The sequence below is a fragment of the Ranitomeya variabilis genome, chromosome 2, assembly GCF_051348905.1.
Source record: "Ranitomeya variabilis isolate aRanVar5 chromosome 2, aRanVar5.hap1, whole genome shotgun sequence".
NCBI classification, from domain to species: domain Eukaryota; kingdom Metazoa; phylum Chordata; class Amphibia; order Anura; family Dendrobatidae; genus Ranitomeya; species Ranitomeya variabilis.
The window spans coordinates 356,322,078-356,394,166 of NC_135233.1; the positions used below are offsets into that span (position 1 = coordinate 356,322,078).

General features: G+C 43.0%; 1 protein-coding gene across 1 annotated transcript; it reads right to left on the bottom strand.

Moving 5' to 3' along the window:
* Positions 1–1,966: 1,966 nt before the first annotated feature.
* On the bottom strand, positions 1,967–55,873 carry LOC143805882 (cytochrome P450 2G1-like). Its single transcript, XM_077285622.1, has 9 exons — positions 55,671–55,873; positions 55,410–55,572; positions 23,599–23,748; positions 16,627–16,787; positions 16,187–16,363; positions 14,558–14,699; positions 13,075–13,262; positions 4,156–4,297; positions 1,967–2,672 (listed from the first exon to the last, which is right to left on the bottom strand). The coding sequence occupies exons 1-9, from the start codon at positions 55,836–55,838 to the stop codon at positions 2,485–2,487; spliced, it is 1,479 nt and encodes a 492-aa protein (XP_077141737.1). The 5' UTR covers positions 55,839–55,873; the 3' UTR covers positions 1,967–2,484.
* Between the last annotated feature and the right edge of the window lie 16,216 nt (positions 55,874–72,089).

Consider the following 72,089-nt stretch of genomic DNA (forward strand, 5'->3'; position numbering starts at 1 on the left):
CAGCTTCCAACATAATAACATACTATTATATATAATAACACCACATATAATAGTATGTTATTAAATATTTTACCACATTTTTTTGCTTCAAATATTTTTTCCCTATTTTCCACCTCTAAAACCTGGGTGCGCCTTATAGTCCGGTGCGTCTTATAGTCCGAAAAATACAGTATTTTCAGCACTTTAGCAATGATAATGGTGGTGTATCATGAGTGTTTGGCACGTGTTTGATTGTTGTAAACAGTTATTTTTTTTCCCTAATTTTATGTGTGCACATTGCGGCTAGCCAATCAGGGCACAGGAAACATCCACAATATCCTGACACAAAGGCTTGTGTCATTGGCTGCTCAAATCACATGTCCCTCCCCATATAAATAGCGGAATTGATTAATGTAACTGATTAACAAAACTGATTACTTTAACTAATTGACATAACTGATTAACAAAGCTTTTTAACATAACTAATGGATTATCGTAACTAATTGATCAATGATACTAATTGATTCATGTAACTGATTAATCAGATAATTGATGGAATGACCAATTGTCATCAATCCTAACTCTTAACCCAACTCTAATCCTAATGATTTATTAATGATACAAATATATTATTTACGAATAATCTAATTTATCTAATCATCTTATACTATGCTAAACATCTACCCTATCTAACCTTATGTCATAACTGCTAAATTGATAGAATGAAGTTGGAAAGTAGGGAATGTATTGATTTGGGTGCGTGTTTTTAGAGAATGACAAGCATTTGTCACAGTTTCTCCTCGCAGTGCTCAGTGACAGAAGATGAGAAGAGAAACATTGTTTTATATGAAGCAAATCAACCGGGAAAATTTGTTGCTACCACAAGTTTTCCCAACAATTGCTGTCATTGGCTAGCATGATAGTGACGTCATAAGGACCTGATCCAATCAGGTCTCAATGAGGTCATGGGTCACAGCTAGCATTCTGCACCTGAATTCCGGTGTTTGCATTTATGTGGGAATCCCGATCTCCTCAACACTGCAGACCGTAGACAAACATTGATGCTGCAAAATGCCCAGCAAACACCCACGTTTATCTATGATTGGTGGTCATGAAGCAGTTAAAAACAGATGTTTGTAAGAGGGCTTGTTCTCGATGACCAACTGGTGTAAACAAGCCAACAATCACCCAAACAATGAGCAAGGGTTTTGTTTGTTGAGTGATTGGATACCAGTTTAAAAATCATCGGTGTTGGATGCACAATGTCCAAAGTATAAACAAAGTATGTGCAGTTGATAACTTGTGCTCTATATGGGAACTGTATAGAGAAGCCGGTAAGCAATGAACAATAGACTTTTATACAGTCAATCTACACTTATTGCACAGCCTGAAATCAGCAGTGTAAATCCTCTGTAAATGTTTGTGTATGATGGTGCAATATCTTAAAATTTAGGCTCCGCACTCTTAATTTTAACCAGCGCCAGATGTTATCTAAAGGTACCTTCACACGAAGCGACGCTGCAGCGACAGCGACAACGATGTCGATCGCTGCAGCGTCGCTGTTTGGTCGCTGGAGAGCTGTCACACAGACCGCTCTCCAGCGATCAACTATGCCGAGGTCCCCTGGTAACCAGGGTAAACATCGGGTAACTAAGCGCAGGGCCGCGCTTAGTAACCCGATGTTTACCCTGGTTACCAGCGTAAAATCTAAAAAAAACAAACAGCACATACTTACATTCACGTCCCCCTGCGTCCACTTCCTGACTGACTGAGCGCCGTACAGTGAGAGCAGAGCGGTGACGTCACCGCTGTGCTGCTTTCACTTTCACTTTGCGGCGCTGAGTCAGAGGAGGAAGCAGACTGCAGGGGACGCAATGTGAGTATGTGCTGTTTGTTTTTTTTACATTTTACGCTAGTAACCAGGGTAAACATCGGGTAACTAAGCGCGGCCCTGCGCTTAGTAACCCGATGTTTACCCTGGTTACCAGTGTAAAATATCGCTGGTATCGTTGCTTTTGCTTTCAAACACAACGATACACAGCGATCGGACGACCAAATAAAGTTCTGGACTTTATTCAGCGACCAGCGACATCACAGCAGGATCCTGATCGCTGCTGCGTGTCAAACGAAACGATATCGCTAGCGAGGACGCTGCAACGTCACGGATTGCTAGCGATATCGTTATAATGTCGTTTCGTGTGAAGGTACCTTAACACTAGTCCTGACTGGGATGAAGGAGCATAAGCATAGGAATTGTTACATTCTTGCATGATGATTACTTAATGTTTCATTGTCTTGCATTTGAAGCACTGTATATAGGTGAGCCTATATATGTGTTTTATACAAATAAGATAGAACAAATGAAATCATGCAAAAAAAAAAAATTAGGGCAGCATAGAAAATGATAAGGTTGAGCAAGGAAACTAGACAAAGACGAATAACCGAGTATTATCCATAGAAAGTCCATAAATGTTTCCAGAAACTGCCTGAGAAGAGCAAAATACATCAGATATCACGAGGTACAAATGACATCTCATACTGAATGGGGGCATTTAAAAATCCAGCCAATTTTGGAGCAATATCTGAGTCTGTAAATTGTGTCTTTGAAGATAGTTTAAAGTTTTGTAGGATGGTGGTGAGGAAGATAAAAATTTCCATACGGGCCAAAACTTCACCTGGGCAGATCCTCTTTCCTAGAAAGAGTAAATAATAAACGTTAGAAAGATAGGGGGACTATACAAGCTCAATAGGTTCTTATTCAGTGAATAAAAGGTTGAAAAAATTTAGGTAACTGCTCACTTTGTAAGGTTGTGTGACCCACAACAAAGCAAAGGTTTTAAAACCAAAAATTTCCAGCTGTTACAACATCAACAGGTTGGAGGAGCCAAATGTGGTTATTAAGTATTTGAAGGAAGCTGGTGATCTACCCTGTGTTTGCTATAATTTCAGTAAAATCCAGGAGACGGATTATAGTCATAGTTTTTGCGATTTAATCTCAATGTGTTTCAAAGCTGAATAAATTTCTTCCTTGAGACAGAAGTTTGTTCAACTTCGAAATGCGTGGAGATTAAACGGCAAAGACTATGATTATTACCCATCTTCCTGGATTTAACTGGAATTATAGCACCAGCAGGGCAGATCACCAGCTTCCTTGTAATACTTAATAATAAAAGTTAGGCACTTTCATGGCAGTTCCTACACTAGAACCACTCACTACAGGCGACATAAATGGATGGGGACAGACTGATCATCATAGTACCATTGATCTGTCCTGATACAGCATACATTTTATTGGCTGTGTACAGTTGGCAATGTGCTGTTGATGACGATGATATCTATGCCGACATAAACAACCTAATCACTAGACAAAGTATTTTGTACATTCGATGGCTGATTGTTGGCTTTGTTTAAACAGCTCAGTGATTGGGAATGAGTTCTCCCTGTAGATGCACAGGCAACTTACAAAATAAGCAAGTTAATATAAGGCAAGTTTCACACATCCATGAAAATTAGATGTATGTCACTCCGGTAGACCCAAATTAACCACCATGATCTCCCGACCTGAGTGAACTGTTTCCTATATGCTATTGAAATAGTATGCTGATTTCGGGAGACCCTACTGTCAAGCCAGGTTTTCCATTGCAAGAACATTCTTGAGTTGGAAATCCCATACGTGTGAAATTGGCCTAAATAAGCAGTGAGTAATTAAAAGGCAGCAGTAATTATTTTCCTACTCTGCAGCTCTACATCAGAAACTTGAGTTTGCCCACATAGGCTAATTATATATGAGTGTATTACTAGTTAATTTTTGTACTTATATTAGAATTACATGTCCTGGCCCAAATGTAGATCTAATGATTAAAGCTTCAGTTTGTGTCCTTAGACCAACAGCTCGGCTAAGGCTTGAACCCATAATACAGACAAACAAATTCTTCCATAATACACTCATCTGGAATTCCCCTAGAGTGCCTATCCCAATGTCTTTTTAAGTAGATAAATGAGGATAAACTTGAATAATTGTATAGTAAAAAATAACCTCTGATAATCGCTTCTTGTAGTCAATAATTATTAACAATTGTTTTCATTCAGAGAGTTGAACTTGATTTTTGACCCCATACCAGTCGCGTTCTCAGCCTCTACAATTGCTACACCGCTGCATGGATGTCAGGTTCTTACCTGCTGAAAAAGGCATCACTGCTTCATTCTTCTTGAACTTGCCACTCTCATCTAAGAAGCGATTTGGATCAAATTTCCAAGCAGAAGAAAACTGTTTGGGGTCACGATGAACAGTGCAGAGTAAAGGGTAAATTTCTGTGCCCTTAAAAATAATGAAAAAAGTGTCAATTCAGCTCACCACTCCAGTGCTAGAGAGAAGTATCTCAGGAGACTTCTAGGGTAGACCGTCTGTAGTCTGGGTGTGGTGCATGGAGTATGAAAAATTGACAGAATGTGCACATATTATAAAACATAATGCTTTTGTATTTCAGGTAGGAAAACTTAAGAGACCACCCCATAGCACTATTTTTGTGGCAGGGTTTACGTAAACATCAGTCCCCTTGTGCCTGCATATAAAATTTTGAGACAGTCTAGGTAAATTTAATTCATATGTCAAAAAATTATACAAAAAGTTGACCTACACATTACAAGTTTCCCTGATTACTAGATCCCTATTACTAAATAACAAACAGTTGTCCACAATCAACACTTGCTGATAATGATGAGTAGCACTTCTGTACTGACTTAAACTCTCATAGGAAAATATTTGCCATAACACCCATAAATATGTGCATTTGAGCAAAAAATAGAAGTGGCATGAAAGAATAAAATTAAAACGTAATATATTTTATTTATGCATAGATTAAAAAGGTATGACATATCAAATTAAAAACTCAGGAATAAGTGCTAGGAAAAAGAAGGCAAGAATAACTCTCAATCAATGTATGAAGAGCAGCGAGGATATCAATTTTATATTGTATGAATGCTAACAATCTAAAGCGCTTGTGCTTAAATAGAAAAAATGCCAAAGATACATAAACTTATTATCAGAGGCCTCCTATCACTGATGACATCAAAACTTAGGCATAAATAAGTTGAGAAACACAATTAATAAATAACTCCTATCACACCTCTACAGTATAGTGAAAAAAGAGCCTGAGGCACAAAGACAGATTAGATAGGTAAAAACCTTAACACAATCGTTTATATATCCATCAGTGTAATATTTGTAATAAGCCATGTGGTGGTGCTCAATCACAGCAGTATAAAGTGCTTTTGCTTACATGGAAAGAACTACCAGGGTTTACAGGTGGAAGCTAGTGTAAAGTAAGTGTTAGAGACCCACTGTTATATACAGCAGATGGATGTCCGGCACATGCAGAAAACAAAACCCATGATAAGATGAGTGATATACCTCAAAATTCAGCCGATGTATCAGTGAGTGTAGGATAGATTCCGCTTCTGGCCCCAACATGAATGTTTCGCCCTGTTTCTTCCCTCTGTAAACTATCTTTTACAGGTTAGTTTACAGGGGGACCCCAGAAAAAAAATCGACATAGAGTCTCCCTATAAATTCTAACTAGCAAAGGCTAAGCAGATAGTTGCGGGCTGATATTCATAGCCTAGGAAGGGGCCATGGATATTGGCCCCCTCCCAGAATAAAAATAAAAACATCAGCTCTCCGCTGCCCAGAAAATGCGCATCTATAAGATGCGCCAAATCTGGTGCTTAGCATCGCTATTCCCACTTACCCTGTAGTGGTGGCAAGTGGGATAATGGTTGGGAGGGTTGATGTCACCTTTGTATTGTCAGATGACATCAAGCTCATGGGTTAGTAATGGAGAGGCGTCTATAAGAAGCCCCCATTACTAGCCCCATAGTGATATTATAAAAAAATACCCAGAATACAGTCATTTAATTGAAATAATGACAGTCTTTTATTGAATCTAAATTAAACCATAGTCACCGAATGGCCTAATCCACCGAAGCCAACATCTCCTTTAACAAAAATAAAATAATAAACAACAATATTCTTCACCTGTCCAACGAGATGATAAGAATCCATAATGTCCCACAAGGATTTTGATGACTTTGAGAGCAGTCAGTGATGACTAGTGTTGAGCATTCCGATACCGCAAGTATCGGGTATCGGCCGATATTTGCTGTATCGGAATTCCGATACCGAGTTCCGATATTTTTGTGATATCGGAATCGGAAGTTCCCAGTGTATGGTTCCCAGGGTCTGGAGGAGAGGAGACTCTCCTTCAGGCCCTGGGATCCATATTCATGTAAAAAATAAAGAATTAAAATAAAAAATATGGATATACTCACCCCTCCGGCGGCCCCTGGACCTTAGCGATGTAACCGGCAGCCTCCGTTCCTAAGAATGCAGTGAGTTTAGGACCTGCGATGACGTCGCGGCTTGTGATTGGTCGCGTGAGCGGTCACATGAGCGGGCTATTTAGTCTGGCCTCACCCTTTGGTCAGTGCCAGTTGTCCATTGTATTCTGGAGAATTCACATCCCTTCATGGTTTCTTCTGCTTCCTGGTCTTTTCACCAAGATAAGTTCTGCTGGTTTGCAGCCCACATGTTGTGGACCTCATTGTTCAGTGCATTTCATGTTTTTTCTTGTCCAGCTTAATCTGTGTAAGGATTTATGCAGTCAAGCTGGAATCTGGAGAGGCAGATATACCCTCCATATCTTTAGTTAGATGTGGAGATTTTTGTATTTTCTGTGGTGGATATTTCCTAGTATTTTAATACTGACCGCATAGTTCTCTGTCCTATCTTTCCTATTTAGCTAGATTGGCCTCCTTTGCTAAATCCTATTTTCAGCCTGTGTATGTTTTTTCCTCTCCTCTCACAGTCAATATTTGTGGGGGGCTGCCTATCCTTTGGGAATTTTCTCTGAGGCGAGATAGTTTTCCCTTTTCTATCTATAGGGTTAATTAGTCCTCTGGCTGTGTCTAGGATCCGTAGGTACATCCCACGGCTACTTCTAGTTGCGGTGTTAAGTTCAGGGTCCGTGGTCAGTATAGATACCACCTTCTCCAGAGTACGTCCAATGCTGCTCCTGGGCCACCAGATCATAACACAGCACCGCTGCTGCGTTACAAAGTTCAACAGAGTTCATCAGCTGATGAACTCATGCAACCTCTCTCACAGCAGCTCAGCGCTATACATCATGGGAGCGATGACACTCCTACCAGTGTATCACTCGTAGCTGGTTGGAGCAGTCACATCTCCCGATGTGACTGTTCTACACGTGTGATCGCCGTGGGACACTTGGGATTATGTGGATTACGGTGGACATGAAAGTATATGGTGGTTTATTATTTTTGAATTTTTTTTATATGAGACATGGGCATCAGGGATGGGGCATTAAGGTGAGTGTATGTTGTTTTTTTATTTGACTTTTTTTATACGTAAGCTTTTTACCATGGGTCACCGCTGTGGGTCACAGTATCTCTACGGGGTCACACTGACATCTGAAAGTGGTAACTTTTTTTTATATATTTGAGCACAGGTGCCAGCTGTCGAGAGACTACTTCTCCCATCACTGACTCCTGCCATCAGTGTTATCAGTGACAGCAGACACAGTCTGATGGGAGGAGTAGTCTCATCAGCAAGCGCCTGCTAACCTGCAGTAAGCTTTTTACCGCAGGCCACAGTATCTCTGCAGTGTAACGCTCACATCTGACAATGTAACCCCGCAGCAATCTGACGGCAGTAACTATATGCCGGCGGTAACTTTGCCACCAATTAGAACCGCCATGTTAGTATTTCCCACCATGGGAAGCACCAGTGTTTGTGCTTTGTATCCTTTTCTTTTTGCCTCCTATTGACTCCAATGGCATTTGTTGATTAAATCGGCAAATATTGCAAATTCGTTCGATTCGTACAGATGTTCGCCGAACAGTACCAGAAACCCATTGAATTCAATGTGAGGTCAAACCAAATGTATACACAACACCTCAAGGGGTGCCAAAAAGCTTCCCATACAGCTAAAATTAGGGGCAAACACCATGAAAAGTGGCATAAAATGACCAACAGTAGAAATTTGTTAATAGCCAGCAGCAGTCAGCCATGTGCTATGCATGAGGTATTAAGGTCTTGGTCAGCATTTAGAGCTTTGAATTAAAGTTTCAAATATGACCTGGGATGCACATTGTGTACCTCACTGCTGTCTTGAGACACTAAGATTGTCTACAAGCGTTTTTCCAATCTCCAGCAGGTGCGCAACCCTTTCCAATGGGAAAGGATCTGGCTAAATTTACTCTTGTACCATGGATCTAACAAAGTGGCAAACCAATAGCCAGTAGTTATTTATAACCCTAAGAATATGGGCATCATGTTGAAGATAGTGCAGCAAGAAAATACTCATGTATTGGGTGCATCCATGAGGTCCAAGTCCATGGTGTGCTTATAGCGGTGTAACACTCATGGTTGCTTCCTCCGTCCCCACCCACCAACCACGGACAAAAGAGAGAGGATCATTATCCTCTTCATTTCCTCACTTTTGCGCGTCCATCACCTCTTCTTCCAGGTCCTCCTCAAATCTGCTCCTCAGCTCCAGCACCTGCACTAACAGTTTGTCTGGTATCATTAGCTGTAATCCCCCATCCTTTGTACCCGCTTGTGCGATGACAGTCCATGACTTAGGCCGGGATCACACATGTGAGGACTACGGCTGAGTCTTGTATGTTAATACCCGGCTCTGCCGCCGGCACTCCAGAGCGGAGTGTGCAGCCGCATAGCAATACATGGAGCTGCACACTCCGCTCCCAAGTGCCAGCAGCAGAGCCGGGTATTAATATGCGAGACTCGGCCATATTCCTCGCATGTGTGATCCTGGCCTTAGACATATATTTATCCCTTCCGCATCCTCTTCTTCTTCCACCTCTTCGTCTGGGACCACCACCTACTCACGCAGACTATTCAAAGTGTGCTCCTGCATATAGATGACCAGATTAATGATGTTGATTAAACACAGTTTAATCACAAACGATTTGGATTAGCAAATAAGGACTCCTAGACAAACCCCTATGTTAGGCCTAACGATTTTTAAGAGGAAATGTGGCCTTCTGGTTCTTCACTGCAAAACAGCTTATCCCAAGCAATGTGGATTAGCAAAGAGAGCCTCCTGGCTGAACCCCTATGTTAGGCCTAACAATTTTTAAGAGTAAATCTGGCCTTCTGATTCCTCATTGAAACACAGTTTTTGCCCAAATGATTTTGATTAACAATTGGGGCCTCCTGAGACTGCAACACAGTTTTAGGAAACTCTAGTTAGATGCTGGAAGTTCGATTTCGCATAGAACAGGATCCTATCTAGATAACTGACAAGTTCACTTTCAGCAGCAGCAATACCAGGAGCGACCTCTCTGCACTGTGAGACTGAGAAAATGGCACCAGCAAAACAAGATGTCTGCTTTTTAATTGGACAGGGACATGTGACTTTGACAGCCAATCACAGTAGACCTTGTGTCATGACATTGTGGATGGTTTCTGCACCCTAATTGGCTGCAGGAATGTACACATAGAAGAGTGTACAAAAGAGAGTAAAAAAAACACACTCTCCATCTCCTCTGACCTAGACATACCGCCTCCCGTCATAAAACACGTTCCCCCTGCTCATCATACAGCACCAGTATCCTAGACAAAGTCATAACAAAAGCATTAGTGGAAACGCGATGATTTACTGAACTGTGACCGAATTTTGACGATTTTGAGTAAAATTATTCAGGAAACCAAACATGAATCCAAATGTGATACGTTTGTGCCAAATTTGAGATTAGAGAACATTTTCTGAACAAGTTTGCTCATATTTACACAAATTACTTTCACCCTATATGAAAAGACCAGTACTATAAGTGATGCATACTATTTAGTGCGTCTCTATAAAGCTATTGCCGTGGGGCCCAAGAACTTATGTTATGTATTATTTTGAAGCAAATATAAGAAGACTGACTTTCAATCTCCCCCAATGTCAAACACCAATTTAGTCGTCAAAAACACCCTGCTAGGTACTGAATATTTTGCCAGAGGGGTCTGGTTAGTTTGTTTCTGAAAATGTGTATACAATTGAAAATATCGAAACCTGTTTCCTTACTGCATGGGTCTTGAGGCCTGAAACCCTTTTAAAAGGATTTTAGTTAAATTCGATCTATGTGAGATACCCAGTGTACTATTGTAATAAGGCTGATAATCGCTATCCAGGACTGATTTTAATGCCCACTTCTGTTTTTATTACTTGTACTTTAGATATAGTTAGAAATAAATATCACTATTGCTTGCTAGATATAGTCATGGTGCCATGACAGGATGTGAGTGTTCACTGATTTCTCAAACTCGGTCAATATGGATGCTTATACTGTAGAATGTAACAAAGATTAATTTATCTACATTAAAAAAATCATACAATTTGGGTCTATACTGTGTCTGCAATACATGTACATGTACATGCTCCATCTGCAATAGCTGTGACGGACCCCAAACGCTGCAGACAGCATCCGAGGGTCCGTCACAGAATGATGGCATATCGCTAACGCATGCCGATTATGACATGCGTTAGTGATGCGCTACATAATGGCAGACAATGGGTGCGCTAATGCATTTGTTACATAGCATTAGTAACGCTATGTAATGGATGCCGTCAGCGATTGCCAATAATGCAATATGAACCTGGCCTTAATAATGAATTACATTATTAAGGCCAGGTTCATATTGCGTTAATGGCAATGCACTGACGGCATCCATTACATAGCGTCACTAATGCTATGTAACAAATGCATTAGCGCACCCATTGTCTGCCATTATGTAGCGCATCACTAACGCATGTCATAATCGGCATGCGTAGCGATACGCCATCATTCTGTGATGGACCCTCGGATGCAGTCTGCAGCGTTTGGGGTCCGTCACCACTATTGCAGATGGAGCATCTGCGCTAGCGCGATCACATAACTTGATCTTTAAAAGGCACTTGTGTTGCGCAGTCCATTTAATGCATGCGTTGAATGGACTGCACTAACGCAATATGAACCTGGCTTTATTCTGTACTCATAGTCCCCACGGCGGTCCCCCTGTTTTGACCAATATCACAGATAATTCATAAATAATTGATTGATACATAAAAGGTACATACCTTGGGGAAGTGATATCATGCCCCTCAGAAGAAGCAGGGCAAAATGTGTGTCGGGGATGGAGGACGGGACTCATCAAATCTTTCATAGCGTACCATTACATAGTTTAAACCCCCATTGCTTGTGGCAACTATGCATTTGCTACTGTTATTAATGATTGAATAGACTGTTTTTTTTTGTATGGTATTCTGCACTTTACTCAAAGTACAAAGTAGCAATAGACCTTTTCCTATATCTGGCTGATAGTTCTTGGATTTAGAGTCTTTCCAGAGATATGTATATTCAAACCTTGCTTAAAATCAGCTGTTTTGTTTGCAGTTTTGTGACCTGCAGTTACTCTTAATTAGCGTTGAGCATTCCGATACTGCAAATATCGGGTATCGGCCGATATCCGCTGTATTGGAATTCCGATACCGAGTTCTGATACTTTTGCGATATCAGATACCGGAATCGGAAATTCCCATAGTGCAATGATGCACTATAATGGAGTGTGGGCGGTGTGTGGTGGAGACTGCGTGTGTGTATGCGGGCGGGGTCTGTGCGTGACCGTTGGGGGTCTGTGCGGGCCTGCCTGGGGTCTGTGCGAGCTGCCTGGGGTTTGTGCGGGCCTGCCAGGGGTCTGTATGGGCCTGATGGGGGTCTGTGCGGGCTGCCGGGGGTCTGTGCGGGTTTCTGGGGGTCTGTGCGTGTGTGCAAGCATCGTCCGTTGGGACTACAAGTCCCATCGGACGATGCCTGCTACAGTGACAGTGATTGACACATTAGCCAATGATGGGACAGTAGTAGTCCCATCATCCGGCTAATGTGATGAATGTAAAAAAAAATACTACATACATACTACATACATACATACTGCATACATACTACATACATACTATATACTACATACATACTACATACTGCATACATACTACATACATACAACATACTACATACATACTACATACATACATACTACATACATACTACATGCATACTGCATACTACATACATACTACATACATACTACATACATACTACAGACATACTACATACATACTACATACATACATACTACATACATACTACATACATACAACATACATACATACTACATACATACTACATACATACATACTACATACATACTACATACATACAACATACATACTACATACTGCATACATACTACATACATACTACATACATACATACTACATACATACTACATACATACATACTACATACATACTACATACATAAATATTTAGCTTAGTTGATTCCCTGGTACCACAGTAGCAGTGTTGAGCGCAAGAGATCTAGAGGGACTCTTACCCTGAGTCTTGGGGCAGAGTTTTGTGTCGCCTTGCTTGCGCTCTCTGCGGTATGGCGGCCCTGTGATGCAACAAGGTTTGCTCCCTTCATACTGGGTGGAGCTAACCCGTGTGTGTACTCACATAATACCGAAATATAGTCCGTCATTACCAAGCAGCAGGTGTCTTAGCTGCACGGTGGACCCCGGACTGCGAACGCACCTTATCTCATCTCTAATTTTTATTTAGTGCGTTCCGCCAGTCCTAACATTGGTTTTGTGTCACATCTAATTTACACCTAAATAAAACTTTGCACAGGGTGGTTCTTGGTCAAGATACATGTACTTTGCATTTTATTACTGATTCTGTATTCTTAGGCCGATGTCACACTTGCGAGTGCAATGCGAGAAACTCTCTCCAGTCTCTCTTATCAATACCCGGCGCTGCCGCCGGCACTCGGGAACGGAGTGTGTGACTGCATGTATTTCTATGCAGCTGAAAGCTCCTCTCTGAACTGCCGGTGGCAGTGTTGGGTATTGATGCGAGATACTCGCATTGCACTCGCAAGTGTGGCACTGGTTTAAGTCCCCATGGCGGTCCCTCTGGTTTGACCAATATCACAGATATTGCATAAATAATTGATTGATACATAAGAGGTTCATACCTTGGGTATCTGATATCCATGAAATTGGACATCCCTGGTTACCAAATGGGGTAGGTTCAGAGGGATAACATCACTGAACCGATGGATCTCCTGTATAACGGCCTGAGTATAATGCATCTCCATTCTATCTTCGAAATTTGGAGTCCGGTTTTGTCCAATCACTTGATCAATCTCCTTGTGGATTTTAGCTAAAATTATAAATTTATTTTCAAGAATTAAGTTACAGATGTAGCAGTTGTCAAAATAACTCCACAGTTACCATACTGAACCTATTGTTTTACAAAATATGTCATTTGTAAACTTAGCATTAGAACTCAGTAGGGAAGCAGCACAGAGTGCCATGAAAAGCTGAGTAAATACTTACTACATGAGTATCTTATTGACTTTCACTCCTTGTAATTTGAAATTTCTGAGTCCTAAAACAAAATTTTTAATAGGCCCATAACTAACCTTTTTAATACTGGTATCTTCTTAGGTGGCAAATGAGCCTTTGGGCTACTAATGTGCCAAAGACCAGATGTAACTGCTATCTCTACAACAAACCCTTCATTGATAACTTAATTCCTGCTTGAATGAAAGAGGTTTGCAGGCATCTAGCATTGAAGGTCTATTATTTGGAAGGTTGTCAACATAATATTGTGGGGGGGGGGGGGGGCAACACCTCCATTAATCAGCTGCTACTAGCTTTGTAGAAATGCCACCAAAGTGCAAATTGATTGAAACTGCACAGTAGCCGTTGAATAGAAGGTAATCAGATGTTCTTGGCAGCAGGATCTGCACATTGAGTAGAGGTGTGCTATTCCGCTGCTGTTGGTGATAACAGCTGATCTTTGGGTTTACGGGGTGTGGGACTCTATTAATCTAATATTGATGACCTATCAATATTATACTATTGAACTACCTCTAAACAGAATTTACACGTTTAGAAGAAACATGACTGCTTTCTTTCAAAAACACACTTGTCTACAGGTTATGTATGGTATTACAGAACAACCTCATTCATTGCACAGAACTGAGATGTAAGCACAACCGATGGAAAAATGTGGCACTATACTTAAACGAAAGCAGCTATCTTTTTTATAATAATGTGCAACCTTTTTAAGGCTACGTTCACACGTTAAGTATTGGGTCAGTGCTTTACATCAGTATTTGCTTCCAAAATTATGAGAGACGATCAGTGGAAAAGTGTAATAAAAACATGTATACCACTTCTGCATCTTTCATCCACTCCAGACTTTGGCTTACAAAAATATGCGTGAACGTAGCCTTAAGAAAAAAGAAAAAAGCATGATAAAAAAAACATCTATAAAAACCCTTATTTAAATTCTTTCTTCTCTTGGGGTAGTAATTACTTCTGAAGCATAAAAAGGCCATCATCCTGGTATAATGTGAGAAATCAGCCCTAGATTGTAAGTGGGATGCATTGAGTGCTTCACTAGATTCTTTCATGCAGTAATATAATCAGTAGTGACTCCTTACACACCTTGTATTTCTGGATACTTCAGTAAGATAAGTAGTCCATATCGCAGGGTGGTGCTGACCGTCTCTATACCCGCTATAAATAGGTTATGAGTCGACATTAGGAGATTTTTTAAATTAAACTCAGTGTTGGGATTATTCTTTTCCTGGAAAGAAATCAGAGTTTAGTCCCAATGTTCAATAATGACTATTTAGCTATGGTTTTTAGAATGTTACGTTGATGCATCCATTTCTCACTATGGCTGTTCACTTGTAATGGGATATTCTAGTGTTACAGTGGTAACAAACTCCAGTCCTTGTTCAGTAATAAGTTTCAGCAATGGGTGATCCACAGTATAGTCACAGGCACCGAGTAGAACTGCACGTCAACAACCTAGTGCCTCTCTTGTGATAAGCAAACTGCTTCATAGCCTCTAGCTTCCCAAAATGTCCACTCTGGATTTCAGGCGCTGATACTACCCAAGATGTTCACTTTGGCCTCCTGTCATTGATGCACCCTGAACATGTCTACTCTTACCTCTAGCCAGTAAATCCTCACTTGAAGAGCATTAACCCACTGCACATGATCTCCTCAGGCCCCTCCATAACTCTCCCTTCCCTCTAGCCCTCTACTCCTTCTGCAATTAACAAATTGCTCCCTAGTCTCTAGCTACCAATGTTCTCTTATATGTCTCCCTGAAGATGTCCACTCTGGCTGCCAGCCACTGACGCTCCCTGAGCCAGCCATTTATGCTCTGCGTAGATGTCCACTCTGGCCATCAGCCTCCAATGATGTCCACTCTGGCCCCCAGCAACCAATATTCACTCAATAAACAAGTCTATTCTTCCTTCCCACTCACCAATGCCCTTTGACTAATTCCCAGAGTTAGTTATTCTAACTACAGGGTAACACCACCAAATGTGAATACTCCATACTCTACATCCCATCATGCCAAACCACTTTCCCTCTATAAAGTGAGAGAGATAAAGTAAATATTTTCACTGATGTCTATTGTGGAGGTGCACCACATCTTTCCTGTCCAGGAACCTATCTTCCAGAGAAGATATATTTTCAAAAGCTGACCATTGATTATGCGTCACTGATGACTAGTCTGAGGCCAGAATCTGATGACTTATTTTTGCTCCATCTCCCTAGACTGACAGGTTTCTACCCAGGTGAGACCTTTTATTCAATGATATGGAGACGGGGAAGAAGCCACTGGGACCTGCCTCAGATTAGTTATCAGAGAAGAATCGTCCCAAAGTACCAGTTCAAAGTGGAACATTTATAGATGCTATAAAGTAGCCTCTGTTTAATTTATACTGTTTATGGTTCCTGCAGCATTAGTGTCCTGTCAGATTTCTCTTGCAAGGTGTAATAACTATAATAGGTTAATCGTACTATAAGATATTTCTGTATTCAAAAACAGGAGAGTTCTTTATTAAAAAGAGTTAACACGCACCCACAGTGTCTACAGGCTACATCTTAGCCCTGTTGAATTGAATATGGATGAGTTGCAATATCAGATGCAGTCCAAGGACAATAGTCACTTTGTTTTCTCTTCATAGCAAAATCATCATAATTACCTTTTTGAACCTATTCACATCAATATTTAAACTTTAGGGTTTCCCTTTTCATTATATGGATAAATACCTCTTCCATTTTGATGAGGAAGCTGTCAATGTAATGTCTGGGTGTGGAGGGATCCAGGGTCTCTATGCTGGATTTGACTCTCTCATGTATAAAATCTTCAAGCTCCTTTGAGATGGCCAACATTCTTTGGTGAGGTCCAGGAACATACTTCATAATTGTGGGAAGCATGGACTGCAGCTGTAGTGCCAAGGAGAACATGAAGATGGTGATTGGTCAGATAGGGAGCACATTAGAAGTTATTTTGTCAAAAGTTGACAGACCATGTAAGTGCTATATGGACATTGATCATCTCTGGTTGGTCCCATGAGTGAAAACCTGTGCAGGAATTCCCCCCCCAGAGGATCGTATTGTTTGGGTTACTACACCCTAAATATGACAACAGCATGGCCGTCTACCTTGATTATGGGTCTAATTACCAGCAGATTGTAATCATTCTTTACCTGTCCCCAGGTTGAGCTTGTCAGTTTGAAAGTATCTTCTGCAATTTTGAGGAACTTAATAAACCTCTCATCCTTGTACTCAAAACGATCTCCAAATATGACAGAACAGAGAACATTAGAAAAAGCATCCATGATTTTCTTTTCTGGATCCAAGGGTTGACCTGTAATTGAATTTAATTAAACATTATTCTACATGTCTTTCTGTCTAGCTATCTAGTAAAAATATGGTAGCAATAAAAAAAGTAATATGATTTATTATCCCACATCAAAAAGTTAAACATTTCAGCTCCACATAGAACCTTTTTCAGGCAGTGTTCTGGTGTGCCAATTAAGGAAGCATTCCCATCAAAGAATTTATCCTTTTAATATTTTTCGTTCTTCATATTATATAGCACTGTGTACTTAAAATTGCTCAATTTGCCTTTCTACCCAGATTCTTCTCTTCTCCGTTAGGTCTATGACATCACGTGATTAAAATCTGACAAGCTGAATCCTTCTACACTCTATGTAGAAACAAGAAGTCTCTTTTTCTTGCATGAGTCATCACTGCAAAAGTCAATGGCAGGGGGGAGGAAGAAGCGGAGCAGCTGGGTCAGGAGTTGAAGAGGGGATTGATAAATGCAGGACCAAGAGACTTCCTGTTTCTACATAGAGAGAAGAATTAACTGGGTAGAAAGGGAAAATGAGCAATTGTAAGTACATAGTGCTATATAATATGATGACTGCAATATGTTAAGAGGATAAAAACTTAGATGGGAGTACTTCTTGAAGTTTGTGCAGCAGTCACATAACTATATAATTGACAAGTAATAAATGCAGTTAATTAGATAGAGTGATTTAGTCATAAGTTTCATTCATATGGGATGATACATCCTTCAAGTGTGATGTTCATCAGGAACAGAACTGTACATTAATTTAATTTTATTCATATAGAAAACATGAAATTTTGACACGTCACAACAAGAATAATTTTTAGTAATAAGAATCTACTGTATCTACAAACCGCTTCTGTACAAAGGCCAAAAAATGTAAAGGACAGGTAGGATCCAGCTCTACTTGAAAATGACCTTAGACTTATGGGAGGATCGGTGCTCAGCTAACTATGGAGGCAATCACTATCTCCAAATCCACCTCCTCAAAGAATAGAGCAATATGAAAAGGTGGAACTTGCCGTGACTGCAATACATACCAAAGAGAGCAGCAGTACACTGTGGATGCCAAGATACAGTACAGTGCAGTAGAAAAGTTTTAGGCAAGTATTAAAAAAATAGTGCAATGTAAGAATCTTATAAAAAAAATACTGTAAGTGTTAAATGAGTTTTACACTATCGTGAAATTGCACCCCAAACAAGTGAGGCGAGCGAGAGTGGAGAACATTTGTGACCAATTCTGTGACCTTTCATCTATCTGTGTTCTGTTTATCTGTCTTACTAGAAAAAGAAAAAATCAGAGCAGCACCAGCTAAAAAAGCTCAAGGATGACAATGCTCCCAGGCAATTACCAAACCTCAAATATAAATAAAAAATTGGAGGCAGCACTCCAAATAGAATTATGTAAAAATTTGTGGTTTAACCTCTCAACGACCGCCATTTGGTTGGGTTTGGGATTAGGGTTAGGGGTGTTGGGGTTAGGGTTGTGATTAGGGTTATGGATAGGGTTAGGGGTGTGTTGGGGTTAGGGCTGTGATTAGGATTATGGATAGAGTTGGGATTAGAGTTGTGTTGGGGTTAGGGTTAGAGTTAGAATTGGAGGGTTTCCACTGTTTAGGTACATGAGGGGGTCTCCAAACGCGACATGGCACCACCATTGATTACAGCCAATTTTGCGTTCAAAAAGTCAAATGGTGCTCCCTCCCTTCTGAGCTCTGCCATGCGCCCAAACAGTAGTTTACCCCCACATATGGGGTATCGGCGTACTCAGAACAAATTGCCCAACAACTGTTGGGGTCTAATTTCTCCTGTTACCCTTGTGAAAATAAAAATTTGGGGGCAAAATATCATTTTTGTGGAAAAAAAAGATTTTTTATTTTCACGTCTCCGCATTATAAACTTCTGTGAAGCACTTGGGCATTCAAAGTGCTCACCACACATCTAGATAAGTTTCTTGGGGGGTCTAGTTTCCAAAATGGGGTCACGTGGGGGGTTTCTTCTGTTTAATCACATCAGGGGTTTTGCAAACGCAACATGACGCCCGCAGACCATTCTATCAAAGTCTGCATTCCAAAAGGGCACTCCTTCACTTCTGAGCTCTGTCATGTGCCCAAACAGTGGTCCCCTCCCACATATGGGGTATCAGCGTACTCATGACAAATTGCACAACAACTTTCATGGTTCAATTTCTCATGTTACCCTTGTAAAAGTAAAAATTTGGGTGTGAAAAGATCATTATTGTGAAAAAATATGTTTTTTTATTTTCACGGCTCAACGTTATAAACTTGTGTGAAGCACTTGGGGGTTCAAAGTTCTCACCACACATCTAGATCAGTTCCTTAGGGGGTCTAGTTTCCAAAATGATGTCACTTGTGGGGGGTTTCCACTGTTTAGGGACATCAGGGGCTCTCCAAACGCGACAAGGCGTCCGATCTCAATTCCAGCCAATTCTGCATTGAAAAAGTCAAATGGCACTCCTTCACTTCCAAGCTCTGCGGTGCGCCGAAACAGTGGTTTACCCCCACATATGGAGTATCTGCGTACTCAGGACAAATTGCACAACAATTGCACAACAAATTTTGTGGTTCATTTTCTCTTTTTACACTTGTGAAAATAAAAAAATTGGTTCAGAATTAAAATGTTTGTTAAAAAAAGTTAAATGTTCATTTTTTCCTTTCACATTGCGTCAGTTCCTGTGAAGCACCTGAAGGGTTAATAAACTTCTTGATTGTGGTTTTGCGCACCTTGAGGGGTGCAGTTTTTAGTATGGTGTCACTTTTGGGTATTTTCTGCCATATAGACCCCTAAAAGTGACTTCAAATGTGAGATGGTCCCTAAAAAAAATGGTTTTGTAAATTTTGTTGTAAAAATGAGAAATCGCAGGTCAAATTTTAACCCTTATAACGCCCTAACAATTTTTTTTTTCCATAATTGTGCTGATGTAAAGTTTACAAGTGGGAAATCTTATTTATTTACTATTTTATGTGACATATCTGTGTGATTTAAGGGGATAAAAATTCAAGGTTTGAAAATTGCAAAATGTTCAAAATTTTCGCCATATTTCCGTTTTTTTTTTTTCATAAATAAACACAAGTAATATCGAATAAATTTTACTACTAACATGAAGTACAATATGTCATGAAAAAGCAATCATATGCTGGGGCTGGCATATCAATGCCAGTAAGGTATAGGGGGAGTATATATCCCGTGGGGAACATAGTCTCCTAACTAAGTATTTAATTCCATCACCGCCCCTTCTCAAAGGTTCAATATGATTTATAATGTAGAATTTGAGCTTTTTCTCTTTGTGTCCCTGCTCAGAAAATGTTTTGAAACAGGTAAGTCAAATATCTTATTTCTTAAAGTATATCTTTGGTGATTTATCCAGGTTTTAAAATCACATATTGTTTCACCTACGTACCATAGATACTGGATACTGTAACAAATAAATAACTTATGCTGATTCACAAGTTAAATAATGCTTAATAGAAAATATTTCCCCAGTGAATGAGTCACCTTATAACATGTTTGCACAATTAATACAACGTAGGCAATGAAAACATCTCAATCTTTGTGTACCTGTCAAGGATGATTAAGTATGGGATTTTAAATAACCAATATCTGAATGTACTAGTCTATTCTTAATATTTTTAGCTCATTTGTGGAAGAAAAGGGGAGGATTCTTATATTCCACCACCTCAGGCAAACATTTACCCAGCATCGACCAATGTCGTTTAATAATACACGCAGTATCCGAGTTAACATCTTGCAATTAACAAAGAATGTCTGTAGTGTCCTGTATGTAAGACCTTACTGACCTGGCAAATGGACCCAAAATTGTGAAAAGTTACATTGGAACCAAGAGTTATTCTGGCATGATTTGATGTTGAATAGCTTTATACATCAATTAATCAAAGGACTTATGGCAGTTAGTATGGAGTTGACCGACACATCATATACACCAGAGAGTATATATTTTATATTTAAATCTGTAGATATGGTACTTTTGGAATAATTACTTCCTATTTGGTGGTGATTTTTATATTCAACAATGGGGACCACGATGGGCACCAATTTGGTGCCCGCTTATGCTAATTTAATTATGTTGAATTTGGAAGAAGACCTTGTCTATGTGCCACATTACTTCAACAAAATTGGCAGATCTTGGAGATTCATAGATAATGTATTCCTCATGTGGTCTCGCTCTTTATATTGACTGAACTCTTTTCATGAATTTTTGAATGGTTTGGTCAATTATGTCAAGTTTACTTTAGCGCATTCTGAAGCTGAAATCCAATTTCTCAATGTATTGGTTACTTATATTGAAGGAAGTCTGCTTTCTAAACTGTATACAAAACCAATGGGAAAAATTAATATTTTGAAATATTAGTCAATCATCATCCAAGAAAATGGTAGAATAATTACTCCATAATCAAATTTTACGAGTTAAAAGAATAGTAAGAGAACCTGAAAGGTAAAATATATCTGTTAGCGATATGACCAAAATATTTAGACAATGAAATTAATCTAAAAATTTATTGGTTAAATGTGGACAAAAGTTTGGCTAGGACATGATAGTCTTCTCTCCAGTGACTATACAAGGCTGCGTTATCGAAAAGGATCCCATGTCTTACAACTTTCTGTGAAGAGAGCCCAGATATTGTGGGTATTATTAAACAACATTGGTCGATACTCGGTAAATGTTTGCCTGAGGTGTTGGAATATAGGAATTTTCCCATTTTTCTCCTAAAAATGAGCTACAAATATTAAAGGGAACCTGTCATGTCATTTTTGGCACCTAAACAGTCCCCAATGTGTTGTTTGTGATGCAACGTGCATCACTAACAATTGTATCATTAAAAACAGCGCTGTAATCATTTGATCATGTTGCATCACTAACAACGCACTGGGGACAGTTTAGATGCTAAAAATTATACAAAAGGCTCCTTTTAAGGAAAGACCAGTAACCTCAGGTATTGGTTCTTTAAAATCCCATATTCAACCATCCTTGACGGGTAAACCAAGGTTGGGCTGTTTTCCATTCTCACATTGTATTACCTGTGCAAACATGTTATAAGGTTTACACATTTCATCACTGGGGAAATATTTGGTATTAAGCATTATTTAACTTGTGAATCAGAGTATGTTATTTATTTGTTAGTGTCCTTGCAATTTATGGTGCGTAGTTGATACCACATGTCATTTTAAATCCCGGATGAACCATCATAGCTATACTATAAGAAAGAAAAAGTTAGACTTACCTGTTTCAAAACATTTTCTGAGCAGCAACACAATGAGAAAAATCTCAAATTCCATGTTATAGATTATGTGCCACCTATGAGAAAGGGTGGTGATAGAATTAAGTTACCTAAAACAAAAGATTTACAATGGATTAATAGACTTAATACTTTGAAGCCTAATGAATTAAATGTGGAATTTAAATTACTTATGATATTTTGAAGGCATAGATTGTGTCTCATCTCTCTTCTTTTAGGATCTTATTTTTTAGTTGATATGGTGTAGCTAGTTTTACGGTAATTTATAATATTTTTTTTATTTTTTGCAGAAAACTTGGAACGGCGGATTTTGGATCTGGAATATGCCTCATCCCCATGTGCAATTCTGTATTATTTTTACCATTTCTATTCTTATTTTCTTTTTATCTTTGCTATATCCTGGAAGTTGATGTAGCCTATTGCTAGGTTTTTTATTCTCAGGCTGGCTCATATAAATTTTTTTCTTTTGGCTTTGCCTGGTATTGGATATACTGATGGGCCGCTTATTCCATAAAGAATCTGTGTCCCTCTCCGGGATATATACGATATATACTCCCCCTATGTCTCCCTGTCATTGATATGCCAGTCCCAGCACATGGGAGGTTATCTTATGACTCTGTGGTAATGGCCTCATAAATACATTGCATTGTCCAATCCTGCATCGCACTGGACTGGACGCTGGGACGCAATATCAGAATATTGACTTTTTTTGATCATGCATCTATCTATCTATCTATCTATCTATCTATCTATCTATCTATCTATTATCTATATATCATCTATTTATCTATTATCTATCTATCTATTATCTAGCTATTATCTATCTATATATTATCTATCTATATATTATCTATCTATTATCTATCATTGATCTATCTATCTATCTATCTATCTATCTATCATCTTTTATCTATCTATCTAAAATGTTTGTACAAATTATTTCCTATAAATTGTCATGCATTTGCACTTTGAAATTGCTTGAGAAAGGTCTACACTTGGGACCGAAACGTTGCACATGGGCCAATAAACCACACGTGAAGCTGTTGGTGTGCTGCCTTCATTTTTTTGGATTTATTGCAAAGGTTTGGTACATGCCTGGAAGGCGTTTGCACCCTATCATTATTTTGTGCTGTTTTTTTTTTTTCATCTATCTATCATCTATCTATCTATCTATCTATCTATCTATCTATCTATCTATCTATCTACAGTATCTATCTATCTATCATCTATCTATTATCTGTCTATTTATCTGTTATCTATTTATTATCTATTATCTCTCTATCGGTCTATTATCTATCTATCTATCTATCTATCTATCTATCTATCTATCTATCTATATATCTGTCTAAAAGAAACCTATAGGATCACCATTTTCTCCCTATAATTAAAAATTCCCTGGTAGTGTTGTCTGAAGTGCTTTAATAGGAAAGCACACTAATCAATCATCATTATTGTTAATTTGCAAAAACAGAAGGAATGGCTTAATTTTTTCCCAAAAAATGTCCCAATATGTGTGTTCTAAATATTGGTAATCTTGCTCATCTTACCATTAGAATTCCTAAATTCCTCCACAATGCATTGTGCTTCTGTTTGAATTTTGGATTCAATACTTTTCTTCCCAAATCCAAAGTTTTTCAGTGTCTTCACAGCAAACGTCCGGATGACTTTCCACCTTTCGCCATTGCTCAAACTGATGCCTACAAGGCAACACTGTAGTATATTAGTTCTGTTACAAGATTGATGTAAATAGAAACAATAAATTATATTTGTTTCTTTTTCTTAGACTGTGTCTAACAATTTCTAAATTACAACAAGAGGAATATAGATGCGGACAACACTTTGTTTTAAAGGGAACCTGACAACTGATACATGGTACCCAATCCATATGCAGCATATATCAGACAATCACAATGCATCAATACTTGACAACAAGTGACACAGAAAATATTTTTTTAACAGATCTTCTTGATTTCAATTACATGGAAACAATTTATTTTGCTAATGGAAGCAGAATAAATAAGAAATCAGATATAGAGTCCTCATATGCCCCAGTAAAAAAGTGTAGAATTTAGCCCTATCATAAAAGATATGTTGTATATTCTCAGTCTAGAAGGAGGGCTGTAATCCAGTAAGCATATGGCAGCTAAAGAACTCTTTCAGAAGCTAGTACACAAGAAGTTCTGACCGCCAGGTCAGGGCAATGTCAGCAGCGTGATCAGGTCATGTGATCATGCTGCTGATGTCACTCGCCGGTGCTACAAACGAGCAAACAAGATTGGAAATAAATGCTCCAGTGGAGCTGAAGACACAGATTGGGAATCAAGGAAGGGACAGGGGCTGACATGATATGGGGAGCGGGAGAAATTTTAAGACACAGTGTGAAGTAGGGGACATTTATGAGAAAATCATATGGGGGAATGAGTGCAGACACAGTATGGTTAGATGGGTGTAGACACAGTATGAGGAGCAGGTTAAATGTATGAGAAAACAGTATGAGGGGGATGAGTGCAGACACAGTAAGGTGAGTTTTGGGATCGGTACTGACACAGAATGTGGTGGATATGTGAGGAGGAATGTATGCGGACACAGCAAGGGGAGAGAGAGAAGTGCAGATACAGTAAAGGGATGGGTGCAGACACAGTATGGGGAAGGGATGGGTGCAGACACTATGGTGAGTGGGGGGATGGGTGCAGACAGTATGAGTAGTGAGGGGGGAATGTATGCGGACACAGTATGGGAAGCAAGGATGATGGGATGGGTGCAGACATGGTATGTGGAGTCTGGGGAAGTATGAGGAGGCAGTATGGAGAGCGAGGGGAACATATAAGAAGCCAGTATGATTAGTAAAGGCATGTGAGAGGAGACAGTATGAAGACGGAGGGGAAATGTGTGAGGATACTACTGAGGGAAATAGTGTGAGGTGACAGTATGGGGGAGAAAAGTGTGAGTGGGCACAGAATAGAGACTGAGTAGTGTAAGGGGTAGCATGGGGGAACAGTGTAAGGGCAGAGCCAGTAGGGGACAGTAAGCCAAGGAGAGGGAGTTTGAAGAGTGGGCATAGTATAGAGACTAGGCCCTATTGGGGGGACCAAGTGTGAGAAGACAGTTTGAAGAGGGGGCCAGTATGCAAAGGAGAAGGCAGTGTGGAGAGCATGTACTATAAGAGGGACAGTGTGTGGGTCATATTTTGTGCAGGGAATAAAGTGAGTAATATGGCAATATAGTGGTCAACTATTTATTCAGGAGCTCAGCATAGGGCAGATATTTTTATTCAGGAGCATTATAATGATAAAGTTATTTTTAAGGGTATCATGTGGGGATGTTCTGCGGAAGACCAGAGAAGATGGAAATCTACAGGTGTTGAAATGAGTGGGATGGGGGGATGCCAAACTGAATTCTTGTCCTGGGTGCCAGAAAACCTAGATACACTTCTGGTCAAATACATCTAGAAAGAATTAAGCAAAAAAGGAAACTGACAAGGTTCTTAGTGTCTGAAAGATGGAATGATGACAGCTAGAAATGGGAACAGAGATGAAAACTGATGAAACCACGTTACTGAGTGGCAATTCGCCTGGGGTTGGGGTCGCCTTATCCTTATCTGTTTACTGGTGTGGGTCAGCAACAGTCTTAATACCTTTCCTTGTTCTCTCCACACTTGTGGCAGCAGCATATATTATTCCTATATGAGATCTCCATTGCAGGTTGTTAAGTAATATGTTTTATACTGTGAGTACTTGATTTATTTCACATGCACATTATTGTGCTTACGCATGCTGCATTTGGCATGTATTTGACATATTTTATATTATATGTCAGTGTTCCCCAACTCCGGTCCTCAAGAGCCACCAACGGGTCATGTTTTCAGGATTTCCTTAGTATTGCACAGGTGTTGAAATTATTGCCCGTGCAGGTGATGCAATTATCAAATGTGCAATACTGAGGAAATCCTGAAAACATGACCTGTTGGTGGCTCTTGAGGACCGGAATTGGGGAACACTGTTATATGTCCTTAATATTGCACATACACTTTATGTATATTGCTTGTATATTCTATTATTTGCCTGCAGGATTTTTGCTCACATACATGCTATCTTTGGGATATTTTAGCCTGTACTGGTGCTAGTATCTATCTATCTATCTATACACAGTATATATACATATACCTTTAACATCTCCATTGACACTCCCCTCTCAGCTGCCACTAAACTTCTATCTCTCACTTCCTCCTTCAGCCTCACTCAATGGTCTTCTGCAGCCTCTCACAAAGATGGTCACATTGGACCTCATCTTCACCCGCCTCTGCTCCCTATCTAACCTCTCTAACTCACCTCTTCCTCTTTCTGACCACAATCTACTCACATTCTCTTCCCTCTCCACTCCTTGTCTACAATCCCCACCCCACAAACTTACACACCCTCGCAGAAATCTTAATCACCTTGATCTACATTCACTCTCTGAATCCCTCCTCCCTCTCACAGACATAAGTTCCCTACAGAAAGCGAATGACGCTGCCACTCTATATAACACCACAATAGCTGCAGCTTTGGAATCTCTTGCCCCTCTCACACACACCAAAGCTCGCAAAATCAACAGACAGCCCTGGCACACCAGCCTGACCAAAGAACTGAGGTGAGCTTCCAGGGCTGCAGAGCGGAGATGGAAAAGATCCCACTCCAACGAGCACTTTATCACATTCAAACAGTCCCTCACTACTTTCAAGACCACACTCACCACAGCTAAACAAACCTACTTCTCATCTCTCATATCCTCCCTGTCTCACAACCTAAACAGTTATTCAACACCTTCAACTCTCTCCTCCGTCCCCCAGCACCTCCTCCCTCCCACTCATCTCAGCTGAAGACTTTGCCTCATTTTTCAAGCAGAAGATTGAGAACATCAGAGACAGTTTTAGTTGACAACCCCGAGCCCTTCCTCCCAACTACCCAGCCCTCCACCTCCAAAACCAACTTCTCCACTATTACAGAAGATCGACTCTCCACTCTACTCTCAGGATCGCATCTCACCACCTGTGCACTTGACCCGATCCCTTCCCACTTCATCCCAAACCATCTCTTCAACCTATCACTAACAACTGGTGTTTTCCCCTGAAGCTTTAAACATGCCTGAATCACACCTATCCTCAAAAAGCCCTCTCTTGACCCATCCTCTGTATCTAGCTATCACCCTATATCACTTCTCCCAAAATGCCTCAAAACTCCCGGAACAACACATCCATCTTAAACTGTCCTCCCATCTATCTTCCTGCTCCCTTTTCGACCGCTTACAATCAGGCTTCCGGTCACACCACTTTACTGAAACTGCCCTAATTAAGGTCACCAATGACCTATTAACCGCCAAGAGCAAGCAACACTACTCTATCCTCCTCCTCCTGGACCTGTCCTCTGCCATTGGCACAGTGGACCATTCCCTATTACTACAGACCCTCTCATCCCTTGGCATCACAGACTTGACACTATCCTGGATCACCTCATACCTAACTGACCAAACATTCAGCATCTCCCATTCACACACCACCTCGTAACATCGCCCCCTATCTGTCAGAGTCCCGCAAGGTTAAGTTCTAGGGCCCCTGCTCTTCTCCATTTACACTTTTGGCCTGGGACAGCTCATAGAATCTCACGGTTTCCAGTATCATCTATATGCTGATGACACACAGATCTACATCTCTGGACCAGATATCACCACCCTACTAACCAGAATCCCTCAATGTCTATCCACTATTTCATCCTTCTTCCTCGCTAGATTTCTAAAACTTAACATGGACAAAACAGAATTCATTGTCTTTCCCCATCTCACGCGACCCCCCCAACAAACCTATCCATTACAGTAAACGGCTGCCCACTCTCTCCAGTCACACAAGCTTGCTGTCTCAGGGTGATCCTTGACACTGGTCTCTCCTTTAAACCACATATCCAAGCCCTTTCCACTTCCTGCCGCCTTCAACTCAAAAATATTTCACGGATCCGTACATTCCTAAACCAAGAATCTGCAAAAACCCTAGTCCATGCCCTCATTATCTCCCGCCTTGACTACTGTAACCTCCTGCTCTGTGGCCTCCCCTCGAACACTCTCACACCCCTCCAATGTATTGTAAACTCAGCTGCCTGACTAATCCACCTGTCCCCCCGCTATTCCCTGGCCCCTCCCCTCTGTCAATCCCTTCACTGGCTCCCCATTACCCAGAGACTCCAGTACAAAAGCCTAACCATGACATACAAAGCCATCCACAACCTGTCTCCTCCATACATCTGTGACCTCGTCTCCTGGTACTTTCCTGCATGCAACCTCCGATCCTCACAAGATCTCCTTCTCTACTCCCCTCTAATCTCTTCCCACAATCGCATACAAGATTTCTCTCTCGCATCACCCCTACTCTGGAACTCTCTACCACAACATATCAGACTCTCACCTACCATCGAAACCTTCAAAAAGAACCTGACGACCTACGTCTTTTGGCAAGCCTACAACCTGCAGTAATCACCGATTGACCAAACCACTGCACGACTAGCTCTATCCTTACCTACAGTATCCTCACCCATCCCTTGTAGATTGTGAGCCCTCGCGGGCAGGGTCCTCTCTCCTCCTTTACCAGTTGTGACTTGTATTGTTCAAGATTATTGTACGTGTTTTTATCATGTATACCCCTCCTCACATGTAAAGCGCCATGGAATAAATGGCGCTATAATAACAAATAATAATAATAAATAATAATAATAATGTACTCGAGTATAAGCCGACCCGAGTATCAGCCGAGACCCCTAATTTTGCCACAAAAAAACTGGGAAAACTTAATAACTCGAGTATAAGCCTAGAGTGGGAAATGCAGCAGCTACTGGTAAATTTCAAAAATAAAAATAGATACCAATAAAAGTAAAATTAATTGAGACATCAGTAGGTTAGGTGTTTTTGAATATCCATATTAAATCAGGAGCCCCATATAATGCCCCATAGAGTTCATGATGACCCCATAAGATGCTCCATAATAAAAGATGCCCCATATAATGCTCCATAAAGTTTATTATGGGCCACATAAGATGCCTCATACAAAAATATGCCCCATAAAATCCTGCATAAAGTTTGATTATGGCCCCATAGGATGCTCCATAGAAAATATGCCCCATACAATCCTGCATAGGTTGATTATGGCCCCATGAGATGCTCCATAGAAACATTTGCCCCATATGCTGCTGCTGAGATAAAAAAAAATGACATACTCATCTCTTGTCCTGAGCAGGAGGGGAAACCGGCACTTGCGATATTCACCTGTCCCCTTTCCACCACCGTGCACCGCTCTGTCTTCCTCTTCCTCCGCAGTGACTGTTCAGGCAGAGGGTGGCACACACACTAAACATGTCATCGCGCCCTCTCACCTGAAAGTCACAGCCAGAGAACGTGGAAGACGGAGCGGTGCGCAGCGGTGGAACAGGGACATGTTAATATCTGAATGCTCACCCTCCCCTGTTATACTCACCTGCTCCCGGTGCAGTCCCTGGCAGCTTCTCACTGACAGATGGTCTCCCGGCACCGGCAGCTTCTTCCTTTGTTCAGCGGTCACATCGTACCGCTCATTAATGTAATGAATATGCATCCATATTCATTACTTTAATGAGCGGTACCACGTGACCACTGAACACAGGAAGAGCTTATACTCGAGTATATACAGTATATATTTTTGTATAGCATGTTTCCACCGTTTATAGGCAAATTTTGTAGACTTATTTCCATTTGTTTGTGACCTATTTTTTATATCTAACAGATTTATAGATTTGACTAGTGATGAGCGAGTGTGCTCGTTATTCGAGATTTCTGAGCATGCTCTGGTGGTCTCCCGAGTATTTTGGGCGTGCTCTGAGATTTTGTTTGAGTCGCCGCAGCTGCATGATTTGCGGCTGCTAGACAGCCTGAATACATGTGGATATTCCCTAACAAACAGGCAACCCCCAACTGTGGCCTGCTTAATAATGTGGAATATCATTTTTAAGTAGTTTTCCTTTAATTAGAATCACCTGGAAAACTAATTTTCACGTGTTTAAGATTGATTTCAGTGATCCATTGAGCCCTGTGACACAATACCATCCAAGAGTTTATTTGAAAAACAAAACAATTAAATCTTTATGACACTCAAATCCAATTTGCATAATTTTGGAACACGGTGTAATTCACATACAGAACTAGACGGTGAGTAGACGATCTTAATATTTTCATCTATTCTTCTATAATTCTCATTAGATGTATAAATTTGTAGTCTAACTGACATCTCTGATTTCCTTCTGCTGTCAGACTGCAAAAAATAAAGTAGTATAGCTTGTCCTAGGGCTGAGGCGCCATCCAAAGGTGTCCGATTCCATTTATAAAGTACAGCTACCCAATATAATCACCGGGCGGCTGATTCCATCTGCATTATAACGCTAAAATTTACTTTGACCTCAATACAGGACTCACCTTGAGGACAGTTATATAAGCTGCTGCCGACTTTATATATTCTCTGGATTATTTCACTGTACATATCCACAAACCATCACTTGTTAATTGCCCTGAAGGCTATCAACCAGGACATCTTGGCCTCCATCTAAAGTCAACTTCCTCGTTATTTGATGGAGCGGAGGAGGCAATAAAGGGATAGCTTTTTATTCTGACCGGCTTACATATCTTGCTATCCTAGTCGTGTAGTGGTAATTCCTAGGGTTGAGCGAAACGGATCGAACAATTTCAAGAGTCGCCGACTTTTGGCAAAGTCGGGTTTCATGAAACCTGACCCGATCCCAGCGTGGGATCGGCCACGTGGTCGGCGATCGCATTTGGTATGACGCTTTCAGCGCCTTTTCTCAGCCAATGAAGGTGGACGCAGAGTGTGGGCAGCGTGATGACATAGGTCTCGGTCCCCACCATCTTAGAGAAGGGCATGGCAGTGATTGGCTTGCTTTCTGCAGCGTCACAGGGGCTATAAAGGGGTGTTCCCGCCGACCGCCATCTTACTGCTGCCGATCTGAGCATAGGGAGAGGTTGCTGCCCAGCGTCGGACTGGAGCACCTTGGGCCCACCAGAGAAAATCATTCCTGGGGCCCATTATGTAGCTACATAGAAATAGATACAAGACCACCAATTGTGCGGTAAAAAGCGCTAATATCAGGGTATAATATAAGGTAGTTCACGTCTTAATTGTGTAGCAAGGGTTGGGGTAGCCCCCTCACAGAATGTAATGTAGCCCCCTCATAAAATATAATGTGGTCCCCTCTCATAGAATATAATGCAGCACCCCACAAAATATAATGCAACCCCCTCAGGTATGACGCAGTCCCCACCATAGATTATAATGTAGCACCCCCATAGGGTATAATGCAGCCCCCCTCATATAGTATAATGCAACCCACCACAGAATATAATGTAGTCCCCTGAGAGAATGCAGTTCCACCACAGAATATAATGCAGCCCCCTCATAGAGTATACTGTAGCCCCCTCATATAGTATGATGTAGCTCCCCATAATATAATGTAGTACCCTGAGTCCCCCCACAGAATATAATGTATCCCCCCCAGGGCCGTATTTAGAGTTTCTGCTGCCCTAGGCACTTTTAGTGCTGCCTCCCCCTTTGGTGAGTATGACACTATCGGCAGTGACTTTGGCAAGAATCGCTGATGTGAAAGTCGCCTTTTGCAGCAGATCCGGCAGTTTTTCTGCATGTGCCGCATAATGGTTCACTTACAGCAACACTGCATTCGGCCTCATTAATTCCCTATGGGATTTGCGGCACTTGCCATGATCTGGCAAATGTGGTACCATACCACCCAACTTTTGAAGAAGGGAAGGAGGTATAAAGTTTGCAAATTTTAGGCCACGCCTCTGACCACACCCATTTCACAACTAGTCACACCCATATCCACGTCCCAACCACAGCCATTTAGCACTGCTGATCACACTGTTTTATATACAATAATTATAAACAAAAAAAAATATGGCCACACAGTGCTCCATACTGTATAATGGCCACACAGGATACTCAATACTGTATAATGGCCACCACACATGATGCTCCATACTGTATAATGGTCACACACAGTTCTCCATACTGTATAATGATCCCACATGATGCTCAATACTGTATAATGGCCACAAATGATGCTCCATACTGTATAACGGTCACACACAGTTCTCCATACTGTATAATGATCCCACATGATGCTCAATACTGTATAATGGCCACAAATTATGCTCCATACTGTATACCGGCCACACACAGTTCTCCATACTGTATAATGATCCCACATGATGCTCAATACTGTATAATGACCACACATGATGCTCCATACTGTATAATGGCCACACAGTTCTTCATACTGTATATTTTCCCCCCCTCCTGTATGCATGGCTCATATCCACCCTGTATGCATGGCTCATATCCCCCCTGTATGCATGTCTCATATTCCCCCCTGTATGCATGGCTCAGTTATATTCCCCCCCTGTATGCATGGCTCATATCCCCCCCTGTATGCATGGCTGAGTCATATTCTACCCTGTATGCATGGCTCAGTCATATTCCCCCCTGCATGCCTGGCTTATCTCTCCACACCCCCGCCCCCCCGCCACCTGCATGGCTTATCTCTCCACACACCCCCGCCCCCTCTGCCTCCGCTCCGCTCGTGCTCTGCTCCCATCTTGCATGGCGCCGGCTTAAGTCCTCCTTCATCCCCCCATCCCTCATACTCACCTCTCCCACACTGCACGGCCACGAGCGCAATCCCTCGCGCGCTGTCCCGACTCCCGGCACAGCACCTTCTTCCTGCCTGAGTGGTCATGTAATACCGCTTCATTAAGGTCAAGAATATGCGCATATTCATGACCTTTAATGAGCGGTACCACGTGACCGCTCATTCAGGACGAGCTGCAGTGCAGACGCCGAGACCAGGCATCGCTGGAGCAGGGTGAGTATCGTCTTCAAGGAGGGTGGGAGGCGGGCGGCTGGGGGGGGCCCTGGAGCAGTGGGGGCCCTAGGCAGCTGCTGGCCAGTATGCCAGCAGGTGTCAGTGCCAGGGCCCACTGGAGGATCCTCCGGTTCTCCAGTGGGCCAGTCCGAGCCTGTTGCTGCCGCTTCGTCAGAAGCAGGGATAGCGTTAGGCAGGGTACATTAACCCCCAAACCGCTTGTGCTGTAGCGATTTCCACTGTCCAACACCACCTTTTCTTTGCAGGGACAGTGGAGGCTAGATTTTTCTTCATCAGCTCTGTAGCTTATTGGGCTATCCTAGAAGGCTCCCTGATAGCTGCATTGCTGTTTGTACGCCGCTGTGCAAACCAACTGCTTTTTTCAAAGCACAAATCCTGCTGCTCCTCCCTTTCTGCACAGCTATCTTGTTTGTTTGTCCACACTTTTGTGTGCAGCAATCCTTTTTATTGCTGCCTGACATACTTTTCTGAGATTATTGTAAGGAGATAGTAATTGTAGTACAGTCCCTTTTTTTTTTTTTATATATATATATCTTCAAGCCACTTTCTGCCCGTGAAACTGTGTAGTGTAAAACAGTGGGCCTGTATTTTTCTGCACTGTCCCACACCTAAAAAGGGAGAGTTATATTGCCAAATCTGTGCATCTGCGCCAGTCCTGTCTTGTGATATCTGTCAGTCATTTTCTGCCACAGAAACTATACTGTAACACAGTGGGCCTGATTTATTGACTAGTCTCCCATATTTAAAAAAAGGGAGAATAATATTGCCAAATCTGTGCATCTGTGCCAGTCCTGTCTGTGGTATCTGTCAGTCATTTTCAGCCACAGAAACTATACTGTCATACATTGGGCCTGATTTATTCACCAGTCTCCCATATAAAAAAGAGGGAGATTAATATTGCCAAATCTGTGCATCTGTGCCAGTCCTGTCTGTGGTATCTGTCAGTCATTTTCAGCCACAGAAACTATAATGTCATACATTGGGCCTGATTTATTCATCAGTCTCACATAAAAAAGAGGGAGATTAATATTGCCAAATCTGTGCATCTGTGCCAGTCCTGTCTGTGGTATCTGTCAGTCATTTTCAGCCACAGAAACTATACTGTCATACATTGGGCCTGATTTATTCACCAGTCTCCCATATAAAAAAGAGGGAGATTAATATTGCCAAATCTGTGCATCTGTGCCAGTCCTGTCTGTGGTATCTGTCAGTCATTTTCAGCCACAGAAACTATAATGTCATACATTGGGCCTGATTTATTCATCAGTCTCACATAAAAAAGAGGGAGATTAATATTGCCAAATCTGTGCATCTGTGCCAGTCCTGTCTGTGGTATCTGTCAGTCATTTTCAGCCACAGAAACTATAATGTCATACATTGGGCATGATTTATTCACCAGTCTCACATAAAAAAAGAGGGAGATTAATATTGCCAAATCTGTGCATCTGTGCCAGTCCTGTCTGTGGTATCTGTCAGTCATTTTCAGCCACAGAAACTATAATGTCATACATTGGGCATGATTTATTCACCAGTCTCACATAAAAAAGAGGGAGATTAATATTGCCAAATCTGTGCATCTGTGCCAGTCTTGTCTGTGGTATCTGTCAGTCATTTTCAGCCACAGAAACTATACTGTCATACATTGGGCCTGATTTATTCACCAGCCTCCCATATAAAAAAAAGAGGGAGATTAATATTGCCAAATCTGTGCATCTGTGCCAGTCCTGTCTGTGGTATCTGTCAGTCATTTTCTGCCACAGAAACTATACTGTAATACAGTGGGCCTGATTTATTGACTAGTCTCCCATATTTTAAAAAAAGGAGAATAATATTGCCAAATCTGTGCATCTGTGCCAGTCCTGTCTGTGGTGTTGTGAATTCCGTCTGGGCTCCCTCTGGTGGCCGATAGCAATACTGCGGGTCTGGAGATGGTCTCAGCTGCCTCATTTCCTGCTATGCTGGTTCCTATTTAACTCCACCTGCACCTTTGTTTGTTGCCTGCTGTCGCTGTATTCAGTACTGGTTCTGATCTCTCTGGACTTCCTTGTGACCTGTCTCCATCCAGAGAAGCTAAGTCTTGCTAGTTCATGTTTGCTCATTTTTCTATTGAAAATATGTTTCAATATATGATGAGTTCAGTCCAGCTTGCTTATATGTGATTTTTTGCTTGCTGGAAGTTCTGGGGTGCAGAGTGCGCCCCTCACATCGTGAGTCGGTGTGGGGGTTCTTGTATTCTCTGCGTGGATAGTTTTTGATAGTTTTTGTACTGACCGCACAGATCCCTTGCTATCTTCAGTCTATTTAGCTTTAGCGGGCCTCATTTGCTTAAACCTGTTTTTCATTACTACGTTTGTATTTTCCCCTTAACTCACCGTTATTATTTGAGTCTAAACTTTGGGGTCATTTCTCTGAGGCAAGTGAGGCTTGGCTTTCTCTCTAGGGGTAGTTAGTTCCTCAGGCTGTGACGAGGCGTCTAGGTTTTTAGGTAACGCTCCACGGCTGCCTTTAGTGTGTATTGAATAGGTTCTGTGTTGCGGTCAGTATAGTTTCCACATCCCCAGAGCTCGTCCTAATATTCTGGTTTACCTATCAGGTCAGTTTGGTGATCCTACCACCGGATCATAACAGTACAGCAGGCCCGTAAAGAGTTAATGCATCGCTAAAGAGGGATAAGAGAAATCCTGAGTTCATTTATTTATTTTTTTTTCCTGCAGTGTGTCTTGCCTCTCTCCTCCCCTTAATCTCTGGGTGGTTCAGAATTCAGCTGCAGCTATGGACCTTCAGAGTCTGTCTTCTAGTGTGGATCATCTCACTGCTAGAGTACAAGGCATTCAGGATTATGTAGTTCGCAGTCCTATGTCAGAGCCTAAGATACCTATTCTTGAGTTGTTCTCCGGAGACAGATCTAGGTTTTTGAACTTTAAAATAATTGCAAATTATTTCTTTCTCTGAGACCTCGTTCCTCTGGTGATCCGGTTCAGCAAGTTAAAATTGTTATTTCTTTGTTGCGTGGCGACCCTCAAGACTGGGCATTCGCCCTGGCGCCAGGAGATCCTGCATTGCTTAATGTAGATGCGTTTTTTCTGGCGCTGGGTTTGCTTTATGATGAACCTAATTCTGTGGATCAGGCAGAGAAAATCTTGCTGGCTTTGTGTCAGGGTCAGGATGAAGCAGAGGTTTACTGTCAGAAGTTTAGGAAATGGTCTGTGCTCACTCAATGGAATGAGTGTGCCCTGGCAGTGATTTTCAGAAAGGGTCTTTCTGAAACCATTAAGGATGTTATGGTGGGGTTCCCCACACCTGCGGGTCTGAGTGAGTCAATGTCTTTGGCCATTCAGATTGATCGGCGTTTGCGGGAGCGCAAACCAGTGCACCATCTGGCGGTATTTTCTGAGCAGAAGCCTGAGTCTATGCAATGTGACAGGATTCTGACCAGAATTGAACGGCAAAATTACAGACGTCAGAATGGGTTGTGCTTTTACTGTGGTGATTCTGCTCATGTTATCTCAGATTGTTCTAAGCGCACAAAAAACTTCGCTAGGTCTGTCACCATTGGTACTGTACAACCTAAATTCATTTTGTCTGTTACTTTAATTTGCTCTCTGTCATCCTACTCAGTTATGGCTTTTGTGGATTCAGGTGCCGCCCTGAATTTGATGGATTTGTCTTTTGCCAGGCGCTGTAGTTTTGTATTGGAGCCTTTGCAATTCCCTATTCCACTAAAGGGAATTGATGCCACGCCATTGGCCAAGAATAAACCTCAGTACTGGGCTCAAATGACTATGTGCATAACTCCTGCACATCAGGAGGTGATTCGCTTTCTTGTGTTACATAATTTGCATGATGTTGTCGTGTTGGGTCTGCCATGGCTGCAGGCTCATAATCCAGTCCTGGATTGGAAAGCAATGTCTGTGTCAAGTTGGGGTTGCCAAGGGATTCATGGTGATGCTCCTTTAGTGTCAATTGCTTCTTCTACTCCTTCTGAAGTCCCTGAATTTTTGTCGGACTACCAGGATGTATTTGATGAGCCCAAGTCCAGTGCCCTACCTCCTCATAGGGATTGTGATTGCGCCATAAATTTGATTCCTGGTAGTAAGTTCCCTAAGGGACGACTTTTTAATTTGTCTGTACCAGAACATGCCGCTATGCGGAGTTATATCAAGGAGTCTTTGGAGAAGGGGCATATTCGCCCGTCCTCGTCCCCTTTGGGTGCGGGGTTCTTTTTTGTGGCCAAGAAGGATGGTTCTCTAAGACCCTGTATAGATTATCGCCTTCTAAATAACATCACGGTCAAATTTCAGTATCCTTTGCCACTGTTGTCCGATCTGTTTGCTCGGATTAGGGGGGCCAGTTGGTTCACCAAGATAGATCTTCGTGGAGCGTATAATCTTGTGCGTATAAAGCAGGGCGATGAATGGAAAACAGCATTTAATACGCCCGAAGGCCATTTTGAGTACTTGGTGATGCCTTTTGGGCTTTCTAATGCCCCTTCTGTGTTCCAGTCCTTCATGCACGACATCTTCCGAGAGTATCTGGATAGGTTTATGATTGTGTACCTGGATGATATTTTGCTCTTTTCTGATGATTGGGAATCTCATGTGAAGCAGGTCCGGATGGTATTTCGGGTCCTGTGAGCCAATGCCTTGTTTGTGAAGGGCTCTAAATGTCTCTTTGGAGTCCAGAAGGTTTCCTTTTTGGGGTTTATTTTTTCTCCTTCTACCATTGAGATGGATCCAGTCAAGGTCCAGGCTATTCATGACTGGACTCAACCTACATCGGTAAAAAGTCTTCAGAAGTTCTTGGGTTTTGCTAATTTTTACCGTCGCTTCATTGCTGATTTTTCCAGTGTGGTTAAGCCTTTGACGGATTTGACTAAGAAGGGTTCTGATGTGACGAATTGGTCTCCTGCGGCCGTGGAGGCCTTTCAGGAGCTCAAACGTCGGTTCTCTTCGGCTCCTGTCTTGCGTCAGCCGGATGTCTCTCTACCATTCCAGGTCGAGGTTGATGCTTCTGAGATTGGAGCAGGGGCTGTCTTGTCCCAGAGAAACTCTGATGGCTCTGTGATGAGGCCATGTGCTTTCTTTTCAAGAAAGTTTTCGCCTGCCGAGCGGAATTATGATGTTGGTAATCGGGAGTTGTTGGCAATGAAGTGGGCATTTGAGGAGTGGCGACATTGGCTTGAGGGAGCCAAACATCGTGTGGTGGTCTTGACTGATCACAAGAATTTGACTTATCTCGAGTCTGCTAAGCGGCTAAATCCTGGACAGGCTCGATGGTCGCTGTTTTTCTCTCGTTTCAATTTCGTGGTTTCATACCTTCTGGGTTCGAAGAACGTGAAGGCTGATGCTCTTTCTAGAAACTTTATGCCTGACTCTCCGGGAGTTTCTGAGCCGGCTGGTGTCCTCAGAGAAGGGGTGATTTTGTCTGCCATCTCCCCTGATTTGCGACGGGTACTGCAGGAATTTCAGGCCAATAGACCTGATAGTTGTCCACCGGAGAGGCTGTTTGTCCCGGATAGATGGACCAGTAGAGTCATTTCCGAGGTTCATTCTTCAGTGTTGGCAGGTCACCCTGGGATTTTTGGTACCAGGGATTTGGTGGCTAGGTCCTTTTGGTGGCCTTCCTTGTCGCGGGATGTGCGTACCTTTGTGCAGTCCTGTGGGATTTGTGCTCGGGCCAAGCCTTGCTGTTCTCGTGCCAGTGGTTTGCTTCTGCCTTTGCCTGTCCCGAAGAGGCCCTGGACGCATATTTCCATGGATTTTATTTCAGATCTTCCATTCTCTCAGAAGATGTCTGTTATCTGGGTGGTTTGTGATCGTTTTTCTAAAATGGTCCATTTGGTGCCCTTGCCTAAGCTGCCTTTCTCCTCTGATTTGGTTCCACTGTTTTTTCAGAATGTGGTTCGTTTGCATGGTATTCCTGAGAATATTGTGTCTGATAGAGGATCCCAGTTTGTGTCCAGATTTTGGCGGTCCTTTTGTGCTAAGATGGGCATTGAATTATCTTTTTCATCGGCCTTCCATCCACAGACAAATGGCCAAACCGAACGTACTAATCAGACCTTGGAGACTTATCTGAGATGTTTTGTTTCTGCTGATCAGGATGACTGGGTGACTTTTTTGCCATTGGCTGAGTTCGCCCTCAATAATCGGGCTAGTTCTGCTACTTTGGTTTTGCCTTTTTTTTGCAATTCTGGTTTTCATCCTCGTTTTTCCTCAGGTCAGGTTGAGCCTTCTGACTGTCCTGGGGTGGATTCTGTGGTGGATAGGTTGCAGCATATTTGGAAGCACGTGGTGGACAATTTGACGTTGTCACAAGAGAAGGCTCAGCGCTTTGCTAACCGCCGTCGCTGTGTGGGTCCCCGACTTCGTGTGGGAGATTTGGTGTGGTTGTCTTCTCGTTATGTTCCGATGAAAGTTTCCTCTCCTAAGTTCAAGCCTCGTTTCATCGGTCCTTATAAGATTTTGGAAATCCTCAACCCTGTGTCATTTCGTTTGGACCTCCCAGCATCATTTGCCATTCACAATGTGTTCCATAGGTCATTGTTGCGGAGATATGTGGTGCCTGTGGTTCCTTCTGTTGATCCTCCTGCTCCGGTCTTGGTCGAGGGAGAATTGGAGTATGTGGTGGAGAAGATCTTGGATTCTCGTGTTTCGAGACGAAGGCTTCAGTACTTAGTTAAATGGAAGGGCTATGGTCAGGAGGATAATTCCTGGGTTGTCGCCTCTGATGTCCATGCGGCCGATTTGGTTCGTGCCTTTCATTCGGCTCGTCCTGATCGGCCTGGGGGCTCTGATGAGGGTTCGGTGACCCCTCCTCAAGGGGGGGGTACTGTTGTGAATTCCGTCTGGGCTCCCTCTGGTGGCCGTTAGCGATACTGCGGGTCTGGAGATGGTCTCAGCTGCCTCATTTCCTGCTATGCTGGTTCCTATTTAACTCCACCTGCACCTTTGTTTGTTGCCTGCTGTCGTTGTATTCAGTACTGGTTCTGATCTCTCTGGACTTCCTTGTGACCTGTCTCCATCCGGAGAAGCTAAGTCTTGCTAGTTCATGTTTGCTCATTTTTCTATTGAAAATATGTTTCATTATATGATGAGTTCAGTCCAGCTTGCTTATATGTGATTTTTTGCTTGCTGGAAGTTCTGGGGTGCAGAGTGCGCCCCTCACATCGTGAGTTGGTGTGGGGGTTCTTGTATTCTCTGCGTGGATAGTTTTTGATAGTTTTTGTACTGATCGCACAGATCCCTTGCTATCTTCAGTCTATTTAGCTTTAGAGGGCCTCATTTGCTTAAACCTGTTTTTCATTACTACGTTTGTATTTTCCCCTTAACTCACCGTTATTATTTGTGGGGGCTGTCTAAACTTTGGGGTCATTTCTCTGAGGCAAGTGAGGCTTGGCTTTCTCTCTAGGGGTAGTTAGTTCCTCAGGCTGTGACGAGGCGTCTAGGTTTTTAGGTAACGCTCCACGGCTGCCTTTAGTGTGTATTGGATAGGTTCAGTGTTGCGGTCAGTATAGTTTCCACATCCCCAGAGCTCGTCCTAATATTCTGGTTTACCTATCAGGTCAGTTTGGTGATCCTACCACCGGAACATAACACTGTGGTATCTGTCAGTCATTTTCTGCCACAGAAACTATACTGTAATACATTGTTACATAGTTACATAGTTACATAGTTATTAAGGTTGAAGGAAGACTGTAAGTCCATCTAGTTCAACCCATAGCCTAACCTAACATGCCCTAACATGTTGATCCAGGGGAAGGCAAAAAAACCCCATGTGGCAAAGAGTAACTCCACCATGGGGAAAAAAATTCCTTCCCGACTCCACATACGGCAATCAGACTACATTGGGCTTGATTTATTTGCCAGTCTCCCATTTAAAAAGAAAGAGGGAGATTAATATTGCCTAATCTGTGCATCTGCACCAGTCCTGTCTGTGGTATCTGTCAGTCATTTTCAGCCACAGAAACTATACTGTCATACATTGGGCCTGATTTATTCACCTGTCTCCCATATAAAAAAGAGGGAGATTAATATTGCCTAATCTGTGCATCTGCGCCAGTCCTGTCTGTGGTATCTCTGTCAGTCATTTTCAGCCACAGAAACTATACTGTCATACATTGGGCCTGATTTATTCACCTGTCTCCCATATAAAAAAAGAGTGACATTAATATTGCCTAATCTGTGCATCTGCGCCAGTCCTGTCTGTGGTATCTCTGTCAGTCATTTTCTGCCACAGAAACTATACTGTAATACAGTGTGCCTGATTTATTTGCCAGTCTCCCATTTTAAAAAAAAAGAGGGAGATTAATATTGCCTAATCTGTGCATCTGCGCCAGTCCTGTCTGTGGTATCTCTGTCAGTCATTTTCAGCCACAGAAACTATACTGTCATACATTGGGCCTGATTTTTTCACCTGTCTCCCATATAAAAAAGAGGGAGATTAATATTGCCTAATCTGTGCATCTGCGCCAGTCCTGTCTGTGGTATCTCTGTCAGTCATTTTCAGCCACAGAAACTATACTGTCATACAGTGGGCCTGATTTATTCAGCACTCACCCACACATAAAAAGGGAGATTTATATTCACAACAAGTTAACATACACCTTCTACCTTGTTTTTCAGTACCATATAACGGTTGTTAGTTTGGTTAGATTTTCCCAAGAATGAGGAAGGCTGGTGGAAGAGGTCGTGGCAGTGGGCGGTCATCGCCATCTGGTAATGCTGATGGTTGTGGTGGTGGTGCTGGTGGAGCATCGGGTGGTAGAGCGAAAATCAAAACAACACCTAAGTCTCAAGTCGTTGAGCCAGCCTCATCGTCCGGCTACACAAGGCCTCGAACGCTACCTTTTCTGGGAGTAGGAAAACCGCTGTTAAAGCCGGAGCAGCAGAAAAAAGTTTTGGCTTTCCTTGTTGACTCTGCCTCTAGCTCTTTCGCCTCCTCTTCGGATAGTTCAAAATTGAAAAGTAGCCAGTCATCGGTGGATGCTCCCGGTCAGGAACAAGTTGATTCCTTGTGTCCTTCCCCCAAAACAACAGTGAAGGATGCGTCAGGCGACACAACAGTTTACTCCATGGAGCTCTTTACACATACCGTGCCTGGGTTAGAAAGGGAAATAGTTAACAGCCCACTAGAAGATGATTCGGACACGGAGTGCACTGATGCACAGCCACAGCTAGATTGTCATGCTGTTCCATCGACTCACATCACTACATTGCCCTCCCAGTGTACTGAGCACGAAACTGACCCTGATGAGACGATGGTGCCCATTACCGAACGTTATAGCACCTTACACGGTGACACAGAGATAGCTGAACATGAGATTGAAGAGGAGGTGATAGATGACCCAGTTGTTGACCCAGATTGGCAGCCATTGAGGGAAGAGGGTGCCGCTGGCAGTAGCTCAGAAGCGGAGGAGGAGGATCGGCAGCAGCCATCTACATCACATTTGCATTCATCTGGCAGGCCATCCGGTTAAAGTAGCACAGTGTGCAATGCCTGAAAAGATATTCAATAGTAGGAAGAGTGCAGTCTGGCAATGTTTTAACCAAGATCCGAATGATCAGTGCAAAGTGATCTGTAAGAAATGCTCAAGGACATTTAGCAGAGGTCAGAATGTCAAAAGTTTAAATACAACTTGCATGCGTCGACATTTAACCACCATGCACTTGCAAGCCTGGACTAGCTAACAAACGTCCCGTAACGTTGTTGCACCCGCTCACAATGAAGCTAGTCAGCAATGCTACATTCCTTCCCTCACTGTAAGCCCACCGGTTAGAACAACAACAGCAGCAAATGTGGAGGTGTCGTCGCTAGGGCAAAGCAGTCAGGGAATCACAAGTTTATTGGTAGGAAACACAGCATGTAGGCCTACATCGAGAATACCATCACCAACCCTCTCTCAATCCGCCATGTCCACCACCACCACCACGTCCCACCATATGCACCTCACCAGTCCAGCTCACCCTCCAAGAGTCTCTCATTAGGAAAAGAAAGTACTCACCCTCTCATCCGCGTACACAGGGTTTGAACGCCCACATTGCTAGACTTATATTGTTAGAGATGATGCCCTACCGCTTGGTTGAAAGCGAAGCTATCAAAGCCTTGATGGCCTACGCAGTACCACGCTATGATCTACCCAGTCGACACTTCTTTTCGAGAAAAGCCATCCCAGCCCTCCACCAGCATGTCAAAGACCGCATTGTTTATGCACTGAGGCAATCAGTCAGTGGAAAGGTGCACCTCACAACTGATGCATGGACCAGTAGGCATGGTCAGGGACGTTACGTGTCCATCACGGCACACTAGGTTAATGTGGTGGATGCAGGGTCCACAGGGGACAGCCACAGTGGGACAGTTCTGCCTAGCCCACGGTCTAGGAAACAGTTGGCTGTAGGCGTTCGCCACACCTCCTCCTCCTCCTCTTCCAGCCGAAGCGAAAGCTCATCCACAGAGCGTAGTCGCACAACCACTCCATCCACAGCTGCCAGTGTTGCACATGAGGTGTCCCATTATGGAACAGCTAGTGGTAAGCGTCAGCAGGCTGTGTTGGAAATGAAGTGCTTGGGCGACAACAGACACACCGCGGAAGTTCTGGCTGAGTTCTTGCAGCAAGAAACTCAGTCATGCTGGGCAGTGTACATCTTGAGGCAGGAAAGGTAGTCAGTGATAACGGGAGGAATTTTATGGCTGCAATAGCCCTTTCAGAACTGAAACAAATACCTTGCCTGGCTCACACCTTGAACCTGGTGGTGCAGTGCTTCCTGAAAAGTTATCCGGGGTTACCAGCCCTGTTCCTGAAGGTGCGAAGTCTTTGCTCGCACATCCGCCGTTCGCCCGCACACTCCAACCGTAAGCAGAACCATCAGCGATCGTTGAAGCTTCCCCAGCACCGCCTAATAATCGACGTTGCAACAAGGTGGAACTCTACACTGCACATGCTTCAGAGGCTGTGCGAACAGAGACGTGCTGTCATGTATTTGTGGGAGGATACACATACACGGGCAGGCAGTTGGATGGCAGACATGGAGTTGTCTGCTGTGCAGTGGTCGAAGCTCCAAGACCTCTGTCAAGTCCTTCAGTGTTTTGAGGAATGCACACGGCTGGTCAGTGCGGACGCCGCCATCATAGGCATGAGCATTCCACGAATGCGTCTGCTGATGCAAAGTTTGACGCACATTAAGGAGCAGGTGTCTGCAGCCGAGGACCAGGGAAGCCTTGATGACAGTCAGCCATTGTCTGCTCAGGGAAGTCTCAGGGACGAGGTTGCGGATGAAGAGGAGGAGGAGGAGGAAGATGGGGATGATTCTTTATGGGAGGAGGAATCTTCTCAGGGGGGAATAGAAAGTGTTGGTGGTGCAAGGTCAGGTACAGGTTTTTTGTGGGAGACAAGTGATGTGGATTTGGCAGAAAGTGCTCCTCAACCCAGCACAAGCATTGATTTGACACCTGGAACATTGGCCCACATGGCTGATTATGCCTTGTGTATCCTAAAAAGGGACCCCCGCAATATCAAAATGATGACCGATGATGATTACTGGTTGGCCTGCCTCCTGGATCCATGCTATAAAGGGAAATTGCAAAATATAATGCCACATGAGAACCTTGAGCAAATATTGGCTATCAAACAAGCAACTCTTGTAGACCATTTGGTTCAGGCATTCCCAGCACACGGCGGCGGTGATGTTTTTCACACGAGCTGCAGGGGGCAACATGCAAGAGGTGTTAGAGGGGCACAAATCAGAAGTGGCATTGGACAGAGGGGTTTTATGACCAGGTTGTGGAGTGATTTCGCAATAACCGTAGACACGACAGGTGCTGCTGCCTCGATTCAAAGTGACAGGAGACAACATTTGTCCAGTATGGTTACGAACTATTTTTCCTCCCTTAACGATGTTCTCCCTCACACGTCATTCCCCTTTGATTACTGGGCATCTAAAATAGACACCTGGCCTGAATTGGCAGAATATGCATTACAGGAGCTCGCTTGCCCAGCTGCTAGTGTGCTATCAGAAAGAGTATTCAGTGCTGCTGGTTCAATACTGACAGATAAAAGGACTCGTCTGGCTACCCAAAATGTTGATGATCTAACCTTCATTAAAATGAACCAATCATGGATTTCTAATTATTTTGCCCCACCTTCCCCTGCTGACACCTAGCTTTCCTGTAAAAAGATCTTGCTTTTGGACTCGTCTTACTGACTGCTCCAATTTCTCCATTTGCAGCTGCTGTATGTCCACCATAGGCCATTTTTACACCTCCCTAAATGGGCTGACTCCCCCCACGGGGCCGTGTGCACCACTTGGCGCAAGCACCCTTGCGAGTGCCGTTTGGCTGAACAGGTGGGTGTGCCCACTTTTGGGCGATGGCACTGGCACAGGGTCCCTCATAGTACAATGAAGTGTCTCTGGCGGTGGTGGTGCACACCCAACGTCAGACACACCGTCGTAACATGAGGGGCTCTGGGCCAGTACCGCCGCCCACGAGAGAGTGTTCCCCCCCAGCTCAAACAGTGCTCTACCACTTGCAAAATTACCTCTCACTGCTCCACCACTGTTTAGTCTGTGCTGTTAAATCCTTCAATGGCACTGCCAATACCAATTTGTGGACATGATTGATGCTAGCTAAAATATTCAGGGGCCCTGTCCTACATTTACACCAGTTAATACTTTGCGCCAACTACCACTGTCTGCAAGTCAGCAGAAGAGCCCACCCCTGTACCTAGGTATGCCACCTGTTTATTTGTGAATTTTTTTTTTGCCAGACATTAACCTCACTTTATTATTTTGGCCTACTAACTGTGTCAGACACTCCTTACAGTTGTCCTCCACTGAACAAAGCTAGGCCGCCTGCATACTCTTGTAACCGATTTTTAACTGCATTTTGCCTATTACTTTTTTGGCCCTACTGTGTCTGCCCCTCGGTGCAATTGTCCTCCGCTGACCACAGCAATGCTGCCTGTGTACCCCTGTAGCCTATTTAAAACTGCATAGAGCCTGCTTTTTAATTTTAGGCCTAGGAAGTCTGTCTGCGGTCCCTCCTTGCAATCGTCCTCCGCCGACCACACCAATGCTGCCTGTTTACCCCTGTAACCAATTTAAAACTGCATAGAGCCAACTTTTTTATTTACATACTACCTTTGTCTGTCTGCACCACTCAATCCCGCTGTCCTCCACTGAAAAAAGCTGAGCTTCAATCTTCAGGCTTTCGGCCTGTATTTAGAATTTAAAACTGCATTTGGCCTACTAGTTTGGTTGGGGCCTACTAACGGTGTCTGCCGCACCAAGGTGTTCTCCAAGTTTACTTGCCTGAGCTTCAATCTTCAGGCTCTCATTAAGTAGTTATTAATATAACACTGCATTAGGCCTACTAGTTTGGTTGGGGCCTAGTAACGGTGTCTGCCGCTCCAAGGTGTTCTCCAGGTTTACTTGCCTGAGCTTCAATCTTCAGGCTCTCATTAAGTAGTTGTTAATATAACACTGCAGTTGGCCTACTAGTTTGGTTGGGGCCTACTTACGGTGTCTGCCGCTCCAAGGTGTTCTCCAGGTTTACTTTCCTGAGCTTAAATCTTCAGGCTCTCATTAAGTAGTTGTTAATATAACACGGCATTAGGCCTACTAGTTTGGTTGGGGCCTAGTAACGGTGTCTGCCGCTCCAAGGTGTTCACCAGGTTTACTTGCCTGAGATGCAATCTTCAGGCTCTCATTAAATAGTTGTTAATATAACATGGCATTAGGCCTACTAGTTTGGTTGGGGCCTAGAAATGGTCTCTGCCGCTCCAAGGTGTTCTCCAGGTTTACTTGCCTGAGCTTCAATCTTCAGGCTCTCATTAAGTTGTTGTTAATATAACACTGCAGTTGGCCTACTAGTTTGGTTGGGGCCTAGTATCGGTGTCTGCCGCTCCTGGGTTTTCTCCTGTTTGGTTTTCTTGAGCTTCAATCTTCAGGCTCTCATTAAATAGTTGTTAATATAACACTGCATTAGGCCTATTAGTTTGGTTGGGGCCTACTAACGGTGTCTGCCACTCCAAGGTGTTCTCCAGGTTTACTTGCCTGAGCTTCAATCTTCAGGCTCTCATTAAGTAGTTGTTAATATAACACTGCAGTTGGCCTACTAGTTTGGTTGGGGCCTACTAACGGTGTCTGCCGCTCCAAGGTATTCTCCAGGTTTACTTTCCTGAGCTTCAATCTTCAGGCTCTCATTAAGTAGTTGTTAATATAACATGGCAGTTAGCCTACTAGTTTGGTTGGGGCCTAGTAATGGTGTCTGCCGCTCCTGGGTTTTCTCCTGTTTGGTTTTCTTGAGCTTCAATCTTCAGGCTCTCATTAAGTAGTTGTTAATATAACACTGCATTAGGCCTACTAGTTTGGTTGGGGCCTAGTAACAGTGTCTGCCGCTCCAAGGTGTTTACCAGGTTTACTTGCCCGAGCTGCAATCTTCAGGCTCTCATTAAGTAGTTGTTAATATAACATGGCATTAGGCCTACTAGTTTGGTTGGGGCCTAGAAATGGTCTCTGCCGCTCCAAGGTGTTCTCCAGGTTTACTTGCCTGAGCTTCAATCTTCAGGCTCTCATTAAGTAGTTGTTAATATAACACTGCATTAGGCCTAATAGTTTGGTTGGGGCCTACTAATGGTGTCTGCCGCTCCAAGGTGTTCTCCAGGTTTACTTGCCTGAGCTTCAATCTTCAGGCTCTCATTAAGTTGTTGTTAATATAACACTGCAGTTGGCCTACTAGTTTGGTTGGGGCCTAGCATCGGTGTCTGCCGCTCCTGGGTTTTCTCCTGTTTGGTTTTCTTGAGCTTCAATCTTCAGGCTCTCATTAAGTAGTTGTTAATATAACACTGCATTAGGCCTACTAGTTTGGTTGGGGCCTAGTAACGGTGTCTGCCGCTCCAAGGTGTTCTCCAGGTTTACTTGCCTGAGCTTCAATCTTCAGGCTCTCATTAAGTAGTTGTTAATATAACATGGCATTAGGCCTACTAGTTTAGTTGGGGCCTAGTAACGGTGTCTGCCGCTCCAAGGTGTTCTCCAGGTTTACTTGCCCAAGCTTCAATCTTCAGGCTCTCATTAAGTAGTTGTTAATATAACACTGCAGTTGGCCTACTAGTTTGGTTGGGGCCTAGTAACGGTGTCTGCCGCTCCAAGGTGTTCTCCAGGTTTACTTTCCTGAGCTTCAATCTTCAGGCTCTCATTAAGTAGTTGTTAATATAACACTGCAGTTGGCCTACTAGTTTTTTGGGGGGCCTACTAACGGTATCTGCCGCTCCAAGGTGTTCTCAAGGTTTACTTTCCTGAGCTGAAATCTTCAGCCTCTCATTAAGTAGTTGTTAATATAACACGGCATTAGGCCTACTAGGTTGGTTGGGGCCTACTAATGGTGTCTGCCGCTCCAAGGTGTTCTTCAGGTTTACTTGCCTGAGCTTCAATCTTCAGGCACTCATTAAGTAGTTGTTAATATAACACTGCAGTTGGCAAACTAGTTTGGTTGGGGCCTAGTAACGGTGTCTGCCGCTCCTGGGTTTTCTCCTGGTTGGTTTACTTGAGCTTCAATCTTCAGGCTCTCATTAAGTAGTTGTTAATATAACACTGCAGTTGGCCTACTAGTTTGGTTGGGGGGCCTACTAACGGTGTCTGCCGCTCCAAGGTGTTCTCCAGGTTTACTTTCCTGAGCTTCAATCTTCAGCCTCTCATTAAGTAGTTGTTAATATAACATGGCATTAGGCCTACTAGTTTGGTTGGGGCCTACTAACGGTGTCTGCCGCTCCAAGGTGTTCTCCAGGTTTACTTTCCTGAGCTTCAATCTTCAGCCTCTCATTAAGTAGTTGTTAATATAACACTGCAGTTGGCCTACTAGTTTGGTTGGGGCCTAGTAACGGTGTCTGCCGCTCCTGGGTTTTCTCCTGGTTGGTTTTCTTGAGCCTCAATTTTCAGGCTCTCATTAAGTAGTAGTTAATATAACACGGCAGTTAGCCTACTAGTTTTATTGGGGCCTAGAAACGGTGTCTGCCACTCCTGTGTTTTCTCCTGTTTGGTTTTCTTGAGCTTCAATCTTCAGGCTCTCATTAAGTAGTTGTTAATATAACACTGCATTAGGCCTACTAGTTTGGTTGGGGCCTAGTAACGGTGTCTGCCGCTCCAAGGTGTTCTCCAGGTTTACTTGCCTGAGCTTCAATCTTCAGGCTCTCATGAAGTAGTTAATACAACACTGCAGTTGGCCTACTAGTTTGGTTGGGGCCTACTAGTTTGGTTGGGGCCTACTAATGGTGTCTGCTGCTCCTGGGTTTTCTCCTGTTTGGTTTTCTTGAGCTTCAATCTTCAGGCTCTCATTAAAGGGACTCTGTCACCTGAATTTGGAGGGAACAATCTTCAGCCATAGGGGCAGGGTTTTTGGGTGTTTGATTCACCCTTTCCTTACCCGCTGGCTGCATGCTGGCTGCAATATTGGATTGAAGTTCATTCTCTGTCCTCTGTAGTACATGCCTGCCCAAGGCAATCTTGCCTTACGCAGGCGTGTACTATAGAGGACAGAGAATGAACTTCAATCCAATATTGCAGCCAGCATGCAGCCAGCGGGTAAGGAAAGGGTGAATCAAGCACCTGAAAACCCCGCCCCTATGGCTGAAGATTGTTCCCTCCAAATTCAGGTGACAGAGTCCCTTTAAGTAGTCGTTAATATAACATGGCATTAGGCCTACTAGATTGGTTGGGGCCTACTAACGGTGTCTGCCACTGCTTGGTGTTCTCCTCCACTTTACAAAGCTGAGCTTCAATCTTCAGGCTTGCGGCCTATATCAGATATCAAACTGCATTTGTGCTACTAGTTTGGTTGGGCCTACTAACAGTGTCTGACGCACCTTGGTGTTCTCCTGTGCTTTTCTCCTGAGCTTCACTCTTCAGGCTTTCGGCCTGTATTTAGAAATGTAAACTGCATTTGGGCTACTAGTTTGGGTGGGCCTACTAACGGTGTCTGCCGCTCCTTTCTGTTCTCCTCCACTGAACAAAGCAGTGCCGCCTGTTTCCTACTGTTACCAATTCTGAACTGCATTTAGCCTAGTTACTTATTTGGGCCTACTCACTGTGTCAGCCTCTCATTACAGTTGTCCTCCAATGAACAAAGCAATGCCGCATGGTTAGTCCTGTTACCAATTTTGAACTGCATTTAGCCCACTTTATTATTTGGGCCTATATCTGTGTTTCCTCCTCATCCTGCCCATTGCCCAGCCAGTGCTAGATGAGTCTTGTGGTACATTGACCCAGACCACTACATTCCCCTTGCACTACACAGCCAGAATCTGACCCTGCTGAAAGTCAGGTTCCCCTTCCCGCATACTATACCACCTTACACGGGGACAAAGAGGAAGGTGCAGATGAAAGTGCAGGTTCCTTCATCAGGTGGGAGGACATACTCGTTGGTGACGTCACTGGCACAGGGCCCCTCATAGTACGCAAAAGTGTCGCTGCCGGTGGGAGGCGCCCCCGCCGTGCAAACACACCGCCGTACTTTGAGGGGCCCTGTGCCAGTGCCAATGCGAACGAGTGGGGCCCCCCCTGCTTGCTCAGGATCACAGCCCTTGCAAAGTTGAAATACTTACCTCTCCCTGCTCCACCGCCGTGACGTAGTCCACGTTTCCTGGGCCCACTAAAAACTTGAACCAGCCCTACCCCCCACAACTTTAGCCAAATGACCCCCAATTTCCAATGCCTAACTATTATTATAAAGTTAATTAAGATTGACAAGCTTCAGTAACAAGAATGGATGTTTTTGCCATTAAAATGGGCACTGTAGGTGTTTTCCTGGCCTCCACTCACTGCCGACTATGCTTCCCCATTGACTTGCATTGGGTTTCGTGTTTCTGTCGATCCCCGACTTTTGGCGATAATCGGACGATTTCACTCGACTCGACTTTTGACAAAGTCGGGTTTCGCGAAACCTGACTCGATCCTAAAAAAGTGAAAGTCGCTCAACCCTAGTAATTCCCATTTTCTTTTATGCCTTTTCCCCTTTACTTAATGTGGTTTTAGTGTAGATGTGAAGCTATGTTTTCAATGCTTTCTTAATAATACCGAAAAGCTTTGATTCTGCGCTTAAAAATGCGTCTGTAATTTTTTTCTTGCGTTTTTTGAAGCTTCACATTGAAGCCTATGGAGAAAAAAAGCATCAAAACCACAGGGTTCAGCATGCAACTTTCAACTCATAGAGGGCGCAGTATTCATGAAGTCACATCCACTTTGCTTGGACATTTAGTCCATGGTCACATGTAGCGTAAATGCTGAATTTTTTAGGCTGATTTTTTTGGCACAGAAATTCTGCTGTGTTTAACTGTCCGAGCAAATTGGATGTGATTTCATGAAAATTGTGCCCCATGTGGTCTAAAGACGCTGCTGGTATTTGCGCTTTTCATGCTTTTTCTTCTCACTTGTCTTCTATGTGGAGCCAAAAAAAATCACATGTAAAAAACTGCCGTTACTATTTTAAGTACAGAATCAAGTCTTTTCTTTACTATAAAAAATATGAAAACACTAATTCACATCTGCAACAAAAACAAATCAAATAAGGGGGAAGAGACCTACAAAAAATGCAGCAAAGGTGACATAATCTATGGAGATTTGGATATCCTATGATTAAGGGCACCCAGAAATGCATCAGGTTTTTATATATACTTTTGGATTCCATGTTTTTAATGAATTTTTAATAAAGCATGAACTAATTTTTTACACATTGTGGACGGATATGTCTCTCATTTCCCTATTTTTGAATCTGTGGAGATTGTTATTGCGCAGTTTGGGGCAGATCCTACAAAAACACGGTATTTCTGCAGCGTGAGAAACCTGCTTTATAGACACAAAAATGCCAGATGTCGTATACTGGAGCTACATAAGGATGAGAAAGTTCTGGCTGCACCAACTGCAAATTAATTAACAAAACATAAATCCACATGTCTCAACTAGAGATGAGCAGGATGCAGAGATGACATCGCACCAGCCCTGGTTAATCAAAAGCAGCGTCGTATTGTAAGAGGTTTGTGGCCTCCAGCTACCACTGACCTGGATGCTGCACCGGAGTTCCGTGAATCGATCAGCTTATCTCTAGTCCCAACCATCCTGAATACAGCGGACAGACCTGGATTTGGGTCACGCCCCGAAATCTCAGGCATCTGCTGAATTTTTCTCACTGCCACAATCGCTCTGACATCTCCTTATGCAAGGGTAGAAAAAATGGTAAATGGGTGTGGATTTGGGTGAGGCCAGGTGCATGCCTAAAATATTTTGTTCCTCTTTCTATCCTTAAAAAGTTGGGAGGTATGTTCCCTCAATACACTGGCATTAAGCAAGGCCACATCCATCTAGTCAGCACGTGTCTGTATGTGTACAACTCACATACTTGCGCTCACATGCCCACTGCTCCCAGTGCTGGCACTGAAGGTTCCTCAGAGTGTTCAGTATGTGCAATGTAAGAAAAAGACTGGAAAACCCCTTAATCTGTGAGGATGATTTTACTACAGAATCTAGTAGTATGGCTGTATAGGTCCTAGTACAATAATAAAACTGTTATCTTCAGTAATCTGTTGTGCCAGCATTGAGAAATGGAGCTTTGAATCCATGCTAATGTGGCTTCCAAGTTTGATTTCTCAGCACTGGCTCATGGCATTACTTCAGATATATATCATTTGACAGGTACCACATTGATCAGAGGAACTGCATTCAGCTACACATTATCCAGATGCCCTTACCCCACCTGTCTGGTGCTCACATGAACTTAGGTATTTGTCTTGGACACCTGACAAAACATTGCTGACATTTGTTGTATAACCCAAAAGCAGCTGTAACATGTCCTGCTCTGTGCTCATGTGATTTGTTTTTTTTACTCAATTTCATTAATTTTCCCATGGCTGTGATCCCAGAACTTATCTTGATTCTGTTTTTGCCTTTGGACATTGTTTGAAACCTTAATCAACCAGTCCAAGCATGCATCAGCAGGCACATATTATTTGCCAGCTTCCTGAGGTAAACCTGTCACGAGATTCATGCTGCCGGTCACAGTCTGACTTCTCTCTGCTACACTACAGTTGATTGATAGGTCTCTCATAAGTTTCGGCATACGGAAAGACATGTTAATCAACTTGAGCGGGGCTGGGAGAAGACAGCGAGGTGCCGGACGGACAGTCACTTCTCTCCCTTCAGCAGATTAATAAATTAATAAAAGGCTTTGAAAATACAAATTCATTTAACGTCTTGTTGACATTCGCATGTATATGGAATGTTGGTGCTGAAATGTAGGTGTGATCTACTGTATATGTACGGTGAGGAGATAACTTCGAATTACTGGTGAGGTGATTGGAGACGTGCAAATCTAAGGTGAATCATGTTAAAGCTAAAATTTTTGCAATTCACTTCATGCAAATCCCTAAATATGTGGCTACCATTTTGCTGGATTCAAAAAGGCTGGGAATGGTTTAAAAAAAATATATATATACTCACCTTTTCCCAATCCTAACCTGCTCCATGCAGCTCATTGTCTAATTCTCACAGGTCCAGTTTCCAACACAGCAGTTCTTTGGTCTTCTTCACAGGTCGTGTCCAGTCTTTAGCACTTCAAGCATTGGTTTGTAACTGATTAAGTCATATACTACCTATGTAATGGCATGACAAAGCCTAGATAGCAGACTGTGTACAAGACAGGACAAGATCTGTGAAGAAGACAGAAGAGCTGTGGAGAACGAAGACTGGACTGGTTGGCAATTTACTGGGAAGATGCAGTTTAACGGCTCTTTCAGACATTGGTACAAATCAGTCCGCTATCAGACCACAGTGCACAAGCTGGCCACAGGTCTCCTGACACAAGCGCGACAGATTTATGTATTTATATGAGTCTGCCTCGCTCGGGTTGGGAGACCCACAGCCAAGCTGTGCATCACAGTGAAAGATCGGACTGATTTGCATCAGCCCTAAATGTACTGGCAAGCATCCGATGCGCTTTGCGTCTTATCTAGATATAAATTCTTAGCTGGATTTCTCATGACTGATACAATAGGTCTCACAAAATTGGTGTCATGTTTTGGGGGGATGGGATGGACATACTTTTAAACAGCAATACCACTAAATCCATATTTTTTAAAAAAAGTAATTTGGTTTTCCACTCGGCTCATGCTCTGAGGGTCTGCCTCTTCATTTAGACAATCTATGAGTTCTCAGGACTATAGAAACTAAAATATAAACATGGGCAGCACGTTGATTCAGTAGTTAGCATTGCAGCACTGGAGTCCTGGGTTCAAATCCACCCAAGGACAACATCTGCAAGGAGTTTGCATGTTCTTCCCTGTTTATGTGGGTTTCCTCCGGGTTCTCCGGTTTCCTCACACATTCCAAAGACATACTGATAGGGGATTTAGATTGTGAGATCCATCAGTGCAAAAAACTGTAAAGCGCCGCGGAATATGTTAGCGCTATATAAAAACAAAGATTATTATAAAATGGGAATTGAATGGGAATGGAAAATTGAATGGAAAATGGAAATTGAACCAGGGTTTTCATTATCCTTGTGTTTGTTAGATTGATCCACAAAGGACAGCTGAAAAAAAGGGGGTTAGAAAAGTGTATCCGAGATAAAAGGATCGTTACAAGCGTATATGAAACAAAGGATCTCCGGAAAAATTTTTGGTCAACAAAACCGTAAAGGTTTAAAATGTGTCAGTGAAAATATATTGAAAGGACTCAGACAAAAATTGTGTAAAGTTAAATTTTCCACATCCCCTTTTTTCTTTTAAGATTAAATGCATTTTTATATTATTATACTACATGTTTATATTTTATTTTCTATAAATATATTTCCATTGGAACATTTTTATCATATATACATATATATGTATTTTTACAAATAAGACACCCCATAAAGTGATGCTTTTTAAAGTTTTTTATTCCTATATCTTCTTTTTTCCTTATTTTTACCCATATATACATTTTTTAATCCCATTTGTAACGGGCGAAGGGTGAGCTTTGACAGATCATGTCCCTTTTTGCCATCTTTATTTGTATGTCATGTCTCTTATAAAGCTTTCTGTCTGTCAATGCATCCAATCCTGAGGAAGAAGTTTAATAACTTTGAATCACATCAATATTAAAAACACATTGCTTCAACCCTTGTGTCCTGGATCCATCCAGTAGAACTGCACCAGCAGTCAAGAAAAAACACTCCATTTTGCTCTACAGCACAGTTCTGTCATTAACATATACATCAGTGCAAAGCATTGAAGCTACTTCTTGGCATTGAGGCATTCCTTGTCTATGTTCATCAGTTGGAAATCAATAAATGTCTACTATGATAGTTTCATATATATTGTTATCCTTGTATTTTATCATTTCCTGTATTATGAATTAGTGTTCAAATGTTTTACTTACCATATCCCTGGGTAAAGTTCTCCAGTATATGTACAGGTCCCCGGGCACCAAATACTTCTCCTTGATCAATAAGTGCCTCCTTCATTGCCTCGTATCCACAGAGAACGACCACTGGCCGAGAACCAAAGTAAAGGGTGTACACTGATCCATATTGAGACCAAAGCTGAAAAAAAGGTTACACATCAACATGATTCCAAAATGTAAATAAAATAATCTAAAATGTTCCTTTCCTTATCTTATGGAGAAATAAAAGCAAGTGACCTTTATGAGAGACTTAACCATCTCCCCTCTCTTAATGTGCAGCAATGTTCCTACGAGAGGCAGCGGTGTAGGACCAGGAGGAAGGTTACGTTTTCTGTAAAAGGTGTCCCATGTTGAGTAGATGATAATGCAGGTGACGACCAGGATTCCCATCCATGTAATGTCCATGTTCACAGATCTAGAGCTCACACTCACTGCACTCAAATAGCTCTCTAGCCAAAAAGTGATTAGAAATACCCTTGGCATGACTAGGCGGAGACAACATGCTCTGATTCCAATAGAGCAGACATTAACTCCTTACTAACAAGTTATATAAGTGGATTGTTTTCAATAATCATTTTATGTAATACTACTTGCTTTTGCTTTCCTTGTTATAATTGCAAACAAAATGATTGCACACTCATTTCATATTAAGTTCATTAGCAAAACTTACAAACTTCCTGCTAATTATAATACACCAAACAAGAACAATGTAAAGAGCTCAACACTCTCAGTACTCAGTACGATTTTCTTAGTTGCCATTACTTCTCTAAGAAAGCTGTGACTGCGCTACACCAGCATTTCGCAGACAACATCATCCATTCCTTGAAAAAAATCTATGTACGACAGATTGCATTTTGCCATTGACACCAGGAGGAGCAAGCCTGGCCAGGGGTGTTACATCTCCATGACTGGGCACTAGGTGACTGTGGTGGCTCCTGGGGCAATAGGGAAGGGGCTACTCTACAAATCTTTAAATCCCTAAGGCTTGCGGGACAAACTTCTGTATATAAAGCTTCCTCCACTGCTTCTGCCTCCACCGCTTCTGCCTCCACCGCCTCCTGTAGGTCCTCCACCTGCGCCCTCAACATTTCCCTTAATGAGACACACATTCCAACAATTTATACTGTGCAGCCTGGGCTCACTGCAGTTAGGCAGTGTTTAACCCCTTAATCCCATTGGACGCACTATCCCGTCAAGGTGACCTGGGACTTAATTCCCAGTGACGGGATAGTACGTCCAGCGCGATCTGCAGCGCTCACGGGGGGAGCTGACATCTGGCACTATGCGCCAGGAGCGGTCACGGACAGCCCTGGCACATTAACCCTCGGCACGCTGCGATCAAACATGATCGCAGTGTTCCGGCGGTATAGGAAAGCATCGCGCAGGGAGGGGGCTCCCTGCGTGCTTCTCTGAGACCCCGGAGATCACATCGCGTTGCTCCAAGGGTCTCTTACCTCCTATCCCTGCAGGCCCCGGATCCAAAATGGCCACGGGGCTGCATCCGGGTCCTGCAGGGATTACTTCCGGGTGCAAACCAGGCTCTGGTAAGCCTGCAGCACTGTAAGTCAGATCGCTGATCTGACAGAGTGCTGTGGAAACTGTCAGATCAGCGATCTGTGATGTCTTCCCCTGGGACAAAGTAAAAAAGTAAAAAAAAAAATTCCACACATGTAAAAAAAAAAAAAAAAATTCCTAAATAAAAAAAAAATATATATTATTCCCATAAATGCATTTCTTTATCTAAATTAAAAAAAAACCAATAAAAGTACACATATTTAGTATCGCCGCGTCCGTAACGACCCAACCTATAAATTCACCCAAACTTTTTTTGGCCTAATGCAAGTGGAGCGCCCCCACTGCCGCAGGGCCGAGGGGTACCCGGTACCAGGCCTCTCTGTCTCAGTTCTGGGGTTGTCACGGTGGCTAGACCCGGCCCATGACCCTGCTGAGGGGCGTCCAATGAAGGTGGAGAGTGATGCTGTTGTGGTGTCGTGCCGGTCACAGTAAATAACAAGGACACCAGGTTGCAGTCTCTTTACCTCTTTACTGAAGGCTTCAGGATCCTCAGTCCGAAATACGGTTAACCAGGCTGCGTGAGTCCGGCCGGTCCGATGGCACCTCCATAGTTCCCTTTGCAGGTGGAAATCTGTGCCTACTTTCTAGCGCTTGTGTGTTGTAGTCCTTCCCTGCTGTGCTTACGGGATAGTCCTCACAACTGTTGTGTCTGTTTCTGAAGTTCCCTCACAACTCGATTATGATGTTCTGTTTCATCCCCCAGATGATATGGCTAGGATGCACCCGTATGACGGGTAGGCTCGGAGGTCTTCCGGGACCCTAGAGTCGCCCCTCTCCAGATGTTGCCCCCTGTGTCTGCTTAGGTGATTTTGGGTGAGACAGCCCGCCTAGAGCTGACTGTCCTGCCGTAGGTTTGAAGTAAGGCCTGGAGCTCAATACTTCCTCGGCGTTCCGGCCACCGGCTACGCGCCTCAGTAGGATGTTGCCTCGTCTTACAGCACGACTCCTACTGGTGATTCTCCTTGTTGCGTTGATCTCGTTTCTCACTCAGAACAATAAACCTCGCTTCTTGTCCTTTCTTGGGGTACCGCCGCAATGAAGTGCAGGCGCGGTCCCGTAAAGTTCTTTCGGTTCGCTAGGCCTCTGTCAGGATCCCACCCCTGACAGGGACCCCCTGAATCTTCCCCTGCAACACCCTCTGCCACAGGATGTAGCCTGGTTCCAACCCAGTCAGCTTCTGACTAACTTCCTATCCAACCCCCAGTTTTACCAGATTGTGAGGAGTGGCCTAATACATAGCACCCTTAGCTCCCCCTGGAGGCCAGACTGTGAAGGGTATTGGTGTCTGTGATACCTGGTCAGGTGAACTCCTTCAGTGCCATCAGACGTACCATAGCCCCCCTTAGCGGCGGAGCATCAGTACTGCAACGACCAGGACTCTGGGGCGCTGCACAAGGCACTTCCAATTATAATACTCCTACAAACATAATGGAAGCAAATGCCAAATTAAGGTTAAATATATATATTTTTTATTACACATATACATACAACACAATCTATACAAAGAGATACAGTACAAAATAGCTGCCAATACAGTCCAACACTCCAAAAAATGCCTCTTCAGCCCTATCAAAGTTCAATTATATATATAGTAATTTCCAAAAAATGGGTAGTGTAACAATATAATACACACCAAAGAGATAATTCACCCAGGCTAAGACGGCATATTTTTTAATGTATAAAAATATAGTAATGTAAAAAATATTGCATGATGATTAATAAATCACATCCCATCACAAAAATATGTCCAAAATTACATAATTGCACATATGCAATACCAATAGTATAAGTGTTTAAATGTGGTTGATAGGACAGAAAAATGCCTAAGTAACAATATATATAAATAGTCTAATAAATAGCCTAATAATGCATAGTGCAGCTACAAAAATTAAATTAAATGCTAGGGTAGAAAATAATATAAGAGCCCATGAAGAACAACACAGACCCTAAGTAGGATGGTGATAAAATGCCAAATGGCAAAAAAGTCATATTTAGCCCATATTAATAGTATAAAGTGCAGCTATAATAAGCAAAAACAGGGCTTTAAGGTGAAGAGTACTAGCCTATAGAGATTAACGCTAGCCTCAATAGGACAAGAGTAAAGTGCCAAGTGACAAGATACAATAAATATCCTATACTAGTAGTAACGCACAATGTAGCTATAAATGAAAAAAGGCTTAAGAAGGGAGATGATACATGACCTGTACCGGCAGCACAGACCCCGACGCGCGTTTCGCGTTTAGCTTCTTCCTTGGGGGGATTTAGTGTAAGTGGGAGATGTAGATAAGTCCTTATATATCTTAAAAATCAGTGGTGGCAGCGGCATGTGTGCGGCGCTTCCTTTGTCTAAAACCGGATGTGATGTCAGCATAGGGCGGCGTCTCACGTCACCTGTCCACACCCCACTCTGACGCGTCAGAGAAGGAGGTGGTACAAGCAATGAACAGGACGCGTCGCCATGGAGACTCACTGGCCGGTGACTCGGGAAGCGCACACCGCTAGTATTGGAAGGAGGGAGAGGGACTGAACCGTAAATAACCTAATAGGGCCACAGGAAAAGAAGTGAACCATTCTTACGTGTAAGAAAGATTAATTAAGTGCCCCAATCCTACCATAGGAGATTTGTAAAAGTAAATGATGAGAACAAAAAGAGAGGAAATACAAATAAATTAAAAGGTGCCTATTCTTAATTTAAACAAAAACCAAAAATAAACATAAATAGCCTAATAAACCTACTCCTCCATATATAAGAGGAATTCAGCGCTTAGTGAATAATAGATAAGAGGATACATAATACCCCTATAAATGTAGCATAAAATACTAATGCCAGATGTCATTTAACAATCGTCATTACCCAGAAATAATTCAAAACTCAATACAATGACATATAAACGCAATAAAACACATATATACATATAAAGTGCAGTGCTCTATTTCTTTTATTCCCAATAGAGAGATCTTCTTAGAGTTCCTGGGCCATCTTAAAGCGGTATCCACAGTCACCTCCTGAAGACAAATATCTACTGGCCAAAGATAACCAGTCAATAATTACTCGATCTTTCCCACATGCCAGCTAACCTCAATGATGAATATAACAAAAGCGTATAAGATGACACTAAAAGAGATAGTGAAAAACAAAGAACATTAATATAAGTATTAAAAACAGATAAAAGCTAAGGACAAACATAAAACACCAAGACAAGGTGATAAAATGCAGTAAAAATGGTAAGTAATACAAAACAAAAATTAAAATTAAAGAAAATGAGCGAAACTTAGGATCTCATTAAGCCCATATGGCTGTACGGAATTAATCTTAGAGATCCATCTCGCCTCTAATTGGGCTAAAGTTCTCCGCCAGTCACCACCCCTCTGATCAATATGGACCTTATCAATGCCTATCACTTTTAAGAATTTAGCATTACACTCGTGCTTCATTTTGAAGTGCCTGGGTATAGGTTTTAGTATTGATATGTCCTCAACATCTCTTGAATTTACAATGTCTCTGTAATGTTCCCTTACCCATATCTTCAGGGGTCTTGATGTTAAACCAACGTATACCTTCTTACAGGGACAGATGGCGTAGTAAATCACACCAACACTATTGCATGTAATGTGCTGGGTGATTGTATAAGTCTGAGTGCCATCACTGGATAAAAAATTGCTGGCTCGTAACATATTAGGGCAAGCTATACAAGCATTACAGGGGAAAACCCCCCATTTAGGGCCTTTAGATCCAAAGGCTTTCTCCGGGGTTTGTCCTGGGTGATAGCTGTGGATCAATATATCCCTTAGATTTTTTGCTCTTCTGTATGTGATCGAAGGCTGATCATTTAGATGTTTGGCTAGTGTTTTGTCCATTTTTAAAATTGGGTTAGGGTTAGGATCCCTAGGGTTAGGGTTAGGGTTAGGATCCCTAGGGTTAGGGATCAGCCACCAAGCCTGAGAGCGGAGCCTGCCACAGCTATCAAGCCTGAGAGCGGAGCCTGCCACAGCTATCAAGCCTGAGAGCGGAGCCTGCCACAGCTATCAAGCCTGAGAGCGGAGCCTGCCACAGCTATCAAGCCTGAGAGCGAAGCTTGTCACAGCCACCAAGCCTGAGAGCAGAGCCTGCCACAGCTATGAAGCCTGAGAGCGGAGCCTGTCACAGCCACCAAGCCTGAGAGCGGAGCCTGCCACAGCCACCAAGCCTGAGAGCGGAGCCTGCCACAGCCAGCCAAGCCATACCAGAGCAGCCATGTCTTCTTCTGAGAGCCCTCCTGTCGGCAGCGCACTGAGGTAAATATATATGTATTTAACATAATTTTGCTCTCTCTTGCTCTCTCCCTCTCTCTCTTTTGTGTGTGTATGTATGTGTGTGTGTGTGTGGGTGGGTGGGTGGGTGTGTATGTGTGTGTGTGTATGTGTGTGTGGGTGTGTGTATGTGTGTGGGTGTGTGTATGTGTGTGTGTTTGTGTTTGTGTATGTATGTGTATATATTAATGTATTTTGCCATTTGTCTTTGTAGGAAGCTGCTGAAGCTGCTGCCGCAGTCCAAGAGGTGCTCCCAGATAAAGAGGGAAGGGGTGGAGAAAGACCTGGAGCGGGATCACAATTGGTATGTTTCTTTCATGTATTGCGGAACCACAACCTAACACTACACACAACACATAACACAAGATACTTACAGACAGAACACAACACATACAAACTGATACATTCAGACATCACACAACACATAAAAAAGTTATGATTATAGATATCACATGGCACACAACACATAGAAAGGCTACCTACAAGCACATAATTTTTATGTTATTTTTCTTCTAGAGTTCGGATTCTGGTGCTCGATCCAGAGGTCCTTCCAGTGGCTCCAAGGGTCGTCGGTGTGAGAGTCGTGGCGGTCGTCGTTGTGTAAGCATTTTTTTTTTTTTGAGGTTTTCTATATTTACAATTTTGTGTTAATTTATTTTTCCCTTTTTTATAACAGGTTTCACAGCGTGCTCCTGAATCTGACGGTGAGGAGGTCGGCCTTGATATTGACCTCCTCATCGATCTTGTCCAAGACAGGGAGCCGCTGCGGAACATGGGTGACCACTGCCATGCTGATATCCCAGTGACCCGTCGACTCTGGGAGTAAATCTGCCAAGAACTTATAGCGAGGTGGGAGGACCTTGATGTTCAGGCCCAGAATCAAGAACGTAAGTATCCACAGTTCACTTTTGTTGATGCATTCTAAGTATTGTATCTAACCAATTTTTGTGTTTCTCCTATTTTAACAGGTGAGAGGATTGTGAAAAGGTGGCGGTCGATCAAGGATCGCTTTAAGAAGGAGTTCAACAAAGAGATGCGGGCCCCGAGTGGAGGACGCAGGAGCAAATACAAGTATGCTCAAGCCCTGTCATTCCTCAGGTCAACGATGGTGACACGAAGGTAAATATTACCCACTACATGTACTAACAAATGTTTAACATGTCTAAACCTCTTTTGCTCTTTCAGCCAGGGCCATGCAATGACAGTATATTAATTGTTTGTTTTTCTCTTTTGTTCCACAGCACCATTGGGAGCACTCGGGAACCTGCAGCACAGTTGAACCCTTCTGGGGCGATCCCTCAGGAGGCCGCCACCGAGGGACACTTTTACAATGAAGACCCCTCTGCACCTTCCCACTCTGCACCTTCCCACTCTGCACCTTCCCTCACATCGGATCCCTCTGTCCCATCCACGAGCGCTAGAGCATCCTGGCCGGTTCCATTGCATGTATCTGCTGGTGAGGATATATCGTTTCCTGTACCCCACCCCTCTGCTGCTGCCACCTCTAGTACACCTGTAGCATTGAGGCGCCTTCGGCAGAGGGGTCAGGTACAGAGTTATGCGCCTGAGTTCTTACACCTGAATGCATCATTCCAGAACTGTCTGAAAGTTTTGTCCAAGCAAATGGCTGCAGATTTTAATTTAATAAATAAAAGTATACTCGAGATGCATACACTTCTGTTAACGATGCGTTCAGAGGCAAGACAGTCACCGAACAATACTTTTTTCCAGTCGGTACTTGAGCAAATTGAGACACTATCTGCTTCTCAGCAGATGCAAGTAATGGAATCCTGCCAGTCTACTCTAGCGCTCATTGCCTCAAGAGCAGAGACTCTTGCCACCCATGCTGCAACTGCCCCCCTTCCTCCACTGTACATCACTACAGCCACTACCATCCTCCTGACCCGTACCACCAAACTGCCCGTGCCCCATCCCACCAACCTCACCATCACCCACATCGTGCCTGTGCCCCGTCCCAACAGCCACAACACTTCCAGCGTTCCCGTGCCCCTTCCCACCAGCCACACTACCAGCCTCCCGCCCGTGTCCCTTCCCACCAATATGATGATCCCGACCCATACCACTTAGCATCTACTTCATCCACGCCTCCTCTCCTTGCCCACTTCCAACAGCCACTATCACCTCCTTCCCAACCCTCTTCTCCACCCATCACTGTTTCTGCCTCCCAATCCTCCCAAAACATCACCTACACCCCTCCATCCTACCAAATTCCTAACCCCAATCCCACTTTCCTGTCCACCCGCTCAATTACCTTCTCCACTCTTTTACCACTACCTATTGATCCTTCCCCACCACCAACACATTCCTCTCTCCACACTCCCACTGTCGAAGTGTCCCTATCCGACAGCCCCTCCAGAACTATCTTTACCCCGACTTATTCAAATCTATAGTTTTTTGTCACGCTGAATAAAGTTTATTTTTGTGTTGCAAAATAACATTATTTTTCAGTTTTACAAAAAAATTTGCAATAAAACTGTGTTGTTTAAAGCTATTTTGTATTTTCTTTATAAGGTATAGATAACACTTTGCTTAAACAAGGTTTATTGGTCAGAGGTAACATACTGTGGGTACAACCCAAACAGGTACACAACTTTGGTAAAAGGTAAAACCAAACAGGTACACAACTTGGGTAAAAGGTAAAATCAAGCAGGTACACAACTTTGGTAAAAGGTAAAACCAACCAGGTACACAACTTGTGTAAAAGGTAAAATACTTGTTTTACAAGGGAAAAGACAAATAGTTCAAACTCTCTCATCCTGCCAGTCTATTCTTCCTTTGGGTGAAATAAAATATTCTGCAAATTGATCCCGAGTTCGGGAAACAGTCACAGAACTTCTATATGTTTGGTTACTATAATCAGCCAAGGTGGTTTGTTCAGACTGGTCCTCAATGGAAAGCTATTCCTTGGATATCACATAATTGTGCAGGACAACACACGCTTTCACTACCTCATCCACAGTGTCTGTCTTCAAGTTAATAGCTGTCAGTAGAACTCTCCATTTGACGCTTAAGATCCCAAACGCACACTCCACCATTCTCCGTGCACGTGTGAGTCGGTAGTTGAAAATTCTTTTAGTATTGTTTAAACCATGGCTGGAGTAGGGTTTCAAAAGATGTTCTGAAAGCTGAAAAGCTTCATCCCCAACACAAACAAAAGGCATTGGTGGCTCAGAGGTTTGAGGCAGTGGTCTTGGGGGGGGGAATTGAAAGGTTTTTCCATACAAATGCCGCCCCATAGAAGACAGTTTGAAAACTTGCGAATCATTGGAGCGGCCATACGCCCCAATATCCACCGCTACAAATTTGTAATCCGCATCGGCGATGGCCATCAGCACGATGGAAAAGTACTTTTTATAGTTGAAATACTCAGATCCAGAACCAGCTGGTTTCACGATACGGATGTGTTTCCCATCCACCGCGCCCAAGCAATTGGGAAACTGACACACTTCTTGGAATCTGTCTGCTACTTCCAACCAAGTCTGCATTGTGGGATGTGGAATAAAATCATCTTGCAGAGAGTCCCACAGTGCACGGCAAGTGTGCCTCACTATCCCAGATATGGTTGAAATTCCCAGTCTGAACTAGAAATGTAGTGAAGACAGGGATTCTCCAGTTGCTAGGAATCTGTGAACAAAAGAAAGGCAGAAATTACTACTAATTAAAAATATCAATGAAAGTGCGCTACAAGAGTAAATCCAAAAAGAATGCTTACCGAAGAGTGAACAACAGACGCTGAGCAGGTGTAATGGAGAATCTGCAATAGGTATCACTCCTTCTTATTAGATGTTCAACCCGCTCCACCAATACATCAAAGTTCTCAGCTTTCATCCGCACATAGCTGAAAAACTTCTCTGGGTCTCCTCGTAGCTCCATGTATAAAGTGGAAAAGACTCCCTGCGTCATTCTCTGTGCCGTGATGGGGTGGATCCACAAAAGGCGTCAGCGCAGACACATGATGCGCTGTCTCTCTCGCTCCTTCTCAAGAACAATTGTTTACAATCGATTAGCCTCCACGATGAAATCCACGTTGTTCTGCAGAATCTTCGCAAAAATGCCATCCATCTTGCTCTATATCTTGCTCCTCTCAAACCTGTCACTGATGGGCTGTAGGAACACTGTATATATAGTTTTCAGGGGGCCAATCACATGTCAGGGGGCGTTTTTAAAAACTGGATCCGTCAAATAACGGATGGAAAAATGGACGAAACGGATGCCAACCGGATGAGACGGATCCGGTTTTATGCCAGATCCGATATCCGGATACGGCAGAAAACCGGATCCATCTCATCCAGTTTTCACAAAATAAGCCGGATCCGGTGCTGCGGCGCGACGCCGGAACCGGCATGAGGCGAAAAACCTGATGTGTGAAAGTAGCCTAAGGCACATAGATATGAGAGCGAATCAGGCCATACAATTGGCCTTATTCTGTTACACTAGTGCGACAAGACCTGAACACTGCAGTGCACAGAATCCAGGGTAGGTTAGTATTTTTAAAAACGCACCCGTATACATCGACATATTCTGAGCTAAATAGATACCAAGCCAGTACATATCAGTGCATGTCAATAACTCTTATTCATATGTACAAAAAAGAGTCATACATTTGATGTTTATACGGTATTGCTCACTCTTACTAAATTATAACAGTGACCATATAGTAAGCCAACCAGCACACAAAGGTACAGACATTAAACCCATGCTGAATGCCCATCTATGGTGGACATATCTAGCCTGTCAGAGGCGATGGCGATCACAGTCAAGAGGGGAGAGAAAAAAAAGCACAAGATACATAGATCCAAGCTCAGATCAATGCTTTAAATAGAGCAACATAACCAGTGTATCAGAACATGGACATGCATAGGGGAGAGTGACAACCCAAGGGTAAGAGAAACATATTTTTTGAACCATCAAAGATCTGCTAATACCTACACTATTACTTATACAAGAGACTTAAGATAGAGTCACGTTGACCAATGACCATACTAACGACCTGGGACAAGTAAGAAAATTGTAACAAACCCCCAGCGAGCAAGGCATGTGCATAGTACTTGGGAACCCATATATCAGACCCCTATACAAAATGCAAATATGTATGCTGTGAGGCATGCTGTCTATATAGGCAAAAAGGAAGTTAAATAACCACACACAGTACCAAGCATAGAATTCAATAGTGGTCTCAGTACCTGTACCCAAGAAAAATACAAAAGGGAAGAATGCTGTCTATATGGACAGAGTGGACATCAAATCTGCTTATAAAAACCAGTAAAGAGTAAATACTCATTGAGGCCAAAAGGAGTCACACAGTTCAATTCAAAAATTCATTTGGATTCTCATCTCAATAGTTCCAAGGTAAAGTTACCACCTCTAATGTTGGTTTGGACCCCCTCAAGTCCCAGAATCTTCGTGCCAATCCACTGTGAATTGTGTTCATCCAAAAAGTGTGAGGCTACGGACGTGAGAGTCTTCCCCTTTGCCTTATCTTTTTTGGCCGTTGTGATGTTGGAAAAATGCTGCTGGTTTCGTCTTCTCAGTTCTTGTGTTGTTTGTCCGACATACACTTTGGGACATGGGCATACCAAGGCATACACCAGATTACGAGATCTACAGTTAAAGTAAGCCTTGGTGAAGATCTGTGAAGGCAAAGAGGGCAAGGTAATTATCTCGTTACCAACAGTAAAAAGACAAATGTTACAATTCCCGCAAGGGAATGTACCCGTGAGTCTAACCCCCTATTGAGTCTCCTAGCAGGCCGCTAGAAGTGGCTATGGCTCAAACAGTCCCTGAAATTCCTAGCCCTCCTCACTATCAGACTATGTTGAGTGGCAATATGGGGATGAAGTTTAGACTTACTGCGCAGAATGCCCCAGTACTTAGATAAAATTCCCCGTACATCGTGCCACTGATTGTTGACTATCCCCAATGGTTTACCTGGCACCCTAGCCCGGGGTTGCAAAAGGCCCTCCCTATTACTGTCCCTTGCAGCGATAAAGGCCTGTGAGATTACCTTTTTGGAGGAACCTCTCTCTTGGAATCATGTGGTAAGTTCACGGGACAAAGTCTTCCTGTCGGCTGCAATTCCTCCTCACTCTGTAAAATAGGCCCTTCGGACAAAATCAAAATTTGTGAAGGCAAATTGGATAAATTTGAGAAGAAAACGTTGGTGGAACCTTTTCAGATCCAACTTAAGTCCACCATAGACAGTTTTGAAAAGGAGTAAATACAAGGCCGACAGCACATCTGACAAGGTATAACAGGAACAGAGGCCGAGGATGCCCGTCCTATATCCACCGGACCCAGGTGGAAGAGCACATACCATAAGTTGAAGTGAAGGACAGCATCCATTCAAAGTGAAAGTGAAAAAAATCTTCTTTATTGTGCCATAAAATGCGACGTTTCAACCCAATTGGGTCTTTATCAAGCATACCATAATGACAAAGTGGGGGCCTTAAATAGGAAGTTGGTCATCACTAGTGTTGAGCGATACCTTCCGATATGCAAAGGTATCGGTATCGGATTGGATCGGCCGATATCCAAAAAATATCGGATATTGCCGATACCGATACCCGATACCAATGCATATCAATGGGACACAAAATATCGGAATGGTTCCCAGGGTCTGAAGGAGAGGAAACTCTCCTTCAGACCCTGGGATCCATATTCATGTATAAAATAAAGAATACAAATAAAAAATATTGATATACTCACCCCTCTGGCGGCCCCGGCTCTCACCGGTCCAAGCGTCTGCCTCCGTTCTTAAGAATGCAGCGTGAAGGACCTTCGATGACGTCGCGGCTTGTGATTGGTCGCGTGACCGCTCATGTGACCGCTCACGCGACCAATCACAAGCAGCGACGTCATCAAAGGTCCTTCACTCCCTGCATTCTTAGGAACGGAGGCACCGCTAAGAGCCAGGGTCCGCCGAAAGGGTTAGTATATCAATATTTTTTATTTTTATTATTTATTTTTTTACATGAATATGGATCCCAGGGCCTGAAGGAGAGTCTCCTCTCCTCCAGACCCTGGGAACCATACGCACCGCACACTTCCGATTCCGATTTCCGATATCGCAAAAATATCGGAACTCGGTATCGGAATTCCGATACCCGATATTTGCAGTATCGGAATGCTCAACACTAGTCATCACTGAACCAATCATCACACCTCAGACCGCCCACATGATTTACATAATAAAGTTCAATAATCACAAAAACAATATAAAATTTACAACACGATAATTAAAAACTACACATCACAATTTATACATTAAATGTAGCACATAAATGAACCCAGAACTGTAGTAATGAACACATGTAGGAAATCAAATATGTGTAAACAATGAAGCCCACCACTCATCGACGCTGTAGCAGCCATGCTGTGTGATCCACCAATGCGGTCCCTTGTTATTCATACACACCACAAGCACAAATCAGAGCAAGTCTAATGAAGCCCAATCATCAGAGGTAACACAAAAGTGCCTGTCTAGCCAGATCCAATCCAGGATCTTCATTTAGAACCATACATCGAGTGCTCATGTGACGCGATCACACTAACCTCCATATAACAAAGCTTGCATCATCTTTGTCCGGCTGCCTGCTTCGTCCACCAATGGCCACACACACACACCGGTCACCTGACCTAGTCACAAGACCAAGCCTGTGACGCCGTCATGGTAACCTGGAGGGCATGCCCACCGGTTTCTAAGCAACACAGTGGGTGTCAGAGTGCAGCAACACACACGTAGTTGTGGAGCATCAAGGACACACAGTACAAATGACTAATGCTGAAGCGGAAAATCATCAGACCGATGCAAAAAACAGAAACCACATGCAGCTGTGCCCAGGACTTGTGTATAGCACGTGTAACACAGCCATGGTTACAAAAGGTACCCACCCACCTATCCAAGTGGGCATCGGCCATGATATACAGCAACCTGTCACATAGAAGGAGTAATATATGCCTAGATGTCCGCTAGGTTGAAGCCACTCAGGCCAGTGCACTGTCTAATTATCAGTGTTAGTCGCAACACGAGCGCATCAGCCATATACTCAGTGCTTCCGTCATAAAGACAGAAAGCACAGCTTACGGTGTTGTCATAGTGACCGAAACACCGCCTGCAAAGGGCGTCACATATAGTGTAAATAAATGCCCATCTCTATTGCCTTTGTGTTTCGGCACCAGCACCCATTGTACAAATCAGAGGATGCAGTCCAGATCAAATTACAAAGATCCATATCCTAACACATAAATACCACAGTGGATGCAGCATCTGTGATAGGACAAAGACCGTGATCAGCCCCATTTAACACATTATGGAACATCCACATCATAGCTGATTACATATTTGTGGGGACATCCCTACCACAACAATTGCCATATCCATGACCAACTGTTGTGATTAGATCATTAACAAATTCCACATACAAGAAGAAAGATCCCCATATTCTAATGATGATATATTTGGCACAACACCAAGATCATACATAGGGTATATTATGTGTAAAAAAATTAATTGTATACGTGAAACATTATATGAAAAATATACCAAACCCCCATAAAAACAAGAGTATACGAAGGATACAGCACGAACCTATAGTGTGATCTATCTACGCGCACAGACCTGTAAATTGTAATCCAAATTTAAACCCCCAGGATGACAGGAACCCAACTTGGAGATCCACTCAAGTTCCTTCTGCTTCAACAGTTTGACTCTATCTCCACCCCTACGTAACAGTGGTACACTATCGATAACCCTGAACCTCAGTTGACTAATTGCATGACATAGAAACAAACAATAGCCAGCTCACCAGGCAGCCACAGCAGGTGCACGGAACTCCACGCTGATCCACGTGGTGGTAAGTAGAAAAAAGGAAAAAACTTTGTTCCAGCTCCAAAATTTTAAAATTTTGATCCTTTATTAATCCACGGTAAAAACACAGGCTGAGTAACTCTCCATAGCACACAGGAAACGAGCAACGCGTTTCGATCTTTACAGATCTCTGTCAGCGCTGCAAATGAATAGACAGATAACATTATATAGCCACCAACAACCAATAAGCATTAGCCCCCAGATCACATGATAAGCGAAGGTCCTGTTGGCAAAATGCGATATATACAAAAGACAAAATTATTACATATACACACTAATGAGTTATAAATAGGGTTGAGCGACCTTAACTTTTATAGGATCGGGTCGGGTTTCACGAAACCCGACTTTCTCAAAAGTCCGGTTGAGTGAAATCGGCCGATCCTATAAAAAAGTCGGGGTCGGCCGAAACACGAAACCCAATGCACTACAATGGGATACTATGGTTCCCAGGGTCTGAAGGAGAGGAAACTCTCCTTCAGGCCCTGGGATCCATATTTAAGTGTAAAATAAAGAATTAAAATAAAAATATTGATATACTCACCTGTCCGGCGGCCCCTGCAACTTACCGAGGGAACCGGCGGCCTGCTTTGGTTAAAATGAGCGCGTCCAGGGCCTTCCGTGACGTCACGGCTTTGTGATTGGTCGCGACGGCCCATGTGACCGGGCGCAGGGCGCGTCCGAGGGTGAGTATATTCCTATTAGGTATATACTCACCCTCGGCTTCTTTCCGGCAGCCTTCCTTCCTAAGAATCAGCGCGTGAAGGACCTTAAGATGACGTCACGGCTTTGTGATTGGTCGCGACGGCCCATGTGACCGCCAAGCGACCAATCACAAGCCGCGGACGTCATTCTCAGGTCCTAAATTCCTAGAATTTAGAATTCTAGGAATTTAGGACCTGAGAATGACGTCCGCGGCTTGTGATTGGTCGCGTGGCGGTCACTTGGGCCATCGCGACCAATCACAAAGCCGTGACGTCACGGAAGGCCCTGGACGCGCTCATTTTAACCAAAGCAGGCCGCCGGTTCCCTCGGTAAGTTGCAGGGGCCTCCGGACAGGTGAGTATATCAATATTTTTTATTTTAATTCTTTATTTTACACTTAAATATGGATTCCGATACCGATTCCCGATATCGCAAACATATCGGAACTCGGTATCGGAATTCCGATCCCAGATTCAGAAGATCGCCGACCTCATGGCCGACCCCACACAGGGGTCGGGTCGGGTTTCATGAAACCCGACTTTGCCAAAAGTCGGCGACTTCTGAAAATGGCCGACCCGTTTCGCTCAACCCTATTTATAAATATTAAATATAAGCATAATAAAAAACCACACTAATATCAAAAAATGCTCATGACTAAAACGTTAATAATGGTACATTAATTCATTGCGCTTGTTAAGACCAGCAGGAAAATGAGTGTTCAAATAATAAATCCAAAATGCTTCACGTGTCAGGAGACACCGCCTGGAATTGCCCCTCGCAAAGGTTTATTAACGCGTTCAATACCATATGCACGAAAGCAATCAGTACTGCTAGCGTGTTGAGTAATGAAATGCCTAGAGGCTGCCGACACTGCATGAAAGGAATCACCTGACTTCTCTATATCATGAAAATGCTCATTAATCCGTGTTTTCAACTTGCGAGAAGTGCAGCCGACATAAGATAAATTACAAAATATGCAATCAATCTTATAGACCACAAAAGTAGTATTACAATTAATACACTGCTTTATATTAAAATGTTTTGAAGTACTAGAATCACTAAATGTCTTAGTCACCAATGCATGAGCACAAGTTTTGCATCTATTGCTGCCACATCTGTAAAAACCAGTGCAATCCAACCAAGTTCTACTTTTGTTTGATTGGGAATGAAACATACTTGGTGAAATTCTATTACCAATATAG

Excerpts from the sequence above, each read along its gene's own strand:
- LOC143805882 (XM_077285622.1), bottom strand. The coding sequence starts at position 55,838 with ATGGACATTACATGGATGGGAATCCTGGTCGTCACCTGCATTATCATC. Across the intron at positions 14,700-16,186 it reads TCCTCATCAAAATGGAAGAG|GAAAAGAATAATCCCAACAC; the intron begins GTATTTATCCAT and ends ATTTCTTTCCAG. Across the intron at positions 13,263-14,557 it reads GAAGTATCCAGAAATACAAG|CTAAAATCCACAAGGAGATT; the intron begins GTGTGTAAGGAG and ends TTATAATTTTAG.